The sequence below is a fragment of the Salvelinus alpinus genome, chromosome 2, assembly GCF_045679555.1.
Source record: "Salvelinus alpinus chromosome 2, SLU_Salpinus.1, whole genome shotgun sequence".
Lineage (NCBI taxonomy): Eukaryota > Metazoa > Chordata > Actinopteri > Salmoniformes > Salmonidae > Salvelinus > Salvelinus alpinus.
Window position 1 is genome coordinate 66786564 of NC_092087.1, and position 56541 is coordinate 66843104.

General features: G+C 42.7%; 5 protein-coding genes across 5 annotated transcripts; 1 reads left to right on the plus strand and 4 right to left on the minus strand.

Annotated features, from left to right (window-relative positions):
* Positions 1 to 4709: 4709 nt before the first annotated feature.
* On the plus strand, positions 4710 to 5748 carry LOC139541183 (cytochrome P450 2J5-like; the record flags this gene model as incomplete). Its single annotated transcript, XM_071345547.1, has 4 exons — positions 4710 to 4808; positions 5176 to 5314; positions 5490 to 5677; positions 5725 to 5748. Coding segments are annotated over 4 exons (450 nt in total), but the record flags the coding sequence as incomplete, so codon positions are not given.
* A 1875-nt stretch (positions 5749 to 7623) lies between these two features.
* On the minus strand, positions 7624 to 32252 carry LOC139567157 (zinc finger protein 431-like). Its single transcript, XM_071388639.1, has 4 exons — positions 31632 to 32252; positions 30955 to 31148; positions 30460 to 30625; positions 7624 to 12961 (listed from the first exon to the last, which is right to left on the minus strand). The coding sequence occupies exons 1-4, from the start codon at positions 31993 to 31995 to the stop codon at positions 11589 to 11591; spliced, it is 2097 nt and encodes a 698-aa protein (XP_071244740.1). The 5' UTR covers positions 31996 to 32252; the 3' UTR covers positions 7624 to 11588.
* A 15322-nt stretch (positions 32253 to 47574) lies between these two features.
* On the minus strand, positions 47575 to 49505 carry LOC139567164 (uncharacterized). Its single transcript, XM_071388652.1, has 2 exons — positions 48285 to 49505; positions 47575 to 48156 (listed from the first exon to the last, which is right to left on the minus strand). Exons 1-2 carry the CDS (start codon positions 49500 to 49502, stop codon positions 47890 to 47892), a joined length of 1485 nt encoding a protein of 494 aa, XP_071244753.1. The 5' UTR covers positions 49503 to 49505; the 3' UTR covers positions 47575 to 47889.
* Positions 49506 to 51506: 2001 nt separating this feature from the next.
* LOC139541187 (uncharacterized) lies at positions 51507 to 53128 on the minus strand. Its single transcript, XM_071345561.1, has 2 exons — positions 51908 to 53128; positions 51507 to 51779 (listed from the first exon to the last, which is right to left on the minus strand). The coding sequence occupies exons 1-2, from the start codon at positions 53123 to 53125 to the stop codon at positions 51507 to 51509; spliced, it is 1491 nt and encodes a 496-aa protein (XP_071201662.1). The 5' UTR covers positions 53126 to 53128.
* Positions 53129 to 54814: 1686 nt separating this feature from the next.
* LOC139567168 (uncharacterized) lies at positions 54815 to 56533 on the minus strand. The gene is made up of 2 exons (XM_071388665.1): positions 55525 to 56533; positions 54815 to 55396 (listed from the first exon to the last, which is right to left on the minus strand). The coding sequence occupies exons 1-2, from the start codon at positions 56374 to 56376 to the stop codon at positions 55130 to 55132; spliced, it is 1119 nt and encodes a 372-aa protein (XP_071244766.1). The 5' UTR covers positions 56377 to 56533; the 3' UTR covers positions 54815 to 55129.
* Between the last annotated feature and the right edge of the window lie 8 nt (positions 56534 to 56541).

Here is a 56541-nt window from a genome sequence, read left to right on the forward strand (position 1 = left end):
CCAAACCGGACACCCGTGTGCGTCCGAGTGCGCAAATTGATTTTGTCCCTCCCACACCAAACACGATCACGACACGTAGATTGAACTATCAAAACAAACTCTGAACCAATTATATTAATTTGGGGACAGGTCAAAAAGCATTTAACATTTATGGCAATTTAGCTAGCTAGCTTGCAGTTGCTAGCTATTTTGTCCTATTTAGTTAGCTAGCTTGCTGTTGCTAGCTAATTTGTCCTGGGATATAAACATTGATTTGTTATTTTACCTGAAATGCACAAGGTCCTCTACTCCGACAATTAATCCACACATAAAACGGTCAACCGAATCGTTTCTAGTCATCTCTCCTCATTCCAGGCTTTTTCTTCTTTGGACTTTATATGGCGATTGGCAACTAACTTTCATATTAAGGTGTATTACCACAACCGACCTCAGTTCATCTTTCAGTCACCCACGTGGGTATAACCAATGAGGAGATGGCACGTGGGTATATGCTTCTAAAAGCCAATGAGGAGATGGGAGAGGCAGGACTTGCATCACGTTCTGCGTCACAAATAGAAGCAACTTCAATTTTAGTGCTTGGTAACGCAGACGCTCGTTGGCGCACGCAAGCAGTGTGAGTGCAATGATTGAATAACATGTATGTGTACATTTCTTTTGCAATTCTCGCGCCCGCGACGCGAGCGGTGTGGTCAGCATGAGGATGTCTATTTCAACCCTGTTACACAAGGCCTGCTGGGTCAGCTTGGGACCTGACACAACCTTCTGAGATGAGCCTGGACAACCAACTTTCTTCAGGATCCTCCCGATTGCAGAGGGGTTTCTGGGATTAGCACACAGGATGCACTCCCAGAGGACTTTGGCCTTGCACCGGTCAGCAGCTCTGACTGGCGCCAAGAGATTGGGTCTGTAGTCGGGCTGTTGGAGACCAAAAACTTGACCTGTAGGCCACTGTCACTATGAAAACTGGGGTTCTCTTTAGAGTTGAATCCTATGTACCGCAGTGCAGTTCTCTAGGCCCTCTACTCTATTCTATTTTTACCAATGACTTGCCATTAAAACAGCCCACTTTTTTTTACTAACATTTTAAGTCACTGCACAACAGTAAATTAACAAAAAAAGAATACAAAATATTCATGTTGTCCATTTTAAGTGTTCCTTTGTTGAATGGTTTGGATAAATCTTCTATTTGTGTTCGAATGTTTGCAACAACAAAAAAGCTCGTTTCGTGTCATCCGTGGTATAAATGGTAATTTTGGCAATGAGACCCCCCCCCAGTTCCAATATCAAATCAAACAAGAAATTGTCAAAAAAAATTGTATCAAGTCCTGAATCAAGGCTGTAAACCTACTAGTCTCCCATGGGCAGACAGGTTACCTCCCACATTAACTGTTGCCCTAAATCTGGTATTTACGAAACTAGGCTTACTGTACATTTACGAGTCAGCAAATATCCCTCTCATAAACCTCTGCTGACTAGCGTTCAAAACAAAGTCTGCGATGCTAGGGTCGGTCGTGTTGTTGTGTTTCTTTTCCCTCCTCCTATTCTTCTTCATCAGGGTCCGCCGACCTAAAAACTTCCCACCAGGACCCCGTCCCCTGCCCATCCTCGGCAATCTGCTACAGCTGGATCCTGTCAACCCTCTCAAAGACCTGGAAAGGGTAAAGTGGGCTATATGTTGTAGGCCAGGGTTAGACCTACTCTCGATACCTGTTACGATAACCCTGCTGAAAATTACATTTTTTTGTTACGCTAATATTTTGGATAAAGCTTTCTACAAGCAACCCGTAATATACGTTAGGTAAATGGATTCCTATTATTCTGTATAGTAAATCCGAGACACTCCATTTAGTATGTATGATGTTACGTTTCGTATGGTATGTATTATGGATGTCCATCACCCATTTCGTATGATATGTTACGAATTACAATTTAATATATGTTACGAATTTGCAAAATGTACAATATGTTATGAATTTGCCGCTCCCTCCCTGCGCGCGCGCACCACGTCTATTTCTATGGGCACAAGCACTGTTTATGACACAAACTGTTCACACCCTTCTTGTTGGTGGAGAGAATTTTGCAGGTTTAAAGCATATTTCCTGCAATTCTACACATTTTGTCATGGGGTGCAAAGAAAATGTTGCCGTTTTAAAGCTACATTTCTTATAATTCTATACATTTTGCCATGTCTAATGTGTATTCATGTGATATCTGAGTGACACCTGCGTGACAAAAAAAATACAACAAAATCTATGGGACTATAACAACCTTCAAGAGTAAGTTTAAAGTTCTTAAAAAGAGCAAAAACGTTTGGGAATCACTGCCTTAAGTATCTGTCTTATGTAACCATACCAAAGGTAACATATCATACTAATTTGAGAGTCCCGGATCTACATGTACTATGTTAGGTCTGGTCTATGAGACCAGTCTGACTGAATGGGTATTAAGTGTGATGTAGGCTAAAGTTTTAGGACAATGAGCAACAATAGTGGAATCGGTGGTTCGCCTTCAAAATAAAGGTCTTGCATTGAAACACAATTGGACTAGAAAATACTCAAAAATTTCAACAAAAGACAATTATTCATTAATTTGACAATAAACAGAAATACTTATGTAATTTAGTGTAATGTTTTAAAATAATTTGTGAAAATTGTGGATAAAAACCACGCTTTCCGTTATTTCTAAACCGTAAAATTCTAGGGAAAGGGAAACACTTTATTATCCTGGAAAGAAATGGTGTTATTACACGCTAATATGTTGTGAATAAGGTTGAGCTTTTTTTTGTTATTTCACATACTGATGGAAACCAGGGACACTGCGACTCAATGTTTAATATCAGAGTGCTACGCAACTTGTAAAGGGACAAAATAATAGTAGTCAGCCAAGAGTTACTCCTGGAACCACTAAAACGCAAGACTGTGTGTGTGTGTGTGTGTGTGTGTGTGTGTGTGTGTGTGTGTGTGTGTGTGTGTGTGTGTGTGTGTGTGTGTGTGTGTGTGTGTGTGTGTGTGTGTGTGTGTGTGTGTGTGTGTGTGTGTGTGTGTGTGTGTGTGTGTGTGTGTGTGCACCATCGGCGGTATCTGAGCCCTCCCATGGGAGACCAGGAATTAGCCCAATAGGAAACAGGAAACAGGATACAGGAATTAGCCCAATAGGAAATCCCCCTTGGGCTGAGGGTGGCACTGATTTTAAAGTAGCAGGCATGAGACCGTGAGCCCGACCCACGTATGCTCCGTGTGTGTTTGTATGTGTGTGTGCCGATCAGGGATCGTCCTGGCCAATTATGGCTCCAGCCGGCGGGACCACCGGCGCTTTGCTCTGACCACGCTGAGAAAATTTGGTCTGGGCAAACGCTCCATGGAAGAGCGCATCCTAGAGGAGGTGTCCCACATCTGCACTGAGCTGGAGAGCAGTGCTGGTAGTCCCACACACACAACGTCCTAGTAATCACAATCATCACCGTACATATTCATGTCATTATCAGCGCTTAGTATCCACCCCAAAGGTCCTCCAAATACTGTATCAAACAATTACACTATTAACCCCTTGTAGTTGTAACAAGCTTCCATAAACCACACAAACTTCACAGAAATAAGATACTCTCAGTAATACTTCCAGTATGACGAATTTTACTATGCTTGTTTTAACATTAGGTATAAAGACTGTGGGGATTGTTACTTTATCTATCCTGTCAGTGTGTTCAATTCAGTAGCTCTGTGATCGTTGTTCTTACCTTGTCCGTGTGTATTACCTCGTGTGGTGACCGTTGCTGTGTCCTGTTAGGCGGTTCGATGGACCCTCAGCACCTGTTCCATCTGACTGCGTCTAACATCATCTGCTCACTGATTTCCGGAGAGAGGTTTGAATATGACGACCCGGTCATCCTCACCCTCATCCAGAGCTTAGAGGAGTTGACCAAGGAAGCTTTCGGACCTTGGGCCATGGTACAGTCTAAGCCCTGTGCCACTCCATGCTTACTAAAAAAAAGGATTCCAAAATGGTTATTTCGGCTGTTCCCAGGTAGAACCCTTTTGGGTTCCAGGTAGAACTCTCTGTGGAAAGGGTTCTACGCTGATCCCAAAAGTGTTCTTCAAAGGTGTTCTTCAAAGTGTTCTCCCATGGGGACAGCCAAAGAATCCTTTTAGGTTCTAGATGGAACCTTTTTTTTTAGAGTGTACATGATCCTCACTGAACTCTCTGTGCTAGACATGACATGCGCTAGACATGACACACTGATCCACATTCCACTCTGTTTTACATCCATTTCCTCCAATCTATCTTTTGTAGCTCTATGAAATCATACCGGTCTTGAGGCCCCTCCCTTTGCCCTTCAGGAACGTTTCACACAAATTTAATTAAATGAAGGAACATATCGTTCATCCACCTCTGGCCTGCTCGCCTCCCTACCTCTGAGGAAGTACAGTTCCCGCTCAGCCCAGTCAAAACTGTTCGCTGCTCTGGCACCCCAATGGTGGAACAAACTCCCTCACGACGCCAGGTCAGCGGAGTCAATCACCACCTTCCGGAGACACCTGAAACCCCACCTCTTTAAGGAATACCTAGGATAGGATAAAGTAATCCTTCTAACCCCCCCCCCTTAAAAGAGTTAGATGCACTATTGTAAAGTGGTTGTTCCACTGGATATCATAAGGTGAATGCACCAATTTGTAAGTCGCTCTGGATAAGAGCGTCTGCTAAATGACTTAAATGTAAATGTAAATGAGAAGATTGTGACCAAGCACAAAAGTTCAAGGGTCGTGGGAGAGCCCAGAGACCTCCTTGACTGCTACCTGGACCAGATTGACAAGGTAGGAGAACAATAGAACTAGTGTTCTAGAAGTAAAATAAATAGGATAAGATATAAAGTAAGTAAGTAGCCTTGTACAAGTAAGCCTGAACGGTCCATGGGGCAGGAGCCTATCTCCTGTTTCTGTAGCATTACGCAGCTTGATGTAGAAGTACACCCCTGGATAGAACACTAGTCTGTCGCAGGACTTTACCTTGAGTCCATCTGCCAATCAGAGAGGCATCGGGTCCCATTTTTAGAGTCTTTGGTATGACTTCCGTGAGAAGGGAAAACATTTTTATTGGGCTGGTGGAAGAGGAGGAAGTACTTTACAGGATGGAGCAGAATTGAATGTAGAGGCCTTTGGTGTCTGTGTGCGTGTGTTTCAGACAGCTGATGGAGGCTCCACATTTAATGACACTCAGATGGTGTTTCTACTACTTGATCTGTTCATGGCTGGGACAGACACCACTTCCAACACCCTCCGCTCTGCCGTGCTACACCTGATGACCAACCAGCATGTACAGGGTGAGGAAATACACACACGACACACACACTGGCATACATTTCATTCAATCCGATGGCGCTTGTAGACAATGTGTCCGCATTCACGGTAAACACTGCATATGTCGGCTAAATAGGAAATTGTTCTACAAAACTTGATCGGATTGAATCCCGGCCAAAGAGTGCGTGTTTGTCCCAGATCGCTGTTACCGAGAGATCGCCGACGTTCTTGAGGGACGTGCAGACGCTTCGTTTGAGGAGAGACATGCAATGCCGTATGTTCAAGCCATGATCCATGAGGTACAGCGCATGAGTGACACTGTTCCTCTTGGCGTGTTCCGTACTACCTGCAGCGACACGCAACTACACAGCTACCAGCTGCCCCAGGTGAGCATTACCATGACGACTGATATGCTGCCTGTTGTTGACCTTAGGACTATAAAGGTCGCCTGGGCTAGAGGGAGTGATGTCATGACGGGTGCTGTCTCAGTCTTTAGTGTACCTCTCCACCTCTCCTTCGCACCCTTAATCCCTCTCTCCCTCATCTGTTCCAGGGCACTATGGTAATTCCTAACCTGTCTTTGGTGCTGCATGAAGAAGGGCCAGTGGAAATTCCCTCACGAGTTCAACCCTGAAAACTTCCTCAACGAGGTTGGAGAGTTTGTGAAACCAGAAGCCTTTCTGCCATTCTCAGCAGGTGCCTTTTTGCAAAAGCGTCAATATCTATGGCTTATAAATGATAGTATGTTGTACAGAGACAGGAGAATATGTTGACATAAAATGCCAGGCTGCATGCATATGAAGGTATGAGTGAAATGTTGTTCTCATTGATAGCCGTGTGTGTGTTCCCCAGGATCTCGTGTGTGTCTGGGGGAGGGGTTAGCACGTATGGAGCTCTTCCTGGTTCTAGTGACATTGCTTCGGCGTTTCCGATTCGTCTGGCCTGAGGATGGAGGTGTCCCAGATTTCAGCCTCATCTTTGGTGGGACACAGTCTCAAAAGCCCTTCTGCCTGGGAGTGCGCCTGAGGAGCAGCGAGAGAGGGTGAACTACCCACAGTCTCCACAAGAGAGCACTAGTTCTGCCAGACAGCTACAGATCTTATTCTGTAATAATTCACCTTAATTTTAGTGACTCATCAAATAAGTCGTTTTCAATAATGTGTAACCCACCATGCCTTACAATCTGTGTCAGGTTCTGTAAGGATCAGATATAGGAATGATCATTCACAAACTAGATCTTTCAGTATGCTTGCATGGATTTTGTAATACATACCTTGTTAAAACCATTGGTTTTGTGTTTCTGTTACTGACAACTATTTGTATTTTCTTATCAAGTAAAATAACAATTGCTAAAAACATGTGATTTGGATTTTTTTTAAAGTTAACTTCTGATTTTATGTTCTCCTACCCCCTTAACTGCATCTATAACTGCTATGTTTGAGGTTGATAGCTAGCTAGCTAACATTATTTGCATTTTTAGGGCGTTCACACACTGCTGTACAACAATGTAGAAGAAAAACGGGGCAATTCAAGACGGTGCTATGAAATTAATGTCAAACAGTAGTTATTTTCCCTTTGTCATTATAAATGACATATGTTATGTACGCCTCTTGGTGGGAACACAACACCCTGCTATATCTCAACTCCCGTGGAGTGAATAAGTATGTGATTGTAGGTGCGGGGAGAGACGACAGAGGCAGATAAAAATACCGTTTACAGGGAATATGTTATTCCTTAACACGGTAAGGTAGGGAAAAGGGGCTGGACGGAACCAAAGCAAAGAAAGTAAAAATTAAAAAGAGTACCCGCTCCTACGTTACCTGCCTTCCCACTACTTACCTAACCTTTAGCACCACCTGGCGCGCTAAACAAAATACAAGGGGGTGGGATGCCCAGGTGTTACCTAGTGTGCATACACAGAGTAAATACTACAGGTTATGTATGCCCACAGGCCTCTTGCCTAAACACTCCCAAGGTGCGTTCCCCTAAGCAGGTGGTCAATTTTCAGGGCTCTACACTGCAAAAATTACATTCACATTTGTGAATAAAAATAGAGTAAAAAGTCAAGTATGAGCACATGTGAGTTGTGTTATAGCAGATCAATTCTGCAGTAACTGTTTTCAAAGTATTTCTGTGGCTTATAATTGAAATACACTGTAACCTCTTCATCAGGTTGTGTATTGCTACTGGACCAAAAAAGGAACCCCCGAAAAAGGTTAAAACTGTGAACGACCAGACAAGACATAGAAAATGATACAATGGGCCAGAATTCTATCTATACTGAATCACGCCTGTTTTGTTCAATTGTGGTGTAGTCATTGAAAAAACAATACATGTTTGATTCTCACTTTTATTGAAATGTATATTAAACATTTATTAAAAATGTCAGCTCAGAAAACAACAATGTGTGCAGCACCAGAGGTACACTGTAGTGACTCTAAATTAGGAACATTCAAAACAAATGTGAAAATACATTCATATACAGTAGCAGTCAAAAGTTTGGACACACCTACTCATTCAAGGGTTTTTCTATATTTGGACTATTTTCTACATTGTAGAATAGTGAAGACATCAAAACGATGAAATAACACACATGGAATCATGTGGTAACCAAAAAAGTGTTAAACAAATAAAGATATATTTAGCCACCGTTTGACTTGACAGCTTTGGACACTCTTCGCATTCTCTCAACCAGCTTCATGAGGCAGTCACCAGGTTGCAGATTTCTGAATTGTTAACTAAAATTATAAATGTGTTAACTGTTAAAATTATACATTTTTTAAAACAATACTAAACATGCACATCCAAACAACAGCACACAAACATCAACGTCATCACATCTGGCCAGACCTATCTGCTCACCCCCCCATTAATCTCCAGCGCCAGCATCACTTTCCGCCACATGGCCTAAAACTGCACCATTTTGTTTCTCTCTGTCACCCACGCACTTTCAACATTTAGATAATAAAATATTTGACCATTCCATTGTGTTAGCGATGGAGGATTGGTTGATTTCCAGTTAAGTGTGCATGTTTTCAAGATGGTTGATGAGAAAAGTATCATCCAGCACTTCGGGTATCTCACTGCTCATTCGTATGCCATGTCTTGATATGCAGACAGACGGATTAAAAGTACATTTACATTTTGATACTTCTGACAGACAACTTTCTAACTCCGCCCAAAACTTTTGAACTTTATAGCATTCGCAGAAGACATGGGTTATTGAGTCATTGTTAGTTTTACACTTATACAACAGGTGGGTCTAATCCTGATTGCTTAAAACCACATTCCAGCCTGTGTCTACTCCACAAGTTACCACCGGCTAAATCTATGATGTTAAAATGCCTATTTACTCTGTTCCATCTGCCTGTGCAATCCCCTGTCTCATCAGCCCAGCCAGGCAATTTATAAACTTGATCTCCACTATAAAAAGCATGTAGACATTATCTCCCATTTCTTTTAGACTAACATTTAGTTTTCAACATTGGAGATTTGTATAAACCTTGCTGTCTGTCTCTTCAACATTTGCTAAATTGTTTCAATATTCAAATTCGATCTCCACCTGTCCCATAGTAATGAACGTGTTGGGATGAGACAGACAGGTAGGCAGCTTTTCTCAGCCAGTTCGAAATCATGAATCAACATTTTTATGGATATATACAAAGAACTAGCAATAGAAAACAGGTCAAACAAAACAATGTGCAGCTAGTTTGTAGTCTTTCCAACTTCCGTTTAAAATGATTGTGTTAGCTGTGTTGTTGGCTAGCTCTCGAGCAACAGTGCCCTGACGAGAGAGAGCACATTTTCTATCCCAGGTGAAATCGCGCATCATTAGCTCATTGTTATGGATGTATCCAAATAAATGTCACTAGAAAACAACAAACACATGCAAATGCAGCTACTTTGTTGTTATTCTGGCTGCGCTGTTTGACGTGACTGTAATTTGAAACTTGTATTTTTTATTTGCCCATATAAAGTCAGTTATGACGTAGTATACTTTTAAAAAATGTCTTCAGTGGGATAACTGGTATAAATATAAGAATTAATTGTTAATATTTAATTGTGCCATCCAGTGTGTGTGTTAAGAAAACTATAATTTTGAACCTTTAGGGACCATTGTTAACCTTCAGAGAACATTCCCAGAACCTTCAGAGAACGTTGCCTACAGTGTAACCTTCAGAGAACGTGCCCCGCTATCTTTGTAAAACCAAAAGAGAACGTTATAAGAACGTTAAGAAAACCATCCGTTTAAACCTTTAGGGAACATTGGTGCAACGTTCAGGGAACGTTCCCACAACCTTCAGGGACCGTTGCCAGAACCAAAATGTGTTATCTGGGTATGTCTGTGGTTGAGAAGATATTGACATTGTTCATTAACATGCTATAGTAAGCGTTTCTGTTTTAAAATGGGTCCCTTACCCCTTGGAGCAGAGAGCAATGTTTTAGCAAAATTTTGCCTCCAAAAAGTAAATATGTTAAAACAAGGGGTGTAACTTGTTCGCTATTGTCAGCTGATTTAGAATTATATTTCTATAATTTTCCTGGCATGTTCTGTTGAGGTATTGACGAGTAAAGTCAGAATCTTCAATATAAAGCTAACTTCACTGCAGTAGTAAAATAGATAAGTGTTTAAGATTTGTATCCCTGGATTTTTGACCAGCTGATTATAGCGAAGAAAATACATCTGCATTTCCCGCTGTGTAAACACGTTGATTCTCATAGCAAATAGTCTCAAGATCAAGCCTGATAAACTTGGGGAATTGATATTCAAAGCTTAAATAGAAAAACCTTTGTCAGGAACCAGGACTAACACCAGGACTAATAAATCCAATGCAACTGCATGTTTTACAAAAGGTACCACATGGATGAGCAGTGTTGTAAAAATACTTCAAAAGTACACCTTAAGTCTTTTTTGGGGGTGTGTGTACTTTACTATTTATATTTTTTACGTTTACTTTTTACTCCATGATCTTTCCGTCACCCAAAATAACTTGTTACTAACATGGGCTCCCGAGTGGCGCAGCGGTCTAAGGCACTGCATCTCAGTGCTAGAGGCGTCACTACAGACACCAGGCTGTATCACAACTGGCCGTAATTGGGAGTCCCATAGGGCAGCGTACAATTGGCCCAGCGACGTCCGGGTTTGGCCATCGTAGTAAATAAGAAATTGTTATTAACTGACTTGCCTAGTTAAATAAAAGTTACATTTTAAAACATTGACACTTACCAAGTGAACATCCCTGGTCATCCCTACTGCCTCTGATCTGGCAGACTCACTGAACACAAATTCTTTGTTTGTAAATTATGTCTGAGTGTTGGAGTGTGCCCGTCTATCCGTAAATAAAAACAGGAAAATTGTGGCATCTGGTTTGCTTAATATAAGGAATGTTAAATGATTTATACTGTTACTTTGATACTTACAGTGCATTCAGAAAGTATTCAGACACCTTGACTTGTTCTACATCTTGTTACATTACAGACTTATTATAAAACTGATTAAATAAATGTTTTTTACAGGTGTGCCAAGCTTGTAGCATCATATCCACGACGACTCGAGGCTGTAATTGATGCTAAAGGTGTTTCAACAAAGTACTGAGTAAAGGGTCTGAATACTTATGTAAATGTGATATTTCCATTTTTGTTTTTTTATACATTTATACATCCAAACCTGTTTTTGCTTTGTTATTATGAGGTATTGTGTGTCGATTGATGAGGGGGAAAAACTATTTAATCAATTTTAGAATAAGGCTGTAAAGTAACAAAATGTGGAAAGTCAAGGGGTCTGAATACTTTCAAATGCACTGTACGTATATTTTTGCAATTACATTTACTTTTGAATCTTAAGTATATTTAAAACCAAATACTTTTACTCGAGTAGTAATTTACTGGGAGACTTGCACTTTTACTTGAGTCATTTTCTATTAAGGTACAGTATCTTTACTTTTACTGAAGTATGAGAGGGGAGGATGGCGGCAATTTATTTTCTCGCCTAGGGTGGCAGAACGGCAAGGACTGGGCCTGCTTTCCTTTTCGCAGACTTAGACCTGAGGGGTATATAACAAAGCAGGATCAATGAGTTAACTCAATCATATAAAAATATATTTTCCTGCAGTGTGGATTTATTCAAGGATTCTCTGCAAAGTGTGTTAGCGCATGTTTTTTTCAAGTATCTTGACTAGGTAAAACTCTTTCCAGACTGGGAGCAATGGAAAGGCTTCTACCCTGCATGTCATCTCATGTATTTTAAGGTGTCCTAACCGGGTAAAAGCTTTTTCACACTAAGAGGATTTGAAAGGATTATTTATCTCTTGTGTGTGTCATCTCATGTGTTTTCAGTCTCCTTAACCTGGTAAAACCTTTTCCACACTGAGAACATTGGAATGGTTTTTCTCCCGTGTGTATTGTCATGTGATCTTTCAGATGAGATGACTGGATGAATCTCTTCCCACACTGAGAGCATTGGAAAGCCCTCTGCCTCTCTACTAAGTGTGTTCTCTCATGTGATTTCCGGTCCCCTGATGAGAAAAATTTCTTTTCACACTGGGAGCACTGATACGGCTTCTCGCCAGTGTGTGTTCTTTCATGCACTTTTAGATGCCCTGATCGCCCGAAACCCTTCCCACAATGAGAACAGTGGTATGTTTTCTCTTCCCCTGTATGTATTCTCTCATGCTCTTTCAGGCCCCTTAACTCAACAAAACCCCTTCCACACTGTGAGCAGAGGTGAGGCTTCTCTTTTGTGTGTGTCCACTCATGTGTTTTCAGGCTCCCTAACTGGGTAAAACTCTTTCCGCACAGGGAGCACTGGAAAGGCTTCTCTCCTTTGTGTATTCTGTTATGTTTTTTCAGGCTCCCTAACTCAGTAAAACTCTTTCCACACAGGGAGCAGTAGAAAGGCTTCTCTCCTGTGTGTGTCCTCTCATGTGTTGTCAGGTGCCCTAACTGGGTAAAACTCTTTCCACACTGGGAGCAGTGGTGAGGCTTCTCTCCTGTGTGTATTCTCTTGTGCATTTTTAAGTTCCCTAAATGGGTAAAACTTTTTCCACACAGGAAGCATTGGAAAGGCTTATCTCCTGTGTGTGTTCTTTCATGGTCTTTCAGGGTCCATAACCAAGTAAAACCCTTTCCACACTGAGTGCATTGGAATGTTTTTTCTCCTGTGTGTGTTCTCTTATGCTCTTTCAGATGAGTTGACCGGATAAATTTCTTTCCACACTGAGCGCATTGGAAAGGCCTCTCTACAGAGTGTGTGGGTTTTTTCCCAGTGTGTATTCTCTCATGCGTTCTCAGGTTCCCTGACTGGGTGAAACTCTTTCCGCACTGAAAGCAGTGGTAAGGCTTCTCCCCTTTATGCGTTCTCTTATGGTCTTTAAGGTGCCCTAACCGGGTATAAGTCTTTCCACATTGGGAGCAGGGGTAAGGCTTTTCTCCTGTGTGCGTCCTCTCGTGTGTTTTCAGGTGCCCTGACTGAGTAAAACTCTTTTCACATTGTGAGCAGTGGTAAGGCTTTTCTCCTGTGTGTATTCTTTCGTGATCTTTTAGGTTCCGTAACTTAGTAAAACTCTTTCCACACTGCGAGCAGCGGTGTTGTCTTGCTGGTTTGGGCATCTCTGGGTCTGGTTCCCCTGAAGTACACTTTCCGCTGTTCGAGTGAGAGTTTAGTCTCTCTCCTGCCAAAGACAAACAGAGTGTTTAGTTAAATACTAAACAGACACCTGAATGAAACCTCCATATGATAAAATTGTCTTCCTATGAGATTTAATCAAGACATGATCCATCAATAAAACAGCAGCGCACGTCATCACAGAATGGCGGTAGTGTTTTGTAGCCTAATAAAAACAAAATAGAACTTGACTGTTATGCATTTATTAGACCTAATGGACTACATTTACAGTGTATACAAACAACGGAGTAAAACAAGCTTACATTTGGGGTTCTGAGGGGTATATTACAAGGTTAGCTAGATCTACTTATGGTTTTCTGAAGCAAGCCAGCTTCAGTTAGCTTCACATTCCAGCTGAGGCTTCATCCACGTTACGGATGTGGATATTGATCCTGCAGCTGCCACTAACTCCAGCCAGGCATGTAGCTGCTTGTCCATGTAGCCTGTGGACAGCCTAGTGAGTCGAACGCCAAACTCTTTATTGAGACAAACCTGAAAACGGCGATCCGTGGGCGAGTTAGTGCCACGTTTTCATTTTTGCCGAAATGAAAATGAAAGTTATCTTGCAAATTTAGCAGGCTAAGGTGGGAAATACGCTATTAGAAGTGCCGTCTTTCTTTTATTGTGTGTGTATCATAATCATAACATTGATGTGCTTATCAATACACGAGCATCTTCTTTCCCACTCCTTTCATTTTATTCATATGAAAGTTTTAATGTGCATGACGTTTCAAATGCATCCTGTTATTCCTAAATGTGTAGTGTGATATGTATTTGAATATATATATATATTCTTTACACAGGAACATTTTACGAATAAAATATTTAAAATCAGTCATCTTCCTCATATTGTCGAGAGAATGAAGGGGGTGATAAAGCACTCTGAGCTTTATTTAAACAAACTTAACACAGCAGTAAATCTTAACACTGGCTGTAGCACTATAGGTTCGAGGGGGGGTGTCGGGAAAATGTATTGTATTTTCACATTTTGGGCGCAGAGTCAATGCCCACTGCCATCCGTTCTATTGGCCAACGTGCAATCATTGGAAAATAAAATCGATGAGCTATGATCAAGATTATCCTACCAACGGGACATCGAAAAACTGTAAAATAATATGTTTCACCGAGTCGTGGCTGAACAACGACACAGATAATATAGAGCTGGTGGGATTCTCCATGCACCGGCAGGACAGAGAAGCTACATCTGGTAAGACGAGGGGTGGGGGTGGGGGTGTCTATTTGTCAATAAAAGCTAGTGCGCGATGTCTAATAACTCCATTGTGTCCTCCTCCCAGAGTGCTAAGAACCTTGGCGTGATCCTGGACAACACCCTGTCATTCTCAACTAACATCAAGGCGGTGACCCGTTCCTGTAGGTTCATGCTCTACAACATTCGCAGAGTACGACCCTGCCTCACACAGGAAGCGGCGCAGGTCCTAATCCAGGCACTTGTCATCTCCCGTCTGGATTACTGCAACTCGCTGTTGGCTGGGCTCCCTGCCTGTGCCATTAAACCCCTACAACTCATCCAGAACGCCGCAGCCCGTCTGGTGTTCAACCTTCCCAAGTTCTCTCACGTCACCCCGCTCCTCCGCTCTCTCCACTGGCTTCCAGTTGAAGCTCGCATCCGCTACAAGACCATGGTGCTTGCCTACGGAGCTGTGAGGGGAACGGCACCTCCGTACCTTCAGGCTCTGATCAGGCCCTACACCCAAACAAGGGCACTGCGTTCATCCACCTCTGGCCTGCTCGCCTCCCTACCTCTGAGGAAGTACAGTTCCCGCTCAGCCCAGTCAAAACTGTTCGCTGCTCTGGCACCCCAATGGTGGAACAAACTCCCTCACGACGCCAGGTCAGCGGAGTCAATCACCACCTTCCGGAGACACCTGAAACCCCACCTCTTTAAGGAATACCTAGGATAGGATAAAGTAATCCTTCTAACCCCCCCCCCCTTAAAGAGTTAGATGCACTATTGTAAAGTGGTTGTTCCACTGGATATCATAAGGTGAATGCACCAATTTGTAAGTCGCTCTGGATAAGAGCGTCTGCTAAATGACTTAAATGTAAATGTAAATGTAATTAAAGAAGTCTCGAGGTATTGCTCACCTGAGGTAGAATACCTTATGATAAGCTGTAGACCACACTATCTACCAAGAGAGTTCTAATCTATATAAGGATGAAACGGTTACCGGTTTCACGATAAACCACGGTAAAATTCCCGGCGGTTAGTATTACCATTTCAAATTGTAATTATCATTAAAACCGTGTTTGATTACCGTGGTTTGAAAAACTCACGGTAAATACTGTCCAACATCAACCAAAGTTAGCAACAGTCTAGCGCAGGCGCAGCATGCACTGTGGGTTTTGTTTTGTGTGAAAACATGGCGGAAGGCAGTGACAGCACCTTCTAAGAGGACTAAATCTGAAGTGTGGTCATATTTTGGGTTTTACAAGAGTGCTGAGGGAAACTTAATCGAAGATGGTCACCCTGTCTGCAGAACATGCAACAACAAAAAACGCTGCAACATTTCAAATCTTTTGAGTAATCTTCGTGACCACCACCCACTACTTTATAGCGAATGAAAGGCAAGTTAACATTTAGCTCAATGCATGATGTGGGGACTTCGGAATGGGGGAAAACGTCATGGTTTGTCTCTCTAACTTGCTAATAGCTTGTCAATAATGTAAGTGTTACCTACTCTTGTAATAACACTACACGTTGTTCTGCTGCTGTATGCGTTGTGTCTGCAGACTCTATTCACCCATTGCACACGATAACACGTTATGTAGTTTAGTCACCCAACCAACATATTTTGTTCATTTAAAATCCTTCAGTCGTCGACTTGGTTGTAAAAGTGTTCCAACAGGGGAAACACTATAGACTCCGATACTCGACTCCTGTATTTATGTCAATTGTTGGGCTCATTGCAATTACTATCACCGTCTTCTTAAGACTCATTTGTATTTATGTAAATTGTGCATGGGGTCATTGCATATACTCAAATCCAACACAGAAGATAGACTGTGTGAGTGTGTGTGTGTGTTTGTTTGTGTGTGTGTGTGTGTGTGTGTGTGTGTGTGTGTGTGTGTGTGTGTGTGTGTGTGTGTGTGTGTGTGTGTGTGTGTGTGTGTGTGTGTGTGTGTGTGTGTGTGTGTGTGTGTGTGTGTGTGTGTGTGTGTGTGTGTGTGAATAATAATAACAACTAGGGGCCATGCATCAGAGCTCCCTCACCTTGCCAGTGGTGCAAGGAAGCTTTTGTGCATCCCAGCAACTAGCGGGCCATCAGAGGGAGTGTTCAGTGCCACTGAACACAGAGTTTACCTCTCATGGCCACATGGCGCCATCTTTAATGTTAATGTTATTATTTTAATGTTTGTGCACACAAAAAGTGCATAGTGCTGCTAATTTTATTTGTTGTTTGTTTATTTGATTTGCTTACTTAAGGATGTGTTCATTTAAACCTGAACTAGGGAAACCTTTACCTCTCATGGCCACATGGCGCCATCTTTAATGTTAATGTTATTATTTTCATGTTTATGCACACAAAAAGTGCATAGTGTGCCTCCCGGGTGGCGCAGTGGTCTAGGGCACTGCATCGCAGCGCTAGCTGCGCCACCAGAGACTCTGGGTTCGCGCCCAGGCTCTGTTGCAGCCGGCCGCGACCGGGAGGTCCGTGGGGCGACGCACAATTAGCCTAGCGTCGTCCGGGTTAGGGAGGGTTTGGCCGGTAGGGGGATATCCTTGTCTCATCGCGCACCAGCGACTCCTGTGGCGGGCCGGGCGCAGTGCGCGCTAACCAAGGGGGCCAGGTGCACGGTGTTTCCTCCGACAGATTGGTGCGGCTGGCTTCCGGGTTGGAGGCGCGCTGTGTTAAGAAGCAGTGCGGCTTGGTTGGGTTGTGTTTCGGAGGACGCATGGCTTTCGACCTTCGTCTCTCCCGAGCCCGTACGGGAGTTGTAGCGATGAGACAAGATAGTAATTACTAGCAATTGGATACCACGAAAATTGGGGAGAAAAGGGGGTAAAATTAAATAAAATAAAAAAGTGCATAGTGCTACTAATTGTATTTGTTGTTTGTTAGTTTTCAATATTAAACTTGATGAAATTATTTCAGTGTGTGTATCAGTAATTTTTTAACATTTCAAGCACATTTTAACAATACCGCGATAATACTGATAACCGTGATAAATTCGGTCACTATAATCGTTTCATCTCTACATCTACAGTTGAAGTCGGACGTTTACATACACCTTAGCCAAATACATTTAAGCTCAGTTTTTCACAATTCCAGACAATTAATCCCCGTAAAAATTCCATGTCTTAGGATCACCACTTTATTGTAAGAATGTGAAATGTCAGAATAATAGTAGAGAGAATGATTTATTTCAGCTTTTATTTCTTTCATCACATTCCCAGTGGGTCAGAAGTTTACATACACTCAATTAGTATTTGGTAGCATTGCCTTTAAATTGTTTAACTTGGGTCAAACGTTTCGGGTAGCCTTCCACAAGCTTCCCACAATAAGTTGTGTGAATTTTGGCCCATTCCTCCTGATAGAGCTGGTGTAACTGAGTCAGGTTTGTAGGCCTCCTTGCTCGGACACGCTTTTTCAGATCTGCTCACAAATTTTCTATAGGATTGAGGTCAGGGCTTCGTGATGGTCACTCCAATACCTTGACTTTGTTGTCCTTAAGCCATTTTGCCACAACTTTGGAAGTATGCTTGGGGTCATTGTCCATCTGGAAGACCCATTTGCGACCAAGCTTTAACTTCCTGACTGATGTCTTGAGATGTTGCTTCAATATATCCACATAATTTTCCTACCTCATGATGCCAACTATTTTGTAAAGTGCACCAGTCCCTCCTACAGCAAAGCACCTACACAACATGATGCTGCCACCCCCGTGCTTCACGGTTGGGATGGTGTTCTTCGGCTTGCAAGCCTCCCCCTTTTTCCTACAAACATAATGATGGTCATTATGGCCAAACAGTTCTATTTTTGTTTCATCAGACCAGAGGACATTTCTCCAAAGAGTACAAACTTTGTCCCCATGTGCAGTTGCAAACCGTAGTCTGGCTTTTTTATGGAGGTTTTGGAGCAGTGGCTTCTTTCTTGCTGAGCGGCCTTTCAGGTTACGTTGATATAGGACTCGTTTTACTGTGGATATAGATACCTTTGTACCTGTTTCCTCCAGCATCTTCACAAGGTCCTTTGCTGTTGTTCTAGGATTGATTTGCACTTTTTGCACCAAAGTACATTCATCTCTAGGAGACAGAACACGTCTCCTTGCGGAGCGGTATGACGGCTGCATTTTCCCATGGTTTTCTATAGAAAATGTTTGGGCAGAACTGAAAAAGCATGTGCGAGCAAGGAGGCCTACAATCCTGACTCAGTTACACCAGCTCTGTCAGGAGGAATGGGCCAAAATTCACCCAATTTATTGTGGGAAGCTTGTGGAAGGCTGCCCAAAATGTTTGACCCAAGTTAAACAATTTAAAGGCAATGCTACCAAATACTAATTGAGTGTATGTAAACTTCTGACCCACTGGGAATGTGATGAAATAAAATATGAAATAAATCACTCTCTCTACTATTATTCTGACTTTTCACATTCTTAAAATAAAGTGGTGATCCTAACTGACCTAAGACAGGGAATTTTTTACTAGGATTAAATGTCAGGAATTGTGAAAAACTGAGTTAAAATGTATTTGGCTAAGGTGTATGTAAACTTCCAACTTCAACTGTATTTAACGTTTAACTTCAGTAGCTAGCTACCAGCGCGAGTGTGCAGACTTTTTGTTGAAGAACCCCTTTCATTCTCTGGGGTACATGGAAAAGGTGTGAATTAAAAGCGAGGGTCGACCTCTGCCTGAGATCAGTCTCATGAAGAAGGATGAAAAGGTGTGAATTAAAAGCGAGGGTCGTCCTCTGCGAAAAGGTGAGAGCGTTCAATACCAACTGGCATCAAATGTCTAGCTGGTCAACAGGGAGCTTATCATCAAGCCGCCTGTAATTGCACGTTAAGATTCTTTACATGCTGAACATCTTTTCTGGGATGTCAAAAACAATCCCGAATGATTTGATAGCTTCCATCGCATCAGCCATTAAATGTTAGATTAAAGAAAGAGGTTGACGCAACACATTTTGTCACGTGCACTCAAGTAGGCTTTGCACTTTCCTCTGGTATTTATTTAGCAAAGATGATAACACAAAATCAGCCCGGACAGACACAAGCAAAAACTCATGACATAAATGTTGCTGCAGCCTAGGCTACACCTAAAAATTTGAAATCTGACATGCTGTATGCGACGAAAACGAGACGATTTTTCCGTCTGATCAACTGTCGGCTACTAATAAGAGCAGCTGCATACAGCCTATGCTCCATGTCCATCTGGTCAGGGTAAACTAATTGGTAACGTTATGTATTTATAGTCCATTTGTGTGTCAGGAGAAGATGTGAATGTGATCACATTTTTATTATATTCAAAACTGGGCTGGCTAGGCTGCCTATACGTTTTTCATCCAAAATGATTACCTGGAATGAATCAATCAACATAATAGTGATGGCAGATGTCTCTTTATTTTTTTTTTACAAGCCCTACAGTTGCATAGGCCTGCATGATGCAAACATGCATAAAGCCAGCTCAGTCCTGTGAGTTTCATTGTCTATCAGTTGTTGTCTATGTGTCTGAGTAGAGGAAATCCCCCTCCTAATCTAGTCTAAATATAATTTATATGAACAAATATAAGGAAGCTGCAGTTTGGCAGGGTTTTCATCCCCCCCAGGGCCAGGAGTGTTTTAAAACAATGTGACTTGATTGGTCCCATCATAGCCCATATAAAACCTTTTTACAACTGATGAATCACTGTCATACCTTATAGGGTGCAGAGTTTTCATAGTTAGGTTAACATATCAGGAAAACCCCACCGCTCTGGGACCCATGGTGCCACCAGTCTGCTTGCAGTTGTCAGTTATCGTCAGGTATGTGGATGATCAGGGCTTTATTCAGGAACGTTCCTTGGGCTACTTTGATGTGTCAAGCGGGCGAGATGCGCAGTCTGTGTTTGACTACATGAATTTTGAGATGTCTGAGTTTAACTTCATAGAGAAACTCGTTGTCCAAACCTACGATGGCGCAGCTGTAATATAATGTATCTGCTATTTGTATTTTACAGCTAAGTCCCCTCCTGTTCCCTGACTAACAGGTGATGACTACTCCACTCCACTACCATTGTCAACTTTCTCCTGACATGAACTGAAGCCATGACGTCTCATGTACCTGCTCATCCACTGGCACATTGAATGTTTTCCTTCCAAGCACTGTGAGTACCCCTATCAATTTTCTCTGATTACTGTGTGTAGAGTCAATCACATACACAATCACATTATTACAGATCAAAGATTTTACTCCTTGCTTAGACTAACTCATTCTTAGCTCTTTTGTCTAACCGTGTAGTGTGTTGTGTTATTGTTTTTTGTCTTCCCAGTAAAATCCTGTCCTGCACTGGTCAAGCCTCTGAACACCTCAACTCATGCCTCATACCCTCATTCAATCACTGCTGTGATTCCTTTCCAACACTGTGTAAGTAGCCCTCTCATTCCCCTTCCCCATAATATTGTACTATAAATGTCTTTACTAAATGCTTTAGGTTAAAATTATTTGTCTTTGATTATTTTTTAAACACACTTTGTGGTCTCCGTGCGTTCCGCACCTATACCATGTGTCTCCCATCGTCCTCAATTTTTCAAGTCACCAGCCTCCACTGGCGCACTCATAAAAACTGTAATATAACTGTTGTTTTATTAAAATGTCTAATGTCATGGTCAATCCTTGTATGTAGCAAAGTCACAGACAATTTAATAAAAACAATTCCAAAGCATTTTCATTCAAATATATTTTTTCTTATCAAAAAATAATACTTGCAAGTAAATAATACTAACATTCCTTCAGATATTCAAATATTCGGACAACCATGCCCATCCCTATTTTAATCCTACCCCTGTGATGTCACAAAGAAGCATTTTTTAGGACCTTTCTTCTAATCTTTTTAACCACAGATCATATATGTAGACACTGGTTTGGTGCTGGATATAGTGAATGAGGTTGAAAAGAGGTGGAATTGTCCTTTAATGCCTTCTGTGCTACAGGGAGGGAATCTGATTTGATTGTTCCTCAACTCACACCTCAAATACTTAATTCAGGTTACAGTGGAGTTAGCCTTCCCCGAAAAACTTGACAAAAAAAAAAGTACTTTTCATTACTTTAACCCTTTACACTGATAAATGCCTAAATTGGCATGCAGTGGCTATACAGTAACATGCTATACATGACGTCAGAGCTCTGGCTCTGCACTTCTCATCGCTGTATGGGTTTTGACTGACAGCCGTTCTGAACTTGAGCCCCTCGCACGACAAGAAGTTGCCCTCATCCCTCCCACTAATTGGGCAGCTTTTATACCTTTTTTGTTGTCTAGTTTGGACACACCTAATCATTCAAGGGTTTTTCATTATTTTTACTATTTTATACATTTTAGAATAATAGCCAAGACATCAAAACTATGAAATAACACATACGGAATCAAGTAGTAACCAAAAAAGTGTTAAACAAATCAAAATACATTTTATATTTGAGATTCTTCAAAGTAGCCACCCTTTGCCTTGATGACAGCTTTGCACACTCTTGGTATTCTTCTACCTCGGGTTCAGACCCTCAGAGCTCCCAGCCTCAACAGAACATGAGGCTGCCTGAGAGACCGGCCCATTCAACATCACCAGCTGTCATTATAGGCAGCTCTATGGTGAGAAACATCTCGGTCCCAAGGCAAAAACCCTGTGCTACCCAGGAGCACGAGTACAGGACATAACAAGGCTGCTTCCGACTGTTCTACCACAGATGCCGGGAGCTGACGCTGTCGTAGTCCATGTGGGGTCAAACGACATCAGGAGGGCTAGCTCGGAATATTTGAAAATGGATTTCAAAGAACTGATTTTAGCATTAAAAGACTCCAAAAAATGGCCAATAATTTCAGGTCCAGTACCATCGTTGGGCCGCGGATGTGAAAGATTCAACAGACTGCTGGCATTACACATCTGGCTAAAAGACTACCGTAGCTCTGCTGGAGTCACTTTTATAGATAACTTTGACACCTTCTGGAAACAGAAGATACTCTACAGGAATGATGGAGTCCATCCAAATCATCTTGGCTCCACGCATTTCAAGGCTGCGTTGAAACAATGACTGGTAAATGATCCAAAACCAGCTCAGTTCATCTCTACCATTGTGACAATGAGTCGTCATAATGCTGCATCAAATGTACATGATCTTAGGGGCATTGGCAAACACAATGTAAGTAATTTAATTTATGTACCCGAAATACATCTGTTTATCCTACAGCTATTGTAAGCAGTAATCATGACCCTATAAACCAGACTTACACTGTTAGCACTGAGGCGGTGTGATATAGTAGGAAGACCCCTTTATGCAGCTCACCCTGAACTATCAGCTCCAATGTAAATAACATGAATAAGTCTACCTCTGATAAGCTTCCCATTAAAGCATTAAAAACAATCAAGCAACACAGAAAAGTGCTAAAAATAGCCCATATTAACATATGTAGCCTAAGAAACAAGGTCCATGAAGACAATAACTTGCTTGTAACAGATGACATTAATATTCTGACTATCTCTGAAACTCACTTAGATAATACCTTTGATGAGACAGTGGTAGCAATACATGGTTATAACATCTACTGAAAAGACAGAAATGCCAACGGAGGCAGTGTTAAATACTGTTGAAGTAATATGGCTACAGGTTCATCTGCCTCACCTAAAGCCCATTCTTGTGGGAAGCTGCTATAGACCACCAAGTGCTAACAGTCAGTATCTGGATAATATGTGTGAAATGCTTGATAATGTATGTGATATCAACTGAGAAGTATATTTTCTGGGTGATTTAAATATTGACTGGCTATCATCAAGCTGCCCACTCAGGAAAAAACATCGAACTGTAACCAGTGCCTGCAACCTGGATCAGGTTGTCAGTCAACCTACCAGAGTAGTAACAAACAGCACAGGAATTAAATCATCAACATGTATTGATCACATCTTTCCTAATACTGCAGATATTTGCTTTAAAGCAGTATCCAAATCCATAGGATGTAGTGATCACAATATAATAGCCATATCTAGGAAAACCAAAGTTCCATAGGCTGGGCATAATATAGTGTATAAGAGGTCATACAATAAGTTTTGTAGTGATTCATATGTTGATGATGTAAAGAATATTTGCTGGTCTGTGGTGTGTAATGAGGAGCAAACAGACGCTGCACTTGACGCATTTATGAAACTACTTATTCCAGTTACTAATAAGCACACACCCATTAAGAAAATGACTGTAAAACGGTTTAATCCCCTTGGATTGATGAGGAATTGAAAAATTGTATGGTTGAGAGGGATGAGGGAAAGGTATGGCAATTAAGTCTGGCAGCCCAACTGATTGGCAAACGTACTGCAAATTAAGAAATCATCTGACTAAACTAATTAAAAAGAAACTACACTATGAAACAAAGATAAATTATATAAAGAATGATAGAAAAAAGCTTTGGAGCACCTTAAATTAAATTTTATGGGAAAAAGACAACTCGGCTCCTTCATTTATTGAATCAGATGGCTCATTCATCACAAAGCCCACTGATATTGAAAACTACTTTAATGCCTTTTTCATTGGCAAGATAAGCAAACTTAGGGATGACATGCCAGCAACAAAAGCTGACACTACACATCCAAGTATATCGGACCAAATAATGAAAGACAAGAATTGTACTTTTGAATTCCGTAAAGTCAGTGTGGAAGAAGTGAAAAAATGATTGTTGTCTATCAACAATGACAAGCCACCGGGGTCTGATAATCTGGATGGAAAATTACTGAGGATAATAGCAGACGATATTGCCATATTTTCCACATCTTCAATTTAAGTTTACTTGAGACCGTGTGCCCTCAGGCCTGGGGGGAAGCTAAAGTCATTCCGCTACCCAAGAATAGTAAAGCCCCCTTTACTGGATCAAACAGCCGACCAATCAGCCTGTTACCAACCCTTAGTAAACTTCTGGGAAAAATTGTGTTTTACCAGATACAATGCTATTTCACAGTAAACAATTGACAACAGAATTTCAGCATGCTTATAGGGAAGGAAACTCAACAAGCACAGCACTTACACAAATGACTGATGATTGGCTGAGAGAAATTGATTATAAAATGATTGTGGGGGGTGTCTTGTTAGACTTCAGTGCAGCTTTTGTCATTATCGATCATAGTCTGCTGCTGGAAAAACGTATGCGTTATGGCTTTACACCCCCTGCTATAATGTGGATAAAGAGTTACTTGTCTAACAGAACACAGAGGGTGTTCTTTAATGGAAGCCTTTCAAATATAATCCAGTTAGAATCAGGAATTACCCACGGTAGCTGTTTAGGCCCATTGCTCTTTCAATTTTTACTAACGACATGCCACTGACTTTGAGTAAAGCCAGAGTGTCTATGTATGCGGATGACTCAACACAATACACGTCAGCTACTACAGCGTCTGAAATGACTGCAACACTCAACAAAGAGCTGCAGTTAGTTTCAGAGTGGGTGGCAAGGAATAAGTTAGCCCTAAATATTTCTAAAACTAAAACTATTGTATTTGGAACAAAACACTCACTAAACCCTAAACCTATACTAAATATTGTAATAAATAATGTGGAAATTGAGCAAGTTGTTATGACTAAACTGCTTGAAGTAACCCTAGATTGTAAACTGTCATGGTCAAAACATATTGATGCAAAGGGCCTCCCGGGTGGCGCAGTGGTCTAGAGCACTGCATCGCAGTGCTATGCTGCGCCACCAGAGTCTGGGTTCGCGCCCAGGCTCTGTCGCAGCCGGCCGCGACCGGGAGGTCCGTGGGGCGACGCACAATTGGCTTAGCGTCGTCCGGGTTAGGGAGGGTTTGGCCGGTAGGGATATCCTTGTCTCATCGCGCTCCAGCGACTCCTGTGGCGGGCCGGGCGCAGTGCGCGCTAACCGAGGGGGGCGGGTGCACGGTGTTTCCTCCGACACATTGGTGCGGCTGGCTTCCGGGTTGGAGGCGCGCTGTGTTAAGAAGCAGTGCGGCTTGGTTGGGTTGTGCTTCGGAGGACGCATGACTTTCGACCTTCGTCTTTCCCGAGCCCGTACGGGAGTTGTAGCGATGAGACAAGATAGTAATTACTAGCGATTGGATACCACGAAAATTGGGGAGAAAAGGGGGAGAAAAAAAAAATTAATTAAAAATTTAAAAAATTTAAAAATATTTAAAAAAACATATTGATGCAGTAGTAGCTAAGATGGGGAGAAGTCTGTCTATAATAAAGCGATGCTCTGCCTTCTTAACAACACTATCAACAAGGCAGGTCCTACAGGCCCTAGTTTTGTCGCACCTTGACTACTGTTCAGTCCTGTGGTCAGGTGCCACAAAAAAGGACTTAGGAAAATTGCAATTGGCTCAGAACAGGGCAGCACGGCTGGCCCTTGGATATACACAGAGAGCTACTATTAATAATATGCATGTCAATCTCTCCTGGCTGAAAGTGGAGAAGAGATTGACTCACTATTTGTCAGGTTTTGGCCAGGACTGTTCTGTTTTTTTGTCACTAGATGTCCCCATTGCACCTTTTTTGTACCTTTTGTTTTTCCCTTGCTCTATTATTGTTTGCACCTGTATGTCGTTCCCTTGTTAGTATTTAATCCCTGTGTGTTCCTTAGTTCCTTGCTCAGTGTTTGTATGTTAGCACCCAGCCCCAGCCCAAGCCTTGTTGTGAACATATATTTTTCTCTTGTTGGATTTTCCAGAGGTTCTCTGGTTTTGTTCTTTTGTATTTTGGATTAGTCTTTTAGGTTTGTTTTTTCCCTTGCTGTTTTTACCACTTTGTGGATTTTCTTTGTATTTTGGAAATTATCTATTTTTTATTAAACCACCATCTCTAGTACTGCTGTGTCTGCCTCATCTTCTGGGTTCTGCCGATTTAGTGACTGTTTCTCGCACCGGGTCCTGACAGTATTGACATGTTGAATGCACCGAGCTGTCTGTCTAAACTAGAGGTTGACCGATTAATCGGAATGGCCGATTAATTAGGGCCGATTACAAGTTTTCATAACAATCGGTAATTGGCATTTTTGGACACCAATCATGGCCGATTACATTGCACTCCACGAGGAGACTGCGTGGCAGGCTGACCACCTGTTATGTGAGTGCAGCAAGGAGCCAAGGTAAGGTGCTAGCTAGCATTAAACGTATCTTTTAAAAAACAATCAATCTTAACATAATCACTAGTTAACTACACATGGTTGATGATATTACTAGTTTATCTAGCTTGTCCTGCGTTGCATATAATCGATGCGGTGCCTGTTAATTTATGGGTGATTTAACAAGCGCATTCGGGAAAAAAGCACTGTCGTTGCACCAATGTGTACCTAACCATAAACATCAACGCCTTTCTTAAAATCAATACACCAGTATATATTTTTAAACCTGCATATTTAGTTAATATTGCCTGCTAACATGAATTTCTTTAAACTAGGGAAATTGTGTCACTTCTCTTGCGTTCTGTGCAACAGAATCAGGATATATTCAGCTGTTTGGGCCGCCTGGCTCGTTGCGAACTGTGTAAAGACTATTTCTTCCTAACAAAGACAGCCAACTTTGCCAAACGGGGGATGATTTAACAAAAGCACATTTGCGAAAAAAGCACAATCGTTGCACGAATGTACCTAACCATAAACATCAATGCCTTTCTTAAAATCAATACACAGAAGTATATATTTTTAAACCTGCATATTTAGTTAAAAGAAATTCAGGTTAGCAGGCAATATTAAACTAGGGAAATTGTGTCACTTCTCTCGCGTTCATTGCACGCAGAGTCAGGGTATATGCAGCAGTTTGGGCCACCTGGCTCGTTACGAATGAATTTGCCAGAATTTTACGTAATTATGACATAACATTGAAGGTTGTGCAATGTAACAGCAATATTTAGACTTATGGATACCACCCATTAGATAAAATACGGAACGGTTCTGTATTTCACTGAAAGAATAAACCTTTTGTTTTCGAAATGATAGTTTCCGGATTTGACCATATTAATGACCTAAGGCTCGTATTTCTGTGTGTTATTATATTATAATTAAGTCTATGATTTGATAGAGCAGTCTGACTGAGCGGTGGTAGGCAGCAGCAGGCTCGTAAGCATTCATTCAAACAGCACTTTACTGCGTTTGCCAGCAGCTCTTCGCGATGCTTCAAGCATTGCGCTGTTTATGACTTTAAGCCTATCAACTCCCGAGATTAGGCTGGCAATACTAAAGTACCTATTAGAACATCCAATAGTCAAAGGTATATGAAATACAAATGGTATAGAGAGAAATAGTCCTATAATAATTACAACCTAAAACTTCTTACCTGGGAATATTGAAGACTCATGTTAAAAGGAACCACCAGCTTTCATATGTTCTCATGTTCTGAGCAAGGAACTTAAACGTTAGCTTTTTTACATGGCACATTGCACTTTTACTTTCTTCTCCAACACTTTGTTTTTGCATTATTTAAACCATATTGAACATGTTTCATTATTTATTTGAGACTAAATATATTTTATTGATGTATTATATTAAGTTAAAATAAGTGTTCATTGTTCATTCAGTATTGTTGTAATTGTCATTATTACAAATATATATATAAAAACCGGCCGATTAATCGGTATCGGCTTTTTTGGTCCTCCAATAATCGGTATCGGCGTTGAAAAATCATAATCGGTCGACCTCTAGTCTAAAATACTAGCACACAGCTTGGACACTGGTACATACCCAAATTGACTTGCCACAAGAGGTCTCTTCACAGTCCCCAAGTCCAGAACAGACTATGGGAGGCACACAGTACTACATAGAGCCATGACTACATGGAACTCTATTCCACATCAAGTAACTGACGCAAGCAGCAAAATAAGATTTACAAAACAGATTAAAAAACACCTTACGGAACAGCGGGGACTGTGAAGCAACACAATAATTGGCACAGAGACATGCATATATAGACACACACACACACACACACACACACACACACACACACACACACACACACACACACACACACACACACACACACACACACACACACACACACACACACACACTATAAATACACATGGATTTAGTACTGTAGATATGTGGTAGTGGTGGAGTAGGGGCCTGAGGGCACACAGTGGGTTGTGAAATCTGTGAATGTATTGTAATGTTTTTAAAATTGTATAAACTGCCTTAATTTTGCTGGACCCCAGGAAGAGCAGCTGCTGCCTAATGGGGATCCATAATAAATACAAATACAAAATGAGGTAGTCACCTGGAATGCATTTCAATTAAGACGTGTGCCTTGTTAAAAGTTAATTTGTGGAATTTCTTTCCTTCTTAATTAATGCGTTTGAGCCAATCAGTTGTGTTGTGACAAGGTAGGGGTGGTATAGTGCAGAGATGACATGTATTTTTTCCCCTGCCCGTTACAAGTCAGGTGCATGATAATGGTCCATTCTAAATCAAAGCGAATTTCACACATATTATTTAATATGTGTAAAGACAAGATTAAAACAAGAATAGTCTGACGTGTGACAATATTAGCCTATCACTTGTGAATTATATATCATCACTTGTGAATGATGCCCAGCTTAAGGTAAGAAACAAAGCTTTTTTATGTTTTCATCATAGTCGCACACCTCATGTAGCCTATCGCATAGTTCTATATGTTTTGATACTAAATTAGCCAAATAACTTCTTAAAATGAAGCACATTAAATCAGTTTTACAACTGGCATACAGTGCAGTGAGTTTCAAGTTTGGGGAAGATCATTTTCACCATAAAAATGCACCTTTATAATAAAAGCATTTCATGCATAATCACATTTGTGGTTACTTTTGATAATGGTGTTTTCCCACTAATGGAACATTTGCGCTTATAGCCTACTGCCGTGTGCACATTGCTGTGCTTATAATGTGAAGAAACAGCCTAATAGTTTAGCAACATTTTAAGCTAAAAGTTCTGATCTGTTGCGTCAGCCTCATTACGTCGTTTTTTTTTTTAAAGCTAATGGTTGTATTAATTTGAGATCTATCACATCCCACAACTGTTCCAGACTATGTTTGGAATATTTATTTATTGCACAGAATAGGTCAACTTTTGTACTATGGGGGATAGTGGATTGACATAGGTTAGTGCTGTTGCTGTTCGTTAGGCCTACTCATCTTGTTGGCTGACGAAAAGTAAATGTAGACAGTTCTTCCAATATCGTCAATATGCACCTCAGAATAGGATAAGACACATTGGGGACACAACTGCAAGCGTCCTTATCCTATGCACGCGTTCTTATCCTATTACAAGTGTCTTCACTTGTAGCCTGTGAGAAAGACCCGATCACGTGATGGAGAGCTGTGTGAGTGAGATGATAGATGCTTCAGAGCAGGCAGCACTCAGGGAAAAGGGCTGCAAAGGTTTTTTTGGGGGTGTATTATGGCCACACAAAGGGGATGCCGCCGGGAAATTCAAGGCATTATCAAGTGCTTGTCAAATTGTGAATGAGGGACTGATGAAGTGTGTAGAAACAAAGCAGAGCCCATGCCTTTCAGGCAACTTTTTTCAAATCATCATTAGAGTCACATCATGCAGCCTGACAATGTATTAAACATCTAAACAACAACTAAAAGTTACAGAACAACTAAAGTTACATTAATAACACTAAATTAAGCATATAAGAGTACCTATTTATTTGTTAACCACTCAACACGGAATAGCCGCATGTGCGCACTCTCTCAAACCGTTTGGAGAAAATATCCTTTCTATTTTATTCAGCTTTGTTCAGTTGTATTCTTCATACTATAAAATAATGCCATGGAATTCTAAGCAAATCTTGTATGCTAAATGAACTAGTGTAGCCCACAGCCATATGTTAGATCCTGATCTGGCAATGCCATAAGGACAACTCAGAGTATGCTATTCTGTTCTTCTGAAATAGAACATTTTCTAGATACATTTTCTTCATATCATGTTTCTTTAGACCACTCTAAAATAATAATGGATTTATTGTGAAGGTGTAGGCTATATTACATGGATTTATTCGACTTTTTAAAATGTAGATGTTCCAAAGTTCTGCATCAGTGGCTTGTAGGCTGTGTGTGGAAGCCAGACGATGCTAAATGTGTTTAAGATTAATTAACAGTCAATTACTGGGAGACCGACAGTTATTTCCTTGACAATCACCGGCTGACAAAATTTCGGGACCACAACAGCCCTATACGAGACCAAAACGGTTGCACTGTATAGCCCTGACAGGTGAGCTGCTAATCAACACTAAATAGCTATGTTTTGCAAATATGGGTCAATAAATATCAATTAATGAACTGTTACAGAAGAAGATTGGAGACTAATCCACACACACCATTATTCTTACCTGATGACATTGAATCTGAACCTCCCTTTTCATCTCCTCTCGCAGTTCCACTCAGCCCCTGTGTTTTCATGCAATCGACTAGCCGCACAGACACCCTCTTCAGACCCCACAGTGAGGCACGACCTGGGGGCTCCAGGAGAGGGGAGGGGGGCGGGAAAGACGTGTCCTGGAAAACACATGTGTAAATAATGACAGAATCAATTTAGGGTGGGAAACTCTCCTACATGTCAAGGAACTTTGAATTCTCAAAAGTCTGAGCAGTCTTTCTTTGATTCCTCTCATTCTCTGGACCTCCTTCCCAAATTGCATTGGAAGAGAAAGTCCAATCAGAATCACCTTTATTTGCCAAGTGCATTTACATATATAGGACATTTGGAGGAACCTCAAATATTCTCCTCCAATGTATTCAAAGAAGGAGGTTGAAGAATCAAGAATGAGAGGAATCAAGGAAGGACTGTTGAGAACCAAAACACTCAATGACTGGGAAATACTTACCTCCAGCCAGTTGCTAGGAAACCAATCCTTGTCCTCCATGTTCCATTCTTCATTGTAGTGAATAGCATTGTCATCATCATCAACAGTCTGGCTGGGACTCACGGGTGCCACACTATATTCTTCCTGTATCTTTCTGATGTCCTCTTTCACTATACAGCCCTGGGAGGGCCAGAAAACAGCATTTTGCCTTGGTTCTGTAAAGGGAAGAGTTCAACTATTGGTTAAAACAAAGGGTGTAGCTGGCTCTCTACCTGATTCCAGGCATATCACTCTCTTCATCCTAGGACCTTCAGTCGGAGAGCGAACTCTGAATACAAACTAAACGAAAATGAAAAAATATATATTAAAAAACGGAGGTCAGTAGAATACCTCTTAAAACCACACATCGGATCAACAACTGCACAGTTTGTGCCCCTGTTTTTAAGACAATACCAAAGATTTGTATAACTAACCCAAGATACACCACAGTCTGTTGTTTCCAATGGGATCAAATGAAGCATAGTGGGCAGAACAAACATACATATTGCCATTATGGCACCCCTACTCTGTGAAGTGTGTGTGTGCTAAACCTAACCTGCTGTATAAGTTCTCCTAAACCTGCTACGAAAAGTCAATTTATACCAAATCTGTAAAATCCCTTCTGGACAAAACCTTGTTCTATCTGTGACAAAACTCACTGGTGTCTTCAGTCTCCTCTCCTTCCTCCTCCTTTATTGAGATAGCTATCTCTTCCTCTTCCTCTTTCACTATACAATATTCTTCTTCTTCTTCTTTCAATGTGATAGTCTCCTCTTTCATTCTGAATTCGTCTACTTCCTCTTTCACTACAAAAGGACGTTTCTCTTCATTCACCATAACAACCCCCTCTTCTTCTTTCAATGTGATAGCCTCCTCTTTCTCATTCATCGTTCTGAAAGATTCTTCCTCTCCTTTTACTGTATCCCCCTCTTCTTCTTTCACGACAATGTTCAGCCCCGGAGGTTCTTTCTCTGTCCAGCAGACATCTTTTTTAACAGCGGGGGATACGCTTTGTGAGCTCATTATCGGGGATGTAAGCTAGCTAACGTTAGCATGAGCGACTGCCCTAGTGCTTGGCTCAGTATCAATCTTAAATTGCAAATTCCGTTTAAATCAACTAGTACATACGTTATCAGAATTGCGTTTAAAACACTAATATCCGTGTAGCTATACAAAAAAAAAGGTCCAAAGTGATGCAATGGGTAGGTTTTATGTTGGCTAACAAGCTAACGGTACAGAGATGGCTGAATCAGTAGCCGTGTTGTTGTTGTTGAAGAGGCTTCTTCTTCTACTAGTATTCTATCAGCAGCACAAACGATGACGTCCTGTTTATATGTTAATGAGGAAATCTTCTAAATAAAAGCGCGCATTTCAAAACATTGCAATGTGGATAGCTCATTCCCAATATATTTAAAATGCAATGAGTCATTTATGAAAACAAATAAAAAACATGGTTTTAAAAAACTTTCTTTAATACCAATAATAAAAATATAAAAATACAATGTTGACACTGGTATGTTGAGAATATTCAGCTGTAGAGAATTTGTCTACCTGTCTCAGCTAAAGTGGGATGGGAAATACTCAGTAGGGACTCTGCTATCCAAATGGTTCATTTTGGAGGGGGTCTTTGTCGCACGACCTGCTGCTGGCTTTTCACTCCGCCCCATCTACAGTTGAAGTCGGAAGTTTACATACACCTTAGCCAAATACATTTAAACTCAGTTTTTCACAATTCCTGACATTTAAAAAATCCCTGTCTTAGGTCAGTTAGGATCACCACTTTATTGTAAGAATGTGAAATGTCAGAATAATAGGAGAGAGAATGATTTATTTCAGCTTTCATCACATTCCCAGTGGGTCAGAAGTTTACATACACTCAATTATAATTTGGTAGCATTGCCTTTAAATTGTTTAACTTGGGTCAAACGTTTCGGGTAGCCTTCCACAAGCTTCCCACAATAAGTTGGGTGAATTTTGGCCCATTCCTCCTGATAAAGCTGGTGTAACTGAGTCAGGTTTGCAGACCTCCTTGCTCGCACACGCTTTTTCAGTTCTGCCCACATATTTTCTATAGGATTGAGGTCAGGGCTTTGTGATGGCCACTCCAATACCTTGACTTTGTTGTCCTTAAGCCATTTTGCCACAACTTTGGAAGTATGCTTGGGGTCATTGTCCATTTGGAAGACCCATTTGCGACCAAGCTTTAACTTCCTGACTGATGTCTTGAGATGTTGCTTCAATATATCCACATTATTTTCCTACCTCATGATGCCATCTATTTTGTGAAGTGCACCAGTCCCTCCTGCAGCGAAGCACCCCCACAACATGATGCTGCCAGCCCCATGCTTCACGGTTGGGATGGTGTTCTGTGGCTTGCAAGCCTCCCCCTTTTTCCTCCAAACATAACAACGGTCATTACGGCCCCGAGGCCTTTTGCCTTTTGGTAGGCCATCGTAAATAAGAATTTGTTCTTAACTGACTTGCATAGTTAAATAAACGTTAAATAAATACAATTAATAAATAAAATAGACTAGGTAATGGTACTCCTTGTATATAGCCTTATTATTGTTTTTGTGTTACTATTTCATTTTTATTTAGCAAATATGTGTCTTATTTTTTAACCTCAGCATTGTTGGTTAAGGGCTCGTCAGTAAGCGTTTCACTGTAAAGTCTACACCTGTTGTATTCGGCGCATGTGACCAATCAAATTTAATTTGATAATGTGGCACTAATGCAGTGCCTTCAGAAAGTATTCACACCCCTTGACTATCCCACATTTGTTTTGTGACAGACTGAATATTAAAATTAATTAAATCAGTGGCCTACACACAATACCCCATAATGTCAAAGTGTAATGAATGCAGACATTTTTACTAAATGAAAAGCTGAAATGTATTGAGTATTCAACCCCTTTGATATGGCAAGCCTAGATAAATTCAGGAGTAAAAAATGTGCTTAACAAGTCACAAAATAAGTTGCATAAGGTTTTCCAACGGCTTGCAAAAGAAGGGAACCTATGGTAGATAGGTAAAAAGAAAAGAATCAGACATTGAATATCCGTTTGAGCATGGTGAAGTAATTAATTACACTTTGGATGGTGTATCAATACACCCAGTCACTACTAAATTAGCTGCCGGAGAGGAAGGTAACCGCTCAGGGATTTTCACCATGAGGTCAATGGTGACTTTAAAACAGTTACAGAGTTTAATGGTTGTGACAAGAGAAAACTGAGGATGGATCAACAACATTGTAGTTACTCCTCAATACTAATCTAAATGACAGAGTGAAAAGAAGGAAGGCTGTAGAGAATAAAAATATTCCAAAACATGCATCCTGTTTGTAATAAGGCACCAAAGTAAAAATACAAATAAACGTGGCAAGGAAATTAACTTCATGTCCTAAATACAAAGCGTTATGTTTGGGGCAAATCCAACACAACACATCGCTGAGTACCACTCTTCATATTTTCAAGCATGGTGGTGGCTGCATCATGTTATGGGTATACTTGAATTTGAAAAATAATAATGTGCATATATTGTACAATCCAGGTGTGCAAAAGCTCTTAGACCTACCCAGAAAGACTCACAGTTGCTATAATCGCTGCCAAATGTGATTCTAACATGTATTGACTCAAGGGGCTGAATACTTATTAATCAAGACATATTAGTGTTTCATTTTTTATAACATTTTTACAAATGCTATCATTTTTCTTCCACTTTGACAGAGAATGTTGTGTAAATTGTTTGGATAAATACCATTAAATAAATGTAACCAGGTAGGCTAGTTGAGAACAAGTTCTCATTTACAACTGCGACCAGGCCAAGATAAAGCAAAGCAGTGCGACAAAAACAACACAGAGTTATACATGGAATAAACAAACATACAGTCAATAATACAATAGAAAAAGTCTATATACAGTGTGTGCAAATGAGGTAGGATAAGGGAGGTAAGGCAATAAATAGGCGATAGTGGCGAAATGATTACAAAATAGTAATTAAACACTGGAGTGATAGATGTGCAGAAGATGAGTGTGCAAGTAGAGATACTGGGGTGCAAAGGAGCAAAATAAATAACAGTATGGGGATGAGGTAGTTAGATTGGCTATTTACAGATGGGCTATGTACAGGTGCAGGGATCTGTGAGCTGCTCTTACAGCTGATGCTTAAAGTTAGTGAGGGAGATATGAATCTCCAGTTTCAGTGATTTTTTCAGTTCGTTCCAGTCATTGGCAGCAGAGAACTGGAAGGAAAGGCGGCCAAAGTAGGAATTGGCTTTGGGGGTGACCAGTGAGATATACCTGCTGGAGCGCGTGCTACTAGTGGGTGCTGCCATGGTGACCAGTGAGCTGAGATAAGGCGGGGCTTTACCTAGCAAAGACTTATAGATGACCTGGAGCCAGTGGGTTTGGCGACGAATATGAAGCGAGGGCCAGCCAACGAGAGCATACAGGTCGCAGTGGTGGGTAGTATATGGGGCTTTGTTGACAAAACGGATGGCACTGTGATAGACTGCATCCAATTTGCTGAGTAGAGTGTTAGAGGCTATTTTGTAAATGACATCACGGAAGTCAAGGATCGGTAGGATAGTCAGTTTTACGAGGGTATGTTTGGCAGCATGAGTGTCAGGTTTTGGCCAGGACTGTTCTGTTTTTTTTTCACTAGATGTCCCCATTGCACCTTTTTTGTACCTTTTGTTTTTGCCCTTGCTCTAATTATTGTTTGCACCTGTATGTCGTTCCCTTGTTAGTATTTAATCCCTGTGTGTTCCTCAGTTCCTTGCTCAGTGTTTGTATGTTAGCACCCAGCCCCAGCCCAAGCCTTGTTGTGAACATATATTTTTCTCTTGTTGGATTTTCCAGAGGTTCTCTGGTTTTGTTCTTTTGTATTTTGTATTAGTCTTTTGAGGTTTGTTTTTCCCTTGCTGTTTTTACCACTTTGTGGATTTTCTTTGTATTTTGGAAGATATCTATTTTTTATTAAACCACCATCTCTAGTACTGCTGTGTCTGCCTCATCTTCTGGGTTCTGCCGATTTAGTGACTGTTTCTCGCACCGGGTCCTGACAGAAACACTGAGCCATTAAAATGAACCCAGAGGCAGCCAGTACCCAGGACTTTTTTCCCATGCTGTCCCACCACGAGGGGACTGTCCAACGTCACGAAGCTGCTCTGGTTCAGCAAGAGGCCTTAATGGCTGGACATTCTCAACTTCTGTCGGAGATGATGACTTCCATAAAGCAGATTTCTGATCAACTTTCTCCTGCAACCGCTTCTGCTCCAGTTCATCAGATTCAAGTGCCCGTGGCAGTTAACCCCCTGGCTGAACCTCGTCTGCCGCCTCCCCAACGGTTCTCAGGTGATCCGAGTGGTTGTAAGGGGTTTTTCACCCAATGTTCTCTCTCCTTCGAGCTGCAACCCTCGTCATTTCCCACCGACCGGTCCAAGATAGCATATATCATCACCCTGCTGTCGGAAAAAGCCCTAGCCTGGGCTACTGCTGTGTGGGATGCCCAAAGTCCCTGCTGTGCCAGCTACTCTACCTTTGCTGAAGAATTCAAGCGAGTGTTTCAAGGTCCTACCAGCGGTCCTGACTCAGCCAAACAGCTCCTGACTCTCCGCCAAGGTCGGCGCAGCGTGACGGACTATGCCATCCAGTTCCGCACGGTGGCAGCAGCGAGTGGCTGGAATGACGAGGCGCTCACAGTGTGCTTTTTGAAGGGTCTTTCCGACACCATCCAAGATGAACTGGTCACTCGGGAACCACCGGACAACCTCGAGTCCCTGATCAAGTTGGCTTCACGCATAGACCAGCGTCTGAGAGAGAGAGAGCTCAACCGTAGATCTCTCACCCTAGCTCCTATCGGTCCCAGCTCCGAGTCTCCACCTTTATCCCCGCTGACTCCACCGGAACCCATGCAGGTTGGACGCATCTCCCAGGCTGAGAGAGACCGCCGGATGAGGGAGCGATGCTGTCTATATTGCGGCAAACCGGGCCATTTCCTCTCCACGTGTCCCGGGCTCCAGGGAAAACGCACTCTCCCGTGCAGGCCTGGGAGGACGGTAACGGGAAACATAACCTCCTCTCATCCATCCAACTCCCGCCTGCTCATTCCAGTTACCCTTTCCTGGGACAACCACGAGCTTCCCCTTCAAGCCTTGGTAGACTCTGGAGCCGCAGGTAACTTCATGGATGGTGTCTGGGCGAAGGAGAATGGCGTTCCCTCTGAACCTCTAAGTGACCCCATAAGGGTTACTACGTTGGATGGAAGCCCTTTGGGATCTGGACTTGTCACTCGTGTCACTACCCCCTTGCGTCTTTCAGTTTCCCAACACCAGGAAGTGATGAACTTTCATCTGACCTCGTGTTCCGAGTTCCCTCTCGTCCTTGGATACCCCTGGCTTCACAGCCATAACCCTCACATCGACTGGTCTGTGGGCACTATCAAGCAGTGGGGTCCTACGTGCCAAGCCACTTGTATCTTCCCAAGTTCCCCGAGTTCCCCTCCCGAGTCTCTAGAATCCATCGACCTGTCCCGAGTTCCCGAGTGTCACCATGACCTCAAACCGGTATTTAGCAAACAGAGGGCCACCAAACTACCACCCCATAGACCTTACGATTGCCCCATCGACCTGTTTCCGGGCACCTGCCCCCCCAGGGGTCGGATCTTTTCCCTATCTCCTCCCGAACGAGCTGCTATGGATACCTACATCAAGGACGCTCTGGCAGCAGGCCTCATGCGTCCATCCACCTCGCCGGCGGGAGCAGGGTTTTTCTTTGTGGCCAAAAAAGACGGGGGATTACGTCCTTGCATCGACTACCGGGGACTTAATGCCATAACCGTCCGTAACCGCTACCCGCTACCCCTTATGGCCACAGCCTTTGAGCTGCTCCAGGAAGCAGTGGTCTTCACTAAGCTTGACCTGCGGAACGCATACCATCTTGTGCGGATCAAACCCGGTGACGAGTGGAAGACCGCTTTCAACACGCCTACTGGTCACTACGAATACTTGGTGATGCCCTTCGGCCTGACCAACGCCCCGGCTGTGTTCCAAGCGCTCATAAACGATGTGCTTAGGGATATGCTTAACATTTTCGTGTTTGTTTACTTGGATGACATCCTCATCTTTTCGAGCTCCCTTCAAGAACACACTAAGCATGTCAGACAAGTGCTCAAACGCCTCCTAGACAGCCATTTGTACGTTAAGCCGGAAAAGTGTGAATTCCATTCCTCTCGAGTACAGTTCCTGGGATTTGTAGTGGAACCCGGTCGAGTCCAGATGGACCCCAAGAAGGTAGGGGCGGTAGCAGATTGGCCCACCCCCAAGTCCGTTAAGGAAGTTCAGCGTTTCCTGGGCTTCACTAACTTCTACCGCAAGTTCATCAAGAACTTCAGCTCGGTGGCAGCCCCTCTCTCAGCTTTAACCAAGGGTGGCAACACAAGGTTTCTGTGGGGAAGAGAAGCTGAGACGGCCTTCCAAGGACTCAAGCAGCGCATCCTCTCTGCTCCCATCCTGACACTACCGACGGCGGATGAACCTTTTGTGGTGGAGGTAGACGCATCAGAGGTTGGTGTTGGAGCTGTCCTGTCTCAGAGGGGTGAAGACAAGAGGCTTCATCCTTGCGCCTTCTTCTCTCACCGGCTTACCCCGGCCGAGAGGAATAACGATGTGGGGGATCGTGAACTCCTAGCGGTTAAGATGGCATTGAAGGAATGGAGACACTGGCTCGAGGGGGCTTCTCAACCGTTTCAAGTGCTTACGGACCACAAAAATCTGGAGTATATCCAGCAGGTGAAGCGGTTGAACTCCAGACAAGCTCGATGGTCTCTTTTCTTCAGCCGATTCCAGTTTATTCTCACCTATAGACCCGGGTCGAAGAATCTCAAACCGGATGCATTGTCACGAGTCTACTCTCCTGCCATTCGAGAAGATACTGACATGACTGTTCTTCCTGCCGCTAAGATCGTGGCTCCGATCTCGTGGCAAGTGGAGGATACCGTGAAACAAGCTCAAGCCATCGAACCGGGCCCTGGAGGAGGTCCTGCTAATCGGTTGTTTGTTCCCAAGGCAGCAAGGTCCCAAGTCCTTCTGTGGGGGCACTCCTCTCGCCTCACCTGTCACCCGGGCGTAGGTCGCACCTTGGAGTTCATCCAGCGTAAGTTCTGGTGGCCCACCATAAAAGAAGACGTTGCCACTTTCGTCAAGGCCTGTTCCGTGTGCTGCCAGGGCAAATCTTCTCACCTCCGCCCTCAAGGACTCCTTCACCCTTTATCTATTCCCCACCGACCCTGGTCCCATATCTCGCTGGACTTTATTACTGGCCTTCCTCCGTCCCATGGTAATACTACGATCCTAGTCATCATCGACAGGTTTTCTAAGGCGGCCAGGTTTGTTCCCTTGACCAAATTACCTTCTGCCAAGGAAACAGCTGAGTTGGTGATTCACCATGTGTTCCGAGTCTTTGGCATCCCGCAAGATATGGTTTCCGACCGAGGTCCCCAGTTCGCCTCAAGGTTTTGGAAGGCCTTCTGCCAACTCATAGGGGCCACGGCCAGTTTATCTTCAGGGTACCATCCGGAGTCCAACGGCCAAACTGAGAGGATGAATCAGGAGCTGGAAACCACCCTCAGATGTATGGTTTCCAACAACCCATCCACATGGTCATCCTTCATTGTTTGGGCTGAGTACGCGCACAACACCTTGTGCTCCTCCTCCACTGGTATATCCCCGCACAAGTGTCAGTTTGGCTATGCTCCTCTATTGTTCCCGGACCAGGAGGCAGAAGTCAGAGTGCCTTCAGCCTCGAGGTTCATCAGACGCTGTCGGCTTACGTGGAAGAAGGCCCGTCTTAATCTTCTGCGTTCCTCACAGCAGTACCAACGACAAGCCAACAGACGTCGCCGTCCCGGTCCTACCCTGTACCCCGGCCAGAGAGTATGGCTCTCAACAAAAAACTTACCGCTACGGGTGGAGTCTCGCAAGCTGTCCCAGAGATTCATCGGACCCTTTAAGATTGCCAGGAGAGTCAATCCCGTTACTTTTCGCCTGCACTTACCCAGATCCCTTAAAATCAATCCCACATTTCACATTTCTTTATTAAAACCTGTTGTTTTTTCTCCCCTTATTCCGGCAGGCAGACCTCCCCCTCCGCCCCGTGTCATCGGAGGCCAGTCGGCTTATACCGTCCACCGGATACTGGACTCCCGCCGGGTGCAGCGGTCCTGGCAGTATCTGGTGGACTGGGAAGGCTACGGTCCCGAGGAGCGCTCCTGGGTTCCTGCCAAGGACATACTGGACCCTGACCTCATTCGTTAGTTCAGGGCCCTCCACCCTGAGAAGGCTGGTAGGAACGTCAGGAGCCGTTCCTAGGAGGGGGATTCTGTCAGGTTTTGGCCAGGACTGTTCTGGTTTTTTGTCACTAGATGTCCCCATTGCACCTTTTTTGTACCTTTTGTTTTTGCCCTTGCTCTAATTATTGTTTGCACCTGTATGTCGTTCCCTTGTTAGTATTTAATCCCTGTGTGTTCCTCAGTTCCTTGCTCAGTGTTTGTATGTTAGCACCCAGCCCCAGCCCAAGCCTTGTTGTGAACATATATTTTTCTCTTGTTGGATTTTCCAGAGGTTCTCTGGTTTTGTTCTTTTGTATTTTGGATTAGTCTTTTGAGGTTTGTTTTTCCCTTGCTGTTTTTACCACTTTGTGGATTTTCTTTGTATTTTGGAAGATATCTATTTTTTATTAAACCACCATCTCTAGTACTGCTGTGTCTGCCTCATCTTCTGGGTTCTGCCGATTTAGTGACTGTTTCTCGCACCGGGTCCTGACAATGAGTGAAGGATGCTTTGTTGCGAAATAGGAAGCCGACTAGATTTAATTTAGGATTGGAGATGCTTAATGTGAGTCTGGAAGGAGAGTTTACAGTCTAACCAGACACCTAGGTATTTGTAGTTGTCCACATATTCTAAGTCAGAACCGTCCAGAGTAGTGATGCTGGACGGGCGGGCAGGTGTGGCAGGGATCGGTTGAAGAGCATGCATTTAGTTTTACTTGCATTTAAGAGCAGTTGGAGGCCACGGAAGGAGAGTTGTATGGCTTTGAAGCTCGTCTGGAGGTTAGTTAACACAGTGTCCAAAGAAGTATACAGAGTGGTGTCGTCTGCATAGAGGTGGATCAGTGAATCCCCAGCAGCAAGAGCGACATCATGGATGTATACAGAGAAAAGAGTCTGCCCGAGAATTGAACCCTGTGGCACCCTAATAGAGACTGCCAGAGGTTCGGGCAACAGGCCCTCCGATTTGACACACTGAACTCTGTCTGAGAAGTAGTTGGTGAACCAGGCAAGGCAGTCATTTGAGAAACCAAGGCTGTTGAGTCTGCCAATAAGAATGTGGTGATTGACAGAGTCGAAAGCCTTGGCCAGGTTGATGAATACAGCTGCACACTATTGTCTCTTATCAATGGCAGTTATGATATCGTTTAGGACCTTGAGCGTGGCTGAGGTGCACCCATGACCAGCTCGGAAACCAGATTGCATAGCGGAGAAGGTACGGTGGGATTCGAAATGGTCGGTGATCTGTTTGTTAACTTGGCTTTTGAAGACATTAGAAAGGCAGGGTAGGATAGATATAGGTCTGTAGCAGTTTGGGTCTAGAGTTTCTCCCCCTTTGAAGAGGGGGATGACCGCGGCAGCTTTCCAATCTTTGGGGATCTCAGACGATACGAAAGAGAGGTTGGACAGGCTAGTAATAGGGTTTGCAACAATTTCAGCGGATAATTTTAGAAAGAGATGGTCCAAATTGTCTAGCCCAGCTGATTTGTAGGGGTCCAGATTTTGCCGCTCTTTCAGAACATCAGCTATCCGGATTTGGGTTAAGGAGAAATGGGGAGGCTTGGGCAAGTTGCTGTGGGGGGTGCAAGGCTGTTGACCGGGGTAGGGGTAGCCAGGTGGAAAGCATGGCCAGCCGTAGAAAACATAACCTTTCGACGTACGAGTTACCTACAACTGGATGTACTGGTGCCTCTCGGTTTGTAAATTGTGGTTGGGGACATCTTTTCTGAGGAATGTCAGTGTTTTTCTTGAGTGTGTTTTACTTTGTTACATTTGCATTATATTGTATGTTGTAATTTGTGTATATGAAGGGCTCCCTTGCAAAATAGACCTTGGTCTCAACGAGACTCCCTGTTAAAATAAAGGCAATACACAAATCTGAACAATGGTACAAAGGGAATGGGGAAGAAAATTAGGAACAAAACGCTCTACAATACAAGTTTGTCCTCACAGTACGAGGCACTGTGGTCAATGGCTTCACCTACCATTGTTATGATGGCCAAAAGTCATGATTTCTTACTTTCTTAAATTAAACTATTTGTTTTTAATGGTAAGCGAGCATTGAGTCTTTTCCTTTCGCCCTGAAAGGAACCTCCACATTATAAAACTATCTTCCTCTGAGGTTCAAACCAGACTAGATCGCTCAATAACCTAAGGCCACTTTTTCTGAATGTTTAATCCAAATAAAAATGATCCTGCGTTGTCTTAATTCTGTTCTCTTTATCGTTTGAAAATAAACTGAAAGCCAAGATTTCAATGAAATGTCATGAAATCAGACCTGAGTTGGTTGTTATAATAGGCTATATGATGTGGTATCATAGAGATTTTAACAGATCAATGTGGCCCTTTTGGTTAGGGGGTCCATAGTACCCACAGAACCCCAGTCTCAACGTCAACAGTGAAGAGGCGACTCCGGGATGCTGGCCTTCTAGGCAGAGTTGCAAAGAAAAAGCCATATCTCAGACTGGCCAATAAAAAGAAAAGATTAAGATTGGCAAAATAACACAGACACTGGATAGAGGAACTCTGCCTAGAGGGCCAGCATCCCAGAGTCACCTCTTCACTGTTGACGTTGAGACTGGTGTTTTGTGGATACTATTTAATGAAGCTGCCAGTTGAGGACTTGTGGGGTGTCTGTGAAGGGAGTAGTACACAGCGGTGTACAAGATCTTAAGTTTCTTGGCAATTTCTCGCATAGAATAGCCTTCATTTCTCAGAACATGAATAGACTGACGAGTTTCAGAAGAAAGTTCTTTGTTTCTGGCCATTTTGAGCCTGTAATTGAACCCACAAATGCTGATACTCCAGATACTCAACTAGTCTAAAGAAGGCCAGTTTTATTGCTTATTTAATGAGCACTACACTTTTCAGCTGCGCAAACATAATTGCAAAACGGTTTTCTAATGATCAATTAGCCTTTTAAAATTATAAACTTGGATTAGCTAACACAACGTGCCATTGGAACACAGGAGTGATGGCTGCTGACAATGGGCCTCTGTAGGCCTATGTTATTTATTTAATGGACAAAAAAAATTGCATTTCTTTGAAAAACAAGGACATTTCTAAGTGACCCCAAACTTTTGTACGGTAGTGTACTTTGTGTAGAAACCTCTAAAGAATAATATTTAATAGGTTATGAACATATTTGGTTTTTATTGTTTTCTTTTTGTTGCCTCAGGGCAACGTTGTGCAGCTAGGCTACTTTTCAGGATAATATAACACTCATTGTAAATGTATGGCCATGATCAATGTTTTTTCCAACATATCCCCTGACATTCACAGGCAATGGACACAGGGACATTCTATGGGCGAAAGTAGCCTATTCGAGCAGTTAACATTAATAAATGTTCTGAAAAAATCAGATTTTCCTTGGTGCTTTAGTACCCTTATGGCAGTGTTGCCCTCAGGCAACCATGAAATGTCTGCTTGATACATTATCAGAAAGCCTAAATCTCCCAGAAAATAGGATAAAATATTTATTTTTATTAAAAAACACAATATGTGCAGTGGAGGGTTAATTGTTGGACATAAAAGACTGGAAAAACACTGCAAATCAGCTCCAAGTGATTTTAATTTAGGCAATCTGTTCCAAAGTATTTTCATGCATAAGAGAGAGATATAAACACAGCAAAAAGAGAAACGTACTCTCACTGTCAACTGCGTTTATTTTCAGCAAACTTAACATGTGTAAATATTTGTATGAACATAACAAGATTCAACAACTGAGACATAAACTGAACAAGTTCCACAGACATGTGACAGAAATTAAATACTATGTCCCTGAACAAAGGGGGGGTCAAAATCAAAAGTAACAGTTAGTATCTGGTGTGGTCACCAGCTGCATTAAGTACTGCAGTGCATCTGCTCCTCGTGAACCAGATTTGCCAGTTCTTGCTGTGAGATGTTACCCAACTCTTCCACCAAGGCACCTGCAAGTTCCTGGACATTTCTGGGGGGAATGGCCCTAGCCCTCACCATCCAATCCAACAGGTCCCAGACGTGCTCAATGGGATTGAGATCCGGGCTCTTCGCTGGCCATGGCAGAACACTGACATTCCTGTCTTGGAGGAAATCATGCTCAGAACGAGCAGCATGGCTGGTGGCATTGTCCTGCTAGAGGGTCATGTCAGGATGAGCCTGCAGGAAGGGTACCACATGAGGGAGGAGGATGTCTTCCCTGTAACGCACAGCGTTGAGATTGCCTGCAATGACAACAAGCTCAGTCCGATGATGCTGTGACACTACGCCACAGACCATGACGGACCCTCCACCTCCAAACCGATTCCACTCCAGAGTACAGGCCTTGGTGTAACGCTCATTCCTTCAACAATAAACGTGAATCCGACCATCACCCCTGGTGAGACAAAACTGCGACTCGTCAGTGAAGAGCACTTTTTCCCAGTCCTGTCTGGTCCAGCGACGGTGGGTTTGTGCCCATAGACAACGTTGTTGCCGGTGATATCTGATGAGGACCTGCATTACAACAGGCCTACAAGCCCTTAGTCCAACCTCTCTCAGCCTATTGTGAACAGTCTGAGCACTGATGGAGGGATTTGGAGGGAGTTGTTGTTGCCATCCTGTACCTGTACCGCAGGTGTGATGTTCGGATGTACCGATCCTGTGCAGGTGTTGTTACACGTGGTCTGCCACTGCGAGGACGATCAGCTGTCCGTCCTGTCTCCCTGTAGCGCTGTCTTAAGCATCTCACAGTATGGGCATGGAAATGTGTCATGTTTGGGCTTCTTGTGGTCAATTTGCACTCTACAAATTATTTGTAATTATTTTCCGGCCCGGTGTCCATCCATTCATGAAAAAAATCGTCCCGCAGCTGATGATCCCTGATGTAGAGCTTAAAATCATGTTTTAAAAAAGTATAATTTTGCTCTCATTGGATGTCAAGTATTTTAACTGATTAAAGCATTACAGAAAGAGATATATTCAGAGACATCGGTTCAACAACTGCAGAGTTTGTGCCCCTGTTTAAGGTAGTTGTTGTGAAATTGTTAGATTACTTGTTAGATATTACTGCATGTTCGGAACTAGAAGCACCAGCATTTCGCTACACTCGCACTAACATCTGCTAACCATGTGTATGTGACCAAAAAAATTGGATTTGATTTTTTACTCACTATATGCCGATATACACTGAGTATACAAAATATTAAGAACATCAGCTCTTTCCATGACATTGACTAACCAGGTGGATCCAGGTGAAAGCTATAATCCATTATTGATGTCACTTGTTAAATCCACTTCAATCAGTGTAGATGAATGGGAGGTGACATGTTAAAGAAGGATTTTTAGCCGTGAGACAATTGAGACATGGATTGTGTATGTGTGCCATTCAAATCAAATCAAATTGTATTTGTCACATGCGCCGAATAGAACAGGTGTAGACCTTAAAGTGAAATGCTTACTTACAAGCCGTTAAACCAACAATGCAATTTAAAGAAAATAACCAAAAAATAATTAAAAAGTAAGAGATAAGAATAACAAATAATTAAAGAGCAGCAGTAAATAAAAATAGCGGGGTTATATACAGGGGATATCGGTACAGAGTCAATGTGCGGGGACACCGGTGTCGAGATAATTGAGATAATATGTACATGTAGGTAAAATTATTAAAGTGACTTCAGAGGGTGAATGGGCAAGACAAAAGATTTAAGTGCTTTTGACTGGGATATGGTAGTAGGTGCCAGGCGCAATGGTTTGTGTCAATAAATAAATAAATCAAATGTATTTATAAAGCCCTTTTAACATCAGCAGATGTCACAAAGTGCTATACAGTAACCCAGCCTAAGGCCCCAAAAAGCAAGCAATGGAGATGCCAAAAACTGCAGGGCTGCTGGGTTTTTCACACTCAACAGTTTCCTGTGTGTATCAAGAATGGTCCACCACTCAAAGACATCCAGACAACTTGACACAACTGTGGGAAGCTTGGAGTCAACATGGGTCAGCATTCCTGTGGAATACTTTTGACAACTTGAAGAGTCCATGCCCTGACAAATTGAGGCTGTTCTGATGGCAAAGGTTGGGGGGGGGGGCAACTCAATATCAGGAAGGTGCTTTGTACTGTACACTCAGTTTATGCAGCCCATGTATCTGATGCTGTCTGGTTAAAATACATGCCATACTCTTTTTGGCCCAGACAACATCAGATACATGCGCTACACATACAGAGACAAAGGGACAATGTTTAGCTCTCACTCAGATGCTTCATTTTTCTTAACTAGCCAAGTCAGTAAGTACAACTTCTTATTTTCAATTACAGGCCTAAAAACAGTGGATTAACTGGGGCAGAACGACAGATGTGTACCTTGTCAGCTCAGGGATTCGATCTTGCGATCTTGCAACCTTTCGGTTGTTAGTCCAACACTCTAACCACTAGGCTACCTGCAGCCCTTTATCGGAGATTGATGCTTCTTTCTGTTTAAATATTGAAATATTTTATTTGGAGGGGCAAGCAAGTATGTTAAGAAAGCATCTTGATTAGCGGTGCATTGCATCATACCATTAAAAAAAAAAGATATATATATACTGTATATTTTCCTATTGACGTACAATCGGTCAGAAGCACCGTACATCAAATTGGCCAGGCCCTGATAGGAATGGGATGGTACGTTACTTCTGAATGTAGTGACTGTGTAAATTCCAATTAGCTTTCATTAAAGACAAACAATATAGGCTACATAAGAGAGATCGATCATCATATGTCGCTTGTCAATTCAAAGCCATGTTTTCTAGTACCTTTCTAGTTTAATTATCATATTATGATGAAATGCTTGAGGTAAACAGCATATCTAGTTTAGTAATAGAAAACGATATGCCATTTTACCAGCAGTTTTTATATACCCCAAAAAACATAGAATCCCTGGTATAGCTGTTGCACATGCAGCATACTCTTGTCATAGCCTAGCCTATATATTTATCAATTACTGTATGATAATATAGGGTGTAATCATTTAGTGTATATTTTACTAAACGTTGAAGAGGAATTAGAGTACACTAAAACACCCGACTTTTCAGGGGTTACACGTGTTGGCATAATACTTTATAGTCACTTGTCTTGCTTTTAGTAATGACACAATTCTAACTGGCTGGACATTACAAAAGTATGTCTTATCCACTATCAAATCATCTGCATTCAAAACTTGGTAATGTCACAATCATCATTTTTTACATAACTCATAAATGTAATGGTTATCAATTGATAATAGACAATTCGTGTAAAACCTGTCTTGTGTTTTTAATTTTTTATTTGAATAAAAAAAATACAACGTTATCAAGTTTCTGCATTTTATTTGTAACACAATTGGTAGGGTGCAAAACACAATGTTGAAACATCACATGCATACAGGAGAATTAGTGGCAATATATCCATGCTATAACACAGACTCGGTTGTTAATTCACTGGAGACAGTATCTTGTGCCTTTGGGATATGCGCCTTTAGCCTAACGCATGAAGTCATCTCTCGTCTTCTGTTGTTCTGGATATTTGCGTGCGCAAGACCCACAAGCAAATCCGTTGCACTACCCACAGCTTTCAGGAGCCTTGTTCCGTGTCGATCTGCGCACCTTGCTCCGGGTCTTCGTTTCACAGACTGTGTCCTGGATGGGTGGGAGGGGAGGCACCGGCACTGGCCCTCATGTGCTTCTCGCGAAGCTCGAATGCCAGATCCATGACGAAATCTCTCCTTGGCACTGTCTTAGCGGTGCATTGCGTGAACAAAACATATGCGTTGATTGCAGCCAGGTCAAGAAGGTTGAAGAATACCGCAAGGGGCCAGCGGTGTGAACCTCCTTTCTCCAACCCTGTCACAACCTCCACCGTACGCTCTCTTGTCATCCTATTTACGTCAACCTATGGGATAGAATACAATTGATTAGCATTACATCCCCAAATGAAAAACAACAACCCATTTGGTAGTCTGCAAGTGCATGACACGTGTATGGCATGATGTTTAAAAAATATCGTACTGTGAAACCTACCCTGTTGCTATTATAGAACGTCACGGTCTCCGGTTCTCTCGTTCGGTCGCTCCCGATGGCGACAGTCGGGTGCATAGTGCTCAGAATACAGACGTTCTTTCTTGGGTTACTTCTGTAAACCGTAAGGGTTGCTTTGTCATGCTTTAGCACGGTAGTGGAGTATAGCTTTGTCTGTGCCTGATTACGCATCACGGGAGGCAGCTCTCGTCCGCAATGACTCACGGCCCCGACCAAGTTGGTATTGTTGGCAATCAACTTATTTGCTAATGGCAGGGATGTGCAGAACTTGTCCGTAGTGACATTTCTCCCCGCACCGAGGTAAGGTTCCACAAGCTTCAATGCCACATTTTCAGGCTTCTGAGATTCATCTTCCCACGAATAAGGAACGACATGAGGAATGACATTTAGCACGTACTTGCTGTCTACGTCAGCGGTCAACGAAAACTTGATGACCTCCCCACTTGTAAGGAACCGTTGCTCCTCAACAGTGATGTTCAACCCTGGCTTGTAACATGCAACGCAGTTCCGTACAAACGCGTTCCAAACTTCTGAGACCACGGCGAATTTGTTAGAATTTGTCCGGGGGCGTCTGATCTCTCTTGTGTCAAAACGCAGGTACCGCATGATTTCTGTGAAGCGGTCCATTGGCATTGTGTCTCGAAAGAAATCTGATTTTAAACATGACCAGTAGCCATCCAAAGACGCTTGTCTATTGCCGTATAGCCCACGGACATACAGGACCGCAATGAATGCTTCCAATTCCTCCACAGACAAGTCCCATGTTGTGTTTTTTCCTTGCGCCCGGTGCGCCTCAGCCACAGTACAGTCCCTGATGCGCTGCAACATCTCCATGTCACACAAACAATGAAAGCTGGAGTAGGCACCGTCGATTCTGTCTTTTGCATATGGTGTAGGGCCTGATTCCACTCTGGTGTCGTTCTGTGTTAATAATCGACCCGTGGCGTTACCAACAGGCTGTTTCACCCAAACTGTGCCGTCCACCCCCTTGTTATCGCTCTCCATCTCAGTTGGTGACGGCTCCACAGTGGGCAACGTAGGGGCTTTTTTGCGCCCATGTTGACTGTAGCAACTGCGGGAGTTTTGCTGCTTGCGTTGTGGTGCCGCTGGCACCCTGGCAGGGATCCCATACGTCTCACAGTCAGAATCGGAATCTACTGAAAAAATGCCATATTTATCATCATAGATCTCTTGATACATCTCATCAAGAGATGTATCACCCTCTGACTTCAGAGGGTGACTTCAGAGGGTGAATGGGCAAGACAAAAGATTTAAGTGCTTTTGACTGGGATATGGTAGTAGGTGCCAGGCGCAATGGTTTGTGTCAATAAATAAATAAATCAAATGTATTTATAAAGCCCTTTTAACATCAGCAGATGTCACAAAGTGCTATACAGTAACCCAGCCTAAGGCCCCAAAAAGCAAGCAATGCAGATGTCAAAAACTGCAGGGCTGCTGGGTTTTTCACACTCAACAGTTTCCTGTGTGTATCAAGAATGGTCCACCACTCAAAGACATCCAGACAACTTGACACAACTGTGGGAAGCTTGGAGTCAACATGGGTCAGCATCCCTGTGGAATACTTTTGACAACTTGAAGAGTCCATGCCCTGACAAATTGAGGCTGTTCTGATGGCAAAGGTTGGGGGGGGGGGCAACTCAATATCAGGAAGGTGCTTTGTACTGTACACTCAGTTTATGCAGCCCATGTATCTGATGCTGTCTGGTTAAAATACATGCCATACTCTTTTTGGCCCAGACAACATCAGATACATGCGCTACACATACAGAGACAAAGGGACAATGTTTAGCTCTCACTCAGATGCTTCATTTTTCTTAACTAGCCAAGTCAGTAAGTACAACTTCTTATTTTCAATTACAGGCCTAAAAACAGTGGATTAACTGGGGCAGAACGACAGATGTGTACCTTGTCAGCTCAGGGATTCGATCTTGCGATCTTGCAACCTTTCGGTTGTTAGTCCAACACTCTAAGCACTAGGCTACCTGCAGCCCTTTATCGGAGATTGATGCTTCTTTCTGTTTAAATATTGAAATATTTTATTTGGAGGGGCAAGCAAGTATGTTAAGAAAGCATCTTGATTAGCGGTGCATTGCATCATACCATTAAAAAAAAAAGATATATATATACTGTATATTTTCCTATTGACGTACAATCGGTCAGAAGCACCGTACATCAAATTGGCCAGGCCCTGATAGGAATGGGATGGTACGTTACTTCTGAATGTAGTGACTGTGTAAATTCCAATTAGCTTTCATTAAAGACAAACAATATAGGCTACATAAGAGAGATCGATCATCATATGTCGCTTGTCAATTCAAAGCCATGTTTTCTAGTACCTTTCTAGTTTAATTATCATATTATGATGAAATGCTTGAGGTAAACAGCATATCTAGTTTAGTAATAGAAAACGATATGCCATTTTACCAGCAGTTTTTATATACCCCAAAAAACATAGAATCCCTGGTATAGCTGTTGCACATGCAGCATACTCTTGTCATAGCCTAGCCTATATATTTATCAATTACTGTATGATAATATAGGGTGTAATCATTTAGTGTATATTTTACTAAACGTTGAAGAGGAATTAGAGTACACTAAAACACCCGACTTTTCAGGGGTTACACGTGTTGGCATAATACTTTATAGTCACTTGTCTTGCTTTTAGTAATGACACAATTCTAACTGGCTGGACATTACAAAAGTATGTCTTATCCACTATCAAATCATCTGCATTCAAAACTTGGTAATGTCACAATCATCATTTTTTACATAACTCATAAATGTAATGGTTATCAATTGATAATAGACAATTCGTGTAAAACCTGTCTTGTGTTTTTAATTTTTTCTTTGAATAAAAAAAATACAACGTTATCAAGTTTCTGCATTTTATTTGTAACACAATTGGTAGGGTGCAAAACACAATGTTGAAACATCACATGCATACAGGAGAATTAGTGGCAATATATCCATGCTATAACACAGACTCGGTTGTTAATTCACTGGAGACAGTATCTTGTGCCTTTGGGATATGCGCCTTTAGCCTAACGCATGAAGTCATCTCTCGTCTTCTGTTGTTCTGGATATTTGCGTGCGCAAGACCCACAAGCAAATCCGTTGCACTACCCACAGCTTTCAGGAGCCTTGTTCCGTGTCGATCTGCGCACCTTGCTCCGGGTCTTCGTTTCACAGACTGTGTCCTGGATGGGTGGGAGGGGAGGAGGCGGTGCCGGCACTGGCCCTCATGTGCTTCTCGCGAAGCTCGAATGCCAGATCCATGACGAAATCTCTCCTTGGCACTGTCTTAGCGGTGCATTGCGTGAACAAAACATATGCGTTGATTGCAGCCAGGTCAAGAAGGTTGAAGAATACCGCAAGGGGCCAGCGGTGTGAACCTCCTTTCTCCAACCCTGTCACAACCTCCACCGTACGCTCTCTTGTCATCCTATTTACGTCAACCTATGGGATAGAATACAATTGATTAGCATTACATCCCCAAATGAAAAACAACAACCCATTTGGTAGTCTGCAAGTGCATGACACGTGTATGGCATGATGTTTAAAAAATATCGTACTGTGAAACCTACCCTGTTGCTATTATAGAACGTCACGGTCTCCGGTTCTCTCGTTCGGTCGCTCCCGATGGCGACAGTCGGGTGCATAGTGCTCAGAATACAGACGTTCTTTCTTGGGTTACTTCTGTAAACCGTAAGGGTTGCTTTGTCATGCTTTAGCACGGTAGTGGAGTATAGCTTTGTCTGTGCCTGATTACGCATCACGGGAGGCAGCTCTCGTCCGCAATGACTCACGGCCCCGACCAAGTTGGTATTGTTGGCAATCAACTTATTTGCTAATGGCAGGGATGTGCAGAACTTGTCCGTAGTGACATTTCTCCCCGCACCGAGGTAAGGTTCCACAAGCTTCAATGCCACATTTTCAGGCTTCTGAGATTCATCTTCCCACGAATAAGGAACGACATGAGGAATGACATTTAGCACGTACTTGCTGTCTACGTCAGCGGTCAACGAAAACTTGATGACCTCCCCACTTGTAAGGAACCGTTGCTCCTCAACAGTGATGTTCAACCCTGGCTTGTAACATGCAACGCAGTTCCGTACAAACGCGTTCCAAACTTCTGAGACCACGGCGAATTTGTTAGAATTTGTCCGGGGGCGTCTGATCTCTCTTGTGTCAAAACGCAGGTACCGCATGATTTCTGTGAAGCGGTCCATTGGCATTGTGTCTCGAAAGAAATCTGATTTTAAACATGACCAGTAGCCATCCAAAGACGCTTGTCTATTGCCGTATAGCCCACGGACATACAGGACCGCAATGAATGCTTCCAATTCCTCCACAGACAAGTCCCATGTTGTGTTTTTTCCTTGCGCCCGGTGCGCCTCAGCCACAGTACAGTCCCTGATGCGCTGCAACATCTCCATGTCACACAAACAATGAAAGCTGGAGTAGGCACCGTCGATTCTGTCTTTTGCATATGGTGTAGGGCCTGATTCCACTCTGGTGTCGTTCTGTGTTAATAATCGACCCGTGGCGTTACCAACAGGCTGTTTCACCCAAACTGTGCCGTCCACCCCCTTGTTATCGCTCTCCATCTCAGTTGGTGACGGCTCCACAGTGGGCAACGTAGGGGCTTTTTTGCGCCCATGTTGACTGTAGCAACTGCGGGAGTTTTGCTGCTTGCGTTGTGGTGCCGCTGGCACCCTGGCAGGGATCCCATACGTCTCACAGTCAGAATCGGAATCTACTGAAAAAATGCCATATTTATCATCATAGATCTCTTGATACATCTCATCAAGAGATGTATCACCCTCTGACTTCAGAGGGTGACTTCAGAGGGTGAATGGGCAAGACAAAAGATTTAAGTGCTTTTGACTGGGATATGGTAGTAGGTGCCAGGCGCAATGGTTTGTGTCAATAAATAAATAAATCAAATGTATTTATAAAGCCCTTTTAACATCAGCAGATGTCACAAAGTGCTATACAGTAACCCAGCCTAAGGCCCCAAAAAGCAAGCAATGCAGATGTCAAAAACTGCAGGGCTGCTGGGTTTTTCACACTCAACAGTTTCCTGTGTGTATCAAGAATGGTCCACCACTCAAAGACATCCAGACAACTTGACACAACTGTGGGAAGCTTGGAGTCAACATGGGTCAGCATCCCTGTGGAATACTTTTGACAACTTGAAGAGTCCATGCCCTGACAAATTGAGGCTGTTCTGATGGCAAAGGTTGGGGGGGGGGGCAACTCAATATCAGGAAGGTGCTTTGTACTGTACACTCAGTTTATGCAGCCCATGTATCTGATGCTGTCTGGTTAAAATACATGCCATACTCTTTTTGGCCCAGACAACATCAGATACATGCGCTACACATACAGAGACAAAGGGACAATGTTTAGCTCTCACTCAGATGCTTCATTTTTCTTAACTAGCCAAGTCAGTAAGTACAACTTCTTATTTTCAATTACAGGCCTAAAAACAGTGGATTAACTGGGGCAGAACGACAGATGTGTACCTTGTCAGCTCAGGGATTCGATCTTGCGATCTTGCAACCTTTCGGTTGTTAGTCCAACACTCTAAGCACTAGGCTACCTGCAGCCCTTTATCGGAGATTGATGCTTCTTTCTGTTTAAATATTGAAATATTTTATTTGGAGGGGCAAGCAAGTATGTTAAGAAAGCATCTTGATTAGCGGTGCATTGCATCATACCATTAAAAAAAAAAGATATATATATACTGTATATTTTCCTATTGACGTACAATCGGTCAGAAGCACCGTACATCAAATTGGCCAGGCCCTGATAGGAATGGGATGGTACGTTACTTCTGAATGTAGTGACTGTGTAAATTCCAATTAGCTTTCATTAAAGACAAACAATATAGGCTACATAAGAGAGATCGATCATCATATGTCGCTTGTCAATTCAAAGCCATGTTTTCTAGTACCTTTCTAGTTTAATTATCATATTATGATGAAATGCTTGAGGTAAACAGCATATCTAGTTTAGTAATAGAAAACGATATGCCATTTTACCAGCAGTTTTTATATACCCCAAAAAACATAGAATCCCTGGTATAGCTGTTGCACATGCAGCATACTCTTGTCATAGCCTAGCCTATATATTTATCAATTACTGTATGATAATATAGGGTGTAATCATTTAGTGTATATTTTACTAAACGTTGAAGAGGAATTAGAGTACACTAAAACACCCGACTTTTCAGGGGTTACACGTGTTGGCATAATACTTTATAGTCACTTGTCTTGCTTTTAGTAATGACACAATTCTAACTGGCTGGACATTACAAAAGTATGTCTTATCCACTATCAAATCATCTGCATTCAAAACTTGGTAATGTCACAATCATCATTTTTTACATAACTCATAAATGTAATGGTTATCAATTGATAATAGACAATTCGTGTAAAACCTGTCTTGTGTTTTTAATTTTTTCTTTGAATAAAAAAAATACAACGTTATCAAGTTTCTGCATTTTATTTGTAACACAATTGGTAGGGTGCAAAACACAATGTTGAAACATCACATGCATACAGGAGAATTAGTGGCAATATATCCATGCTATAACACAGACTCGGTTGTTAATTCACTGGAGACAGTATCTTGTGCCTTTGGGATATGCGCCTTTAGCCTAACGCATGAAGTCATCTCTCGTCTTCTGTTGTTCTGGATATTTGCGTGCGCAAGACCCACAAGCAAATCCGTTGCACTACCCACAGCTTTCAGGAGCCTTGTTCCGTGTCGATCTGCGCACCTTGCTCCGGGTCTTCGTTTCACAGACTGTGTCCTGGATGGGTGGGAGGGGAGGCACCGGCACTGGCCCTCATGTGCTTCTCGCGAAGCTCGAATGCCAGATCCATGACGAAATCTCTCCTTGGCACTGTCTTAGCGGTGCATTGCGTGAACAAAACATATGCGTTGATTGCAGCCAGGTCAAGAAGGTTGAAGAATACCGCAAGGGGCCAGCGGTGTGAACCTCCTTTCTCCAACCCTGTCACAACCTCCACCGTACGCTCTCTTGTCATCCTATTTACGTCAACCTATGGGATAGAATACAATTGATTAGCATTACATCCCCAAATGAAAAACAACAACCCATTTGGTAGTCTGCAAGTGCATGACACGTGTATGGCATGATGTTTAAAAAATATCGTACTGTGAAACCTACCCTGTTGCTATTATAGAACGTCACGGTCTCCGGTTCTCTCGTTCGGTCGCTCCCGATGGCGACAGTCGGGTGCATAGTGCTCAGAATACAGACGTTCTTTCTTGGGTTACTTCTGTAAACCGTAAGGGTTGCTTTGTCATGCTTTAGCACGGTAGTGGAGTATAGCTTTGTCTGTGCCTGATTACGCATCACGGGAGGCAGCTCTCGTCCGCAATGACTCACGGCCCCGACCAAGTTGGTATTGTTGGCAATCAACTTATTTGCTAATGGCAGGGATGTGCAGAACTTGTCCGTAGTGACATTTCTCCCCGCACCGAGGTAAGGTTCCACAAGCTTCAATGCCACATTTTCAGGCTTCTGAGATTCATCTTCCCACGAATAAGGAACGACATGAGGAATGACATTTAGCACGTACTTGCTGTCTACGTCAGCGGTCAACGAAAACTTGATGACCTCCCCACTTGTAAGGAACCGTTGCTCCTCAACAGTGATGTTCAACCCTGGCTTGTAACATGCAACGCAGTTCCGTACAAACGCGTTCCAAACTTCTGAGACCACGGCGAATTTGTTAGAATTTGTCCGGGGGCGTCTGATCTCTCTTGTGTCAAAACGCAGGTACCGCATGATTTCTGTGAAGCGGTCCATTGGCATTGTGTCTCGAAAGAAATCTGATTTTAAACATGACCAGTAGCCATCCAAAGACGCTTGTCTATTGCCGTATAGCCCACGGACATACAGGACCGCAATGAATGCTTCCAATTCCTCCACAGACAAGTCCCATGTTGTGTTTTTTCCTTGCGCCCGGTGCGCCTCAGCCACAGTACAGTCCCTGATGCGCTGCAACATCTCCATGTCACACAAACAATGAAAGCTGGAGTAGGCACCGTCGATTCTGTCTTTTGCATATGGTGTAGGGCCTGATTCCACTCTGGTGTCGTTCTGTGTTAATAATCGACCCGTGGCGTTACCAACAGGCTGTTTCACCCAAACTGTGCCGTCCACCCCCTTGTTATCGCT

Coding starts and splice junctions, on each gene's coding strand:
- LOC139567157 (XM_071388639.1), bottom strand. CDS start 31,995: ATGAGCTCACAAAGCGTATCCCCCGCTGTTAAAAAAGATGTCTGCTGG. Junction 31,149..31,631: donor AGAGGAGACTGAAGACACCA/GTGAGTTTTGTC, acceptor TTCCCTTTACAG/AACCAAGGCAAAATGCTGTT. Junction 12,962..30,459: donor TTCAGATTCAATGTCATCAG/GTAAGAATAATG, acceptor TGTCTTTGGCAG/GAGAGAGACTAAACTCTCAC.
- LOC139567164 (XM_071388652.1), bottom strand. CDS start 49,502: ATGTATCAAGAGATCTATGATGATAAATATGGCATTTTTTCAGTAGAT. Junction 48,157..48,284: donor CGTTCTATAATAGCAACAGG/GTAGGTTTCACA, acceptor TCTATCCCATAG/GTTGACGTAAATAGGATGAC.
- LOC139541187 (XM_071345561.1), bottom strand. CDS start 53,125: ATGTATCAAGAGATCTATGATGATAAATATGGCATTTTTTCAGTAGAT. Junction 51,780..51,907: donor CGTTCTATAATAGCAACAGG/GTAGGTTTCACA, acceptor TCTATCCCATAG/GTTGACGTAAATAGGATGAC.
- LOC139567168 (XM_071388665.1), bottom strand. CDS start 56,376: ATGGAGATGTTGCAGCGCATCAGGGACTGTACTGTGGCTGAGGCGCAC. Junction 55,397..55,524: donor CGTTCTATAATAGCAACAGG/GTAGGTTTCACA, acceptor TCTATCCCATAG/GTTGACGTAAATAGGATGAC.